Here is a 72,089-nt window from a genome sequence, read left to right as displayed (position 1 = left end):
AAAGGACCATAGAAAGAATCAACAGAACCAAAAGTTGGTTCTTTGAGAAAATCAACAAGATAGATAAACCCTTAGCCAGACTAACAAGAAGACACAGAGAGTGCGTCCAAATTAACAAAATCAGAAATGAAAAGGGAGACATAACTACAGATTCAGAGGAAATTCAAAAAATCATCAGATCTTACTATTAAAAACCTATATTCAACAAAACTTGAAAATCTTCAGGAAATGGACAATTTCCTAGACAGATACCAGGTATCGAACTTAAATCAGGAACAGATAAACCAGTTAAACAACCCCATAACTCCTAAGGGAATAGAAGCAGTCATTAAAGGTCTCCCAACCAAAAAGAGCCCAGGTCCAGACGCGTTTAGTGCAGAATTCTATCAAACCTTCATAGAAGACCTCATACCAATATTATCCAAACTGTTCCACAAAATTGAAACAGATGGAGCCCTACCGAATTCCTTCTACGAAGCCACAATTACTCTTATACCTATACCACACAAAGACACAACAAAGAAACAGAACTTCAGACCAGTTTCCCTCATGAATATCAACGCTAAAAAACTCAATAAATATCTGGCAAACCGAATCCGAGAGCACATCAAAACAATCATCCACCATGATCAAGTAGGCTTCATCCCAGTTTTGCAGGGATGGTTTAATATACGGAAAACCATCGATGTGATCAATTATATAAAAAAACTGAAAGAACAAAACCAAATGATCATTTCATTAGATGCTGAGAAAGCATTTGACAAAATTCAACACCCCTTCATGATAAAAGTCCTGGAAAGAATAGGAATTCAAGGCCCATACCTAAACATAGTAAAAGCCATATACAGCAAACCAGTTGCTAACATTAAACTAAATGGAGAGAAACTTGAAGCAATCCAATTAAAATCAGGGACTAGACAAGGCTGCCCACTCTCTCCCTACTTATTCAATATAATTCTTGAAGTTCTAGACAGAGCAATCAGACAACAAAAGGAGATCAAGGGGATACAGATCGGAAAAGAAGAGGTCAAAATATCACTATTTGCAGATGACATGATAGTATATTTAAGTGATCCCAAAAGTTCCACCAGAAAACTACTAAAGCTGATAAACAACTTCAGCAAAGTGGCTGGTTATAAAATTAACTCAAATAAATCAGTTGCCTTCCTCTATACAAAAGAGAAACAAGCCGAGAAAGTAATTAGGGAAATGACACCCTTCATAATAGACCCAAATAATATAAAGTACCTCGGTGTGACTTTAACCAAGCAAGTAAAAGATCTGTACAATAAGAACTTCAAGACACTGAGGAAAGAAATTGAAGAAGACTTCAGAAGATGGAAAGATCTCCCATGCTCATGGATTGGCAGGATTAATATAGTAAAAATGGCCATTTTACCAAAAGCAATCTACAGATTCAATGCAATCCCCATCAAAATACCAATCCAATTCTTCAAAGAGTTAGACAGAACAATTTGCAAATTCATCTGGAATAACAAAAAACCCAGGATAGCTAAAGCTATTCTCAACAATAAAAGGACTTCAGGGGGAATCACTATCCCTGAACTCAAGCAGTATTACAGAGCAATAGTGATAAAAACTGCATGGTATTGGTACAGAGACAGACAGATAGGCCAATGGAATAGAATTGAAGACCCAGAAATGAACCCACACACCTATGGACACTTGATTTTTGACAAAGGAGCCAAAACCATCCAATGGAAAACGATAGCATTTTCAGCAAATGGTGCTGGTTCAACTGGAGAGCAACATGTAGAAGAATGCAGATCGAACCATCCTTATCACCCTGTACAAAGCTTAAGCCCAAGTGGATGAAGGACCTCCACATCAAACCAGACACACTCAAACTAATAGAAGAAAAAATAGGGAAGCATCTGGAACACATGAGCACTGGAAAAAATTTCCTGAACAAAACACCAATGGCTTATGCTCTAAGATCAAGAATCGACAAATAGGATCTAATAAAACGGCAAAGCTTCTGTAAGGCAAAGGACACTGTGGTTAGGACAAAACGGCAACCAACAGATTGGGAAAAGATCTTTACCAATCCTACAACAGATAGAGTCCTTATATCCAAAGTATACAAAGAACTCAAGAAGTTAGACCGCAGGGAAACAAATAACCCTACTAAAAAATGGGGTTCAGAGCTAAACAAAGAATTCACAGCTGAGGAATGCCGAATGGCTGAGAAACACCTAAAGAAATGTTCAACATCTTTAGTCATAAGGGAAATGCAAATCAAAACAACCCTGAGATTTCACCTCACACCAGTGAGAATGGCTAAGATCAAAAACTCAGGTGACAGCAGATGCTGGCGAGGATGTGGAGAAAGAGGAACACTCCTCCATTGTTGGTGGGATTGCAGACTGGTAAAACCATTCTGGAAATCAGTCTGGAGGTTCCTCAGAAAATTGGACATTGAACTGCCTGAGGATCCAGCTATACCACTCTTGGGCATATACCCAAAAGATGCCTCAACATATAAAAGAGACACGTGCTCCACTATGTTCATCGCAGCCTTATTTATAATAGCCAGAAAATGGAAAGAACCCAGATGCCCTTCAACAGAGGAATGGATACAGAAAATGTGGTACATCTACACAATTGAATATTACTCAGCTATCAAAATCAACGAGTTTATGAAATTCGTAGGCAAATGGTTGGAACTGGAAAATATCATCCTGAGTGAGCTAACCCAATACAGAAAGACGTACATGGTATGCACTCATTGATAAGTGGCTATTAGCCCAAATGCTTGAATTACCCTAGATCCCTAGAACAAACAAAACTCAAGACAGATGATCAAAATGTGAATGCTTCACTCCTTCTTTAAATGAGGAAAAAGAATACCCTTGGAAGGGAAGGGAGAGGCAAAGATTAAAACAGACACAGAAGGAATACCCATTCAGAGCCTGCCCCACATGTGGCCCATACATATACAGCCACCCAATTGGACAAGATGGATGAAGCAAAGAAGTGCAGACCGACAGGAGCCGGATGTAGATCGCTCCTGAGAGACACAGCCAGAATACAGCAAATATAGAGGCGAATGCCAGCAGCAAACCACTTAACTGAGAATAGGTCCTCCATTGAAGGAATCAGAGAAAGAACTGGAAGAGCTTGAAGGGGCTCGAGACCCCAAAAGTACAACAATGTCAAGCAACCAGAGCTTCCAGGGACTAAGGCACTACCTAAATACTATACATGGACTGACCCTAGACTCTGACCCCGTAGGTAGCAATGAATATCCTAGTAAGAGCACCAGTGGAAGGGGAAGCCCTGGGTCCTGCTAAGACTGAACCCACAGTGAACTAGACTATGGGAGGAGGGCGGCAAAGGGGGGAGGGTAGGGAGGGGGGCACCCATAAGGAAGGGGAGGGGGGAGGGGGACTTTTGCCCGGAAACCGGGAAAGGGAATAACACTTGAAATGTATATAAGAAATACTCAAGTTAATAAAAAAAAAAAAAAGAAAAGTAGGGAAATAAATACCACAAAACAAACAAACAAACAAAAAAAAAAATAAAGAAAATCAATGCCAACGAAACAGAGTTTTCTGGTACTATATGGATATTGAAAGATTGTACATGGATAGCCCTATGGCTCGAACTGCATATGTAGCAGAGACTGGTTTTGTTCGGCCCCAATGGAAGGAGATGCCCTTGGTCTAAATGAGGTTTTATTACCAATTCAAGGGAATGTCAAAATGCAGTAAGAGTGATTATACAAAAAAAGTAGGGGGACCGGTTAGGGATCTTATGGGCAGGAAACAGGGAAAGGCAAAAATATTTGAAATGTAAATATGGACAAATCAAATTAATAAAGCAAAAAAATGCTAAAAAATAAAAAAAAAATAAATAAGTTAAAGATAAAAAAACTGCCATTTAAACACATATTGACTGAGAAATCTAAGGGGTCACGATCAGGAGTCAGAGAAATATTATTGAAAAGACTGATATGATGAACTAGAAACATGTCTCACTCCCAAATACCAGTATCAGACACAAACTGAACTAAGGTTATCCAAATAATCGAGGAGTTTATTCTGAGTAAGGACATAATACTTGTCTTTCACTTCTTCCTTAGGACTTTTTTCTTTTGGGCAAAAAAATAAAAGCCATGAGCTCTAAGGAAAAGGACAGCCCCCTTCCCAACAAATGGCTTTTGTTATAAAGATATTAATGATATAAACTCCCTGACTTACAGGAATCACTAGAAGCAGGGAAGTCCAGATTCTTCTGACCGAGTCTGAACACCTGATCCCATATGTGGAAGGCTCAGATCAATTCTATCTCTTCAACTTACCTACTCAACTCCTACCAAAGACTCAGTGAAATTTTCCAGGGTCGACATATTTCTTCATTTTTTTTCTACCAAGACAGAAGGCCATCTTTGTTCTCCCCATCGCTGAGCTCTTCACCCTCTTTGTTCTCATTCCCAAATTGCTGTTTGCTCTGAACTAGAGGCCAATTAGTTAACCCTATAGGTATTGAAAGAATATCTGATAGGTATTTGCAGACACAACAAAACTTGTGACATCACAGGAGAAGGTAGGGCTCTCCAGGACACAAGTGATTTTTCAGGGAGGGCCTAATTATGATGTAACTGAGAATTGCCATGGCCTACTGCTGAGCAGCTTTCCTTACATTGCCAAGATTAGAGGGTGTCTTTTCCAGGAGTGTGTCGTTTGAAACAGTGGAAATCTTTACATACTCCATCTCCATAAAGAAAGAGACCTCTCTTTGCATCATTAGTGGTTACATGCTCTGAATGGTGAAAATTAGTTAGGGGCTTGGCATGGGTAGAAAAGAACTAGGAACTTGGAGTGGAGGAGAATCTTCTGGATAATAATTTTATTCACTGGACCATTCCTGTGAAAGACAATTCAATTTCCTAGGGGTTTTCTGTTTCTCAAAGGGCAGTATTCTCCCAACAGACCTTTAATTGAAAGAATATTGTATTACATTTTCTTACTGTACATTCCTTGATAGTGGACTTTACATATATTCCTGAATGTGTATTCAAAAATTCTGTTTTCCAGTTCAATTTTTTGCAATGATTTTGGCTTCAAAGAAGGCCCAGCTTTAGAGTGAATATAAGTTTAAAATTGTGTATCTACTTCAAATGATAAACTCCCAAATCCTCATTGTATCCAAAATTTTTCAGACATCAGTAAAGCAAAGGACAACATGGACTACAGAATGTGGTTCTGTAGTCCCATTAGATATCAGTTCTCAAAAATGTATCTTCCTGTGTTCCCATGGCCAGACTTGAGGGTTTTGGATGTTCTACCATGATCTTACTTCAGGCCAAACATAAGATACAGGAGGATGTACAGGGAGAGGAATGGCTTGAGGTCCAGTGAAACCTCAAGTTCAATAGGTTCATAAGAACAGGAGGTAGTCTATTTGGCATTGTCATTTGTGGATTCTACATTCTTGACAAAGTTATGCAGAATCCATGTTAACATTCCACCTACCCTCATAGTTGTAGGAGAAACCAAAAGTGTGTTTGTGTATATATATATATATATATGCCACCAAAACTAGAGAAGATTGATGAAGCTAAGAAGTGCATTCTGCCAGGAACCAGATGTAGATATTTCCTGAAAGACATATCTAGAGCCGGTCAACTACATACAAGAATGCTAGTGGCAAACAGTGTACTGAAAACAGACCTCTTGTTGGAAGATTTTGAAAAAGGATTACAAGAGCTGAAGGTGCTTTCAACACCATGAAAACAACAATGCCAAAAAACTAGATCTTTCTGGTACTAGACCAATATTCAAAGAATGTGCATTGACAGACCTATGGTTACAACTGCATATGTGGCTGAGGATGGCCTTGTTGTGCACCAATGGAAGGAGAAGCCCTTGGTCCTCCCTAGGATTCTCTCCTAGTTCAAGGGCATGCCAAGTGGACTTAAGGGGGATTAAAGGAAGGACTTAAGGGGGATTAGGGGAAGGGAACGGGTAGGGATCTTATGGGCAGGAAACTGGGAAAGGAAAAAAAAACATTTTAAATGTAAATATAGAAACATCCAGTTAAAAAAGCAATAAAATTTGCTAAAAAATAAAAAAAAAAAATGGAAGAAATTGAAGAAAAGAGAACTGCCAGATAATCACATCCATTAACTTGGAAATCTAGAGGATCACTGTCAGGGAAGGGTAGTAGAGTAATACTAGTGAAAGACTGAGATGGTGAAGTCTCAACTAGAAGCACTTCTCTCTCCCAGATATCAGTGTCAGACACAAACTGCACTATAGGAATCCAAAGCATGGTGCACTTTATACCGAGCTTAGGACACAATGCTTATATTTCCATTATTCCTTAGGACATTTTCTTCTGGGCAAAAAGAACAAAAGCCATGAGTTCTCAAGAAAACTATTGTACCCTTCCCAACACTCAGATTTGGGATAAACAAGTTAATGTTATAAACTCTCTGACATCCAGGAACCATAACAAGCAGGGAAGTCCAGCTGCTGAGAGGCTCCCAGCTCCTGATTCCCATATGAGGAAGGCTCTGATCAATGTTATCTTTTCATCAAACCAACTAAACCCTACACAAGATTCACTGAGCTTTACCATGGACAAGATATTTCTTCATTTTTTTTATACCAAGGCAGAAGGCCAGCTTCTTCTCCCCATCTCTGATATCTTCATCCTCTTTCTTCTCCCTCCCAAATGGCTGTTTGCTCTGAATCAAAGGCCATTTAGTAAACCCTAGAGGTAATGAATGAATATCTGAGAGGCAGTTGCTTTCACGACAACACCTGTAACATCACAGAAGAAGCTAGAGCCCTCCAGGATACAAGAGATTTTTCCAGGAGGTCCTAATGATGATGTCACTGAAACCTGCCATGGCCTACCTGCAAAACATCTTGAGCAGGTATGTTGACTGAAGGCAGCCGAAAAAAAAAAAAAACTAAATGAATGACATCGCAGTTGTGATGATCATTCATTAATTAGACCCGTTACCATAGAGATGTCTTATTCAGGGGAATGTATGGATGATAAAGCAGTAAATGGCCCTGAATTAAGAACCAGATGCCTGGTAAAGTTTCACGTTATTCACCCCCATGTTGTATGGGCCCTGAGCGAGAAGAGGGGGACTAGTGGGCAGGTTGTTGATTTTGCAGAGAATGGTAGAAATAGAAACCAATTGGGGTAGGTAATAGTATTATTGAAGAGAAAGGTTTATGACTTTTATGGTGTATGTCTGATAACACAAATATGTCCATAAATCATTATTTTAATGTTTTTGAGAATATTCATGTTAATATGCAATGAAGTTAAAGTTGGGTTTTATGTCTTAATTCATTAATTTAAATTACATTTTTATATGATAGGGGAATATATATTAATGTATGATATACATTAATTTTGTAATGTTCTAGATTATTTAATGTACAATATAAACCTGACGTCTGTCTTAGACATATCCTGCCATGCCGTTCAATGTAGGTAGTTATAATATACATTGTTACTGGCAATTCATAGAGTTCTGTGGACCCAAGACAGGTAGCCTGGTCAAGCTGAATTACCAGAAAACTGCCAATTGTTTCTGAAAGAATGATCTTTCCTTCTCCTGTTCACTACCAACCTGTGATTCAAGGTATCCATTTGATTCTTTTGCATGCTCACATCTTATTTATACTGTGAAGTCTCAGGTAGCAGGTCAGTATGATCATGGGTTTTAGGGACACTTGTTGGGAATCCAGGTCAGTGATCTTGTTACCTTCAGTCACAAGGCAGACATCTCTTTGATGTCCATAGTAGTAAGCCTAGCAGATCATAGGGGAATCCAAATATTCTCTTGGAGAGCCAAGACCTTCTCTAAATTCTTAATGTCCTTTACTCAGCAAAAAGGACAATTTTGTCTCTGTATTATAAAAAAGACATTTGGAGTATCCAAAGCATAATGTCTGTATATGTACAAGATGACAGGTTTCCCCTTTCCTTATTTGACATCCTGAGTCAGACTGATAAATCAGTTCTCTTCTCTGGGCCTAGGTACCTGGCCCTAAGGCTTCCGTGAAATAATTTCAATAACAGTAACTATTGAAGCTACTCGATACCTTGCTCAATGTTTAATGAAAATACTACCAACTGTGCTGACTATTGCATTAGAGTCTTTCTTGGGATGGGGTTTTGCAATAATCCATTAGGTCTGTCTAGATAAATTGGACCATTGTTGTTACCTTGGACAGTCAGTGATGAGCATCTGTGGGTCTACACCACACAACAGGGTAACAGGATTTATGTCAAGTGGGTCTTCTTAACTACACTCCAGGATGGTGCAGGAATAGTATCTGTAAGTGTGCAACAGGGACATATAGAAGCCAGGGTCTCATGAATACACTTGGGAGAAAATAGGGAGGCAAATTTTAAAACAGGGGCAGAAGGAACACCCATTCAGTGCCTGCCCCACATGTGGCCCATATATATACAGCCACCAAACTAGATAAGATGGATGAAGCAGCAAAGAAGTGCAGGCTGACAGGAACTGGATATAGATCTCTCCTGAGAGACACAGCCAGAATACAGGAAATGCATAGGCGACTGCCAGCAGCAAACCACTGAACTGAAAACGGGGCCCCAGTTGAAGGAATCAGAGAAAGCACTGAAAGAGATGGAATGGGCTCAAGACCCCATATGAACAACAATGCCAAACAACTAGAGCTCCCAGGGACTAAGCCAATACCTAAAGACTATACTTGGACTGACCCTGGCTTCAAACTCATAGGGACAATGAATAGCCTAGTAAGAGCACCAGTGGAAGGGAAAGCCCTTGATCCTGCCAAGACTGAACACCCAGTGAATGTTATTGTTGGGTGGAGGGTGGTAATTGGGGGTAGGTTGGCAAGGGGAACACAAATATAGAAAAGGAGGGGGAGGGGTTGGGGGATGTTAGCCCGGAAACCAGGAAGGGGAATAGCAATCGAAATGTAAATAAGAAATAATCAAGTTAATATAGATGAGAAAAATAATAGAAGCCAGATTGTGGTGTTCCTTGTAGAAAGGCTTCAACTCTCTTGTCTGATAGGAGTATAAAATGCTGACACAGAATTAACTACCTTGCTTCTTTCACAGAAGAAGGGCAGCTAATATAGCCTTTAGACAAGTGATCATTCCTGAGGCTACAAGGTCCAGTTGTTTAGAGAGATGCACACAAGGTGTTTTCACGGCCCTAAAATGTTCATGTAAATCCTTCATGCAGTGTCTTTTCATGTGTTTCGTGAAAAAAAAAAGATGGAAACATTCTGAGGAACCTTGAAATTCTAGGAGTTAAACCACAATGAACTATCAAGTATCAAACTCCATACCATCTGTCTCCACGCAGATTAGGTTCTAGTATCCCCATGTGTTCTGGGGTATCTAGGATTTGCTGTTTCTCCAAAACCCTGGTATCCAGGCAGAGCAATACCCACACACACAAATAATCTCTCAAACCTGTCTAGTACCTCCGGAGTTGAGAACAGTGGGATTACAGCAACCATTCTATGATACAGGTTCCTTTTGCCTCCCCCAGATTTTTGCCAATATTGTTGTCCTCCTAATATAGAAATGTGAACATTCCTAGCTCACCCTTGCTAGCTAAGTGATTATAACTCTTGGACCAGTGCCTCAGTGTCCCTTGTTCAATTATATTGAGCTTCAGGAGAGAGGAGGAGGTTATCTCTCTGTTGTAAGGGTGTCAACCTGTGAAACTTCTGAGGCCATCAACAGACAGGACTGAAGAATTTTGAAATCCATGAAAGAATAGGGTCTAAGGTATTTGCCCACTTTAACTCATTCTGAAATGGTCATTCAAATGTTAATTTTATCTCCTTTGCAAAAAGCACCTGAAGAATACATCTTCCAAGAACAAGAAAATCTACATACTTTACTGGAGATTCAGACTTCTGAGTGTATATGAGATCGGAACTATGGGGTTGGTAGTCTCTACCCTCTATTGCCAGTCCCTCATATCTTGGATAGTTCATATGATAAATAGCCCAGTTTCTTCTCAAGTAATGACAACAACTCCAGTGAGACTGTGAGGATATCACGATGCCCATCTCTTTCAGTTGGTAATATAGACTGTATCTCTCCCTTTGCTTCCAGTGTGTGCATTATTTAATCTACATATGCACAAATGATCTGGTTAGTTGAATAATTATGGGATTATGTTTTAGGGACAGGTATGGGAAGATAGATTCTCCCAATATACCTAGGATTCTTCACTACTAATCTGAAACTACAAGTGTGAGTTTTAGTCCAACTATCTTTTTAATACGTTTCAGGACTTTCACAAAGAAGATATTCTTTTGGTAAACAGAAAAAAGGTTAACTTTGTTAGTATATGTAAGTCGAACTGTGTCTAATTTTTCAAAAAGATGATGGTTGCTTTCTGTTTATGCAAGAGGCCTCTTGCCAGAAGGAAACAGGAAGAAGGGGGGCAATGAGACATGATTAATAACAGGTGAGTTATTATCCCCTTGCCTATGTCAATGGCATGTTTGCTGCTTCAGAGACATTAAGGGAGTTTTCCTTTTGCTACCGTGAATGGTACCTTTTGATCAGGTAATTGTCACAGTACATTATTGAAGACTGAATATGTAGATCCAGTGACCATTATGAAATCAATTGCTTTGTCACAATTTTAAGTTTTACTATAGATTCTTGGAGTACAGTAGCCTGGGTGCCATCACTGTCCTAACTGTAGGACTTGCTGTACCTTTTACTTCCAATTACAGCACTTATTTTCCAATGTTCACTTTATTTTCAAGAGGTATATTGGTCTTTCTCCATGGGTTGCTTGCTCGCTTCTAGCCCTTTTCATGTTTGTTTTAACAGACTTTATTATTATTCAGATTTACTCTTCTGCTTACCGCTTATGTCCTTTTTTTTTTTTTTTGAGTACATTTAGTTTATTGTAAAAAGTGATGGAGGGGGAGAAAATAAATGATACGAAATATTCATAATATTAACATATAAACGTTCCATTATTATTTCAATTTTGGTACATCCACATTGTTTATGTTGTCTACAATGACAACAAAGAAGCAAATTCACAAATCTAATAGCATTAGATATCAGCATTCAGCTTTCATATTCTACATGATCTTTGAAGAATCTGCTCCCATGCTCCTCAAAATCATTTTGTTCACTCCAGTCCCCTGAATGATGAGATCATTCATGGCAATTGTAACAACAGAAGAGTGAGACAAGAAGGAAAAAAAATGCATGACCCCTGTGTTATCCCTTACATCATTGTCCTGGACTCAACAACCTATCACATCCTTCAGCATTTACCATCCATATCAAGTCACACAACTACATTTGAAAGCTGAGGCTATACTTCCCATGTATAAGCAATGATGGCATATGACACAGCCCATCCTTCCATGTGAAAAACATGCAGGTTTACTCCTTTTCTGCATAAAATCACACTCAACAGTTCTTTCCTTAGCTTTTATTTGCCTATGAATTCTTGCTAGGAAAAGACATTAAACTACCACATTCAGCATGCTCCTTTGAGAATTTTGTCTTCCTCTGCAGAATGTTTAAGAAACCTTTTCTATCTTAAAAGTTTGGTCAATAAAATTGCCATTATTCCTTTCATTAAAAATCCCAGTCACCTATTCTTATTATTGTTTATTGCTATTTTTACTATTTTTATTAATACTTATTAGTATATACTTTAGAAGTAAGTCCTACCAAGCTCTTGAAGACTTTTATCCTAACAAGACTTAAAGCTATATGTTATACAACAAGCCATTCCAGGACTTAGCACCTTAAACTACTGAACACTTTCTGACAGCCTCGGGTACAAAGCAGGACAACAACTGTAATGTCTCTACCCCCGTTAGCTTCATCTGTTCTGAGGTCTGTTGCTAAAAGCAATCGGAAGGTCAGACAGGATGCAAGCAGAAGAAAAATAAACTTATTTATTTGACAAAGGAGATTCAGTGACAGTTATCAAAATAAAAACAAAGAAAAACCTGCTTATTTGGCTTCCCAACATAGAGTGGATGGAAAAAAATGCCTTTTAAAAAATATCATATATGTTTTTAACTTCTTTTTTTTAGCATGCCATTTCTTTTCTTTTCTTTTTTTTTATTAACTTGAGTATTTCTTATTTACATTTCCAGTGTTATTCCCTTTCCTGGTTTCCGGGCCAACATTCACCTAACTCCTCCCCTCCCCTTCTATATGGGTGTTCCACTCTCCATCCTCACCCCATTGCCGCCCTCCCCACAACAATCATATTCACTGGGGGTTCAGTCTTAGCAGGACCCAGGGCTTCCCCTTCCACTGGTGCTCTTACTAGGATATTCATTGCTACCTATGGGGTCAGAGTCCAGGGTCAGTCCATGTATAGTCTTTAGGTAGTGGCTTAGTCCCTGGAAGCTCTGGTTGCTTGGCATTGTTGTACTTTTGGGGTCTCGAGCCCCTTCAAGCTCTTCCAGTTCTTTCTCTGATTCCTTCAACGGGTGTCCTATTCTCAGTTCAGTGGTTTGCTGCTGACATTCTCCTCTGTATGTGCTGTATTCTGGCTGTGTCTCTCAGGAGCGATCTACATCCGCCTCCTGTCGGCCTGCACTTCTTTGCTTCATCCATCTTGTATAATTGGGTAGCTGTATATGTAAGGGCCACATGTAGGGCAGGCTCTGAATGGGTGTTCCTCCTGTGTCTGTTTTAATCTTTTCCTCTCTATTCCCTGCCAAGGGTATTCTTATTCACCTTTTAAAGAAGGAGTGTAGCATTCGCATTTTGATCATCCATCTTGCGTTCCATGTGTTCTATGCATCTAGGGTAATTCAAGCAGTTGTGCTAATAGCCACTTATCATGTGCATGCCATGTGTGTTTTTATGTGATTCGGTTACCTCACTCAGGATGATGTTTTCAAGCTCCAACCATTTGTCTATGAATTTCATAAAGGCATTGTTTTTGACATCTGAGTAATACTCCATTGAGTAAATGTACCACATTTTCTGTATCCATTCCTCTGTTGAAGGGCATCTGGGTTCTCTCCAGCTTCTGGCTATTATAAATAAGGGGGTGATGAACATAGTGGAGCATGTGTCTTTTTTATATGTTGGGGCATCTTTTGGGTATATGCCGAAGAGTGGTACAGCTGGATCCTCAGGTAGTTCAATGTGAAATTTTCCTAGGAATCTCCAGACTGATTTCCAGAATGGTTGTACCAGTTTGCACTCCCACCAATAGTGGAGGAGTGTTCCTCTTTCTCCACATCCTCGCCAGCATCTATTTTTACCTGAGTTTTTGATCTTAGCTATTCTCACTGGTGTGAGGTGAAATCTCAGGGTTGTTTTGATTTGCATTTCCCTTATGACTTAAGATGTTGAACATTTCTTTAGGTGTTTCTCAGCCATTCGGCATTCCTCAGCTGTGAATTCTTTGTTTAGTTCTGAACCCCATTTTTTAATAGGGTTATTTGTCTAACTTCTTGGGTTTTTTGCATCTTTTTAATATAAGCCCTCTATCTGTTGTTGGATTGGTAAATATCTTTTCCCAATCTCTTGGTTGCCATTTTATCCTAACCACAGTGTCCTTTCCCTTCCAGAAGCTTTGCAGTTTTATGAGACCCCATTTGTCAATTCTTGATCTTAGAGCATAAACCATTGGTGTTTTGTTCAGGAAATTTTTTCCAGTGCCCATGTGTTTGAGATGCTGGCCTAGTTTTTCTTCTATTAGTTTGACTGTATCTGGTTTGATTTGGAGGTCCTTAATCCACTTGGACTTAAGCGTTGCACACGGTGATAAGCATGGAACGATTTGCACTCTTCTACATGCTGACCTCCAGTTGAACCAGCACCATTTCCTGAAAATGCTCTTTTTTCCATTGAATGGTTTTGGCTCCTTTGTCAAAAGTAAAGTGCCCATAGGTGTGTGGGTTCATTTCTGGGAGCTGCCTTATGTATAATACCCAAGAGCTAGAAGAATCCGTAATGGCATTCATCAGAGGAATGAATACAGAAAATGTAGTACATCTAAACAATTGTGTACTACTCAACTCTTAAAACCAATTATCTCAAGAAAGCCAAAGACAAATGGGATGATCTAGAAGATATCATAATGATTGAGGTTACCCAATCACAAAATGGTATGAAATCACACATTTTATGAAATCACCAAAAGTGGATATTGGCACAAAAGCTAAAATTACCAAAGATGCAGTTCACAGACAACTGGAAGCTCAATAAAATGATACACAAAATGTGCATGCTTTAATCCTTTTCAAAAGGTGGACACAATAATATCTATGAATTTCGAGCAGAGACTGAGGAAATCCCATTCAGAGCAGGCCGTACATGTGGCAAAAATATATACACATCAGTCACCAAAACTAGATAAGATTGATGGAGCTAAGAAGTGCATTGTGCCAGGGACTGTATAGAGATCTTTCCTGTGAGACACAGCTAGAGCATATCAAATAAAGAAGTGAATTCTAGAGGCAAATCAGTGAATTGAAAACGGACAGTAGGGGAGTTATAGAAAAAGAGGAGTGGGGCCGGTTAGGGATCATATGTGCAGGTAATAGGGAAAGGAAATAACATTTCAAATATAGAAATACCCAATTAAAACAGGAATAAAATTTGCTAAAAAAATAAAAAGAAATAAAGAAATTTAAGAAAAGAACACTGCGAAGTATTCACAGCTATTGACTCAGAAATGTAAAAGTCATTTTCATGGAATGATAGTCAGAGTAATACTAATGGAAAGACTGAGATGATGAAGACTCAACTAGAAACACTTCTCTCTCCCAGATATCAGTATCAGACAAAAACTGCACTATAGGCATCCAGAGCATGGTGGAATTTACTCTGAGGCGAGGACTCAATACTTGTCTTTCCCTTCTTCCTTAGGACCATTTTCTTCTTGACAAAAAGAATAAGGCTATGAGATCTCAGCAAAACAACTGTGCCCTGCCCATCACTTGGCTTTGGAATAAAAAAAAATAATGATATAAACTCTTTGACTTCCAGGAATGATATGAACAGGTAAGTCCAGATGCTTCTGAAAGGCTCCCAGCTCCTGATTCCCATATGTGGAAGATTCACATCAAGCCTAACTCTTCAGAGATCCCACTCAATCCCTACTAAGGACTCTGAGCTATCCCAAGGATGATGTACATCTTCCTTTTTTTATACAAAGATAGAAGGCCAGCTTCCTTCTCCACATCACTGAAATCTTTATCCTCTTTGTTCTCCCTCCCATATGGCTGTTTACCGTGAATTAGAGGTCAATTATTAAACCCTAGAGGTACTGCAAGAATATCAGAGAGGCAGTTGCAGCCACAACAACACTTGTGATGTCACAGAAGCAGCTAGGGAGTCCAGGTTACAAGAGATACTTGCAGTAGGGCCAAATCATGATGTCACTGTGAACTGCAATGTCCTACCTGCTAAACAGATTTCCCTACATTGACCAGATTTTGAGTGCCCTTTCCAGGTACGTCTCCTGTGACACAGTGGAAACCTTTACATAGTCCATCATTCTAAAACTGTTGAAATCTCTTTTCTTCATTAGTGGTTACATGCTTTGAATGGGGAAAGTTAGCCATGGGTTTGGCATGTGTATAAACGATTTAAGAAAATGGAGTGCAGGAGATTCTTCTAGATAATAATTTTTTCCAGGTTCATTCCTGTGAAATACATAAAAATTTTGTAGGTTTTCTCTGTTTCCCAAAGGCCAGTATTCTCCCTACAGACCTTTAATTGAATGAATATTGTGTTTCAATTTCTTATTGTACATTCCTTGATAGGGAACTTTATAAATATTCCTGAATGTTTACTCAAAAATTCTGTTTTAAAATTCCATTTTTTGCAATGATTTTGGCCCAATGATAAAGTGAATATAACAGTGTAAATATTGTGAACCTACTTCAAATGATAAACTCCCAAATCCTTATTTTATCCAATAATCACAGACATCAGTAAAGCAAAGGACAATATCAACTCTAGAATGTGGTTCTGTAGTCCCAAAAGATAATCAGTTCTCTAATATCTCCCTTCCTTATTTCCAAGGTTCTGACATGAGGGTTGAGGGTTTTTTAACCTGATTCTTTGTTCAGGCCAAACATAAGGTTCAGGAGGATGGACAGTGAGAGGAATGTCTTGAGGTCCAGGGAAAACTTAACTTCAATAGTTTCATAAGTAGAGAATGGCATCTATTTGGCATTGTCATTTGTGGATTCTACATTCTTGACCCAGTTGTGCATAATCCATGTTAAAATTCCACCAAACCTCATAGGTTTAGGAGACACCAAAATTACATAAGATTGATGAAGCTAAGAGGTGCATGCTGCCAAGAACTGGAGAAAGATCTTTCCAGAGAGTCATAGTTAGAGCATGTTAAATACAGAAGTGAATGTTAGTGGTAAACTGGTGAGCAGAAAGCATGTCTCTTCTTGGTAGATATTTAGAAAGGATTACAAGAGCTGAAGGGACTTTCAACCCCATAAAAACAACTATTCCAACAAACCAGAGCTTTCTGACACTAAACCAATATTCAAAATCTGTCCATGGAAAGTCCTATGGCTCCAACAGCATATGTGGCAGAGGATGGATTCCTTGGGCACCAATGGATGTAGAAGCCCTTGGTCCTTCTCAGGTTTGGTTCCCAGTTCAAGGAAATGTCAAGGTGCAGTAAGGAGGGTTGTAAAAGAAGGGGAGTCGGTCCAGTTACGACCTTATGGAGAGGAAATTTGGAAAGAAAATAGCATTTGAAATGTAAATATAGAAATAGCCAATAAAATAAGCAAAAATTTACTAAAAAAATGGAAGAAATGAAAAAAGAAACTGCTAGCCATTCTCACCTATTGTTTCAGAAATATAGTGAGTAACTGTCAGGGAATGGTAATCAGAATAATAATGGTGAAAAGACTAATATGATTAAGAGTCGACTAGAAGCACTTCTCTCTCCCAGATATCAGTGTCAGACACAAACTGAACTATAGGAATCCAAAGCGTGGAGGAGTTTACCCTGAGATGAGGACATAGTACTTGTCTTTCACTTCTTCCTTAGGACATTTTTCTTCTGGGCAAAAAGAATAAAAGCCATGAGCTGTCAGGAAAACAACTGTGACCTTCCCAAACTTGGGTTTTGGGATAAAGAAATTAATGATATAAACTCTCTGATTTCCAGGAACTGTAAGAGCAGGAAGTCCAGATGCTTCTGAGAGGACCCCAGCTCCTAATTCCCATTTGTAGACGGCTGAGATCAAGACAATCTCTTCATGAAACAACTCAACACCTACTAAGGACTCAGAGAGCTTTCCCAAGGACCTTTTTTGTACCAAGACAGAAGGTCAGCTTTCTTCTCCCCATCTCTGATATCTTCATCCTATTTGTCCTCCCTCCAAAATGGCTCTTTACACTGAATTATAGGCCAATTAGTAAACCATAGATATATGGAATGAATATCTGAGAGGCAGTTGCTGTCAGGACAACACTTGTGACAACACAGAAGAAGATAGGGCTCTCAAGGATACAAGAGATATATTATGGGGGTACTAAGGATGATGTCACTGAGAACTGCCATGGACTACCTGCTAAACAGATTTCCTTACATTGACCAGATTTGACGGTGCCCTTTCTAGGAGAGTCTCCTATGACACAGTGGAAACCTTTTGTACTCCATCTCTCTAACGCTAGAGACTTCTCTTTGCTGCATTAGTGTTTACATGGTCTTAATGGACAAAATTAATCGGGACTTGGCATGGGTAGAAAAGATCTAGGAAGATGGAGTGGAGGAGATTCTTCATGATAATAATTTTGCTCCCTGGTCCATTCCTGTGACATACAGTTCAATTTCCTAGTTTTTCTCTGTTTCCCAAAGGCCATTATTTTCCATACAGACCTTTAATTGAGTGAATATTGTATTTCATTTTCTAATTCTTCATTCCTAGATAGGGCACTTTGTATTCATTCCTGAAAGTGTACTCAAAAATTCTCTTTTACAATTGCATTTTTGTAATGATTTTGGCAAAAAAGAGGGCCGAAGTATAGAGTGCAGAGAACAGTGTAAATATTTTGTACCTACTTCAAATGATAAACTCCAAATTCTTATTTTATCCAAAAATTATCATACATCAGTAAATCAAAGACAACATGTACTATACAATTTGTTTCTCTATTCCCATTTGATATCATTTCTGCAATATCTTCCTTCTTGTGTTCCCATGGCCACACTTGAGGTTTTTGGATATTTTACAATGATTCTTTTTTCAGGCCAAACATAAGACTTAGGTGGATGGGCAGGGAAAGAAATGTTTTGAGTTCAACTGAAACCTCAATTTCAATAAGTTCATAAGGACAGGAGGGAACTTTGCATCTGTAGATTCTACATTCTTGTTCTAGATGCGCAGAATCAATGGTAAATTCCATCTAACCTCACATAGGAGCCAATATATATATGATAGATAGATAGATAGATAGATAGATAGATAGATAGATAGATAGATAGATCTGCCACCAAAATAAGATAAGATTGTTGAAGTTAAGAAGTGCATTCTGCCAGGAAGAGGATATAGACATTTCCTGAGAAACACAGCTAGAATATGTCAATTACATAAGTGAATGCTTGTGGCAAACCAGTTACTTGTAAATGGAACTCTTGTTGATAACTTTTGAGAAAGGATTACAAGAGGTAAAGGGGTTTGCAAACCCATAAGAAAAACAATGTCAATGAACCAGAGCTTTCTAGTACTAGACCAATATTCAACGAATGTACATGGACATACCTATGGCTCCTACTGCATATTTAGTACCAGATGGCTTTCTTGGGAACCAACAGAAGTAGAAGCTCTTGGTCCTCCCTATATTTGATTCACAGTTCATGGGAATGCAAAGGGGTAGTAAGGGGATTATAGTAGAATGGGAGGTGGACTTGTTAGGGATCTTAGAGACAGGAAATTGGAAAAGGAATAACATTTGTAATGTAAATATAGAAATATCAAATTTAAAAAAGCTATATATTTTGCTAAAAAAGAAAAAAAATGAAAGAAATAAAAGAAAAGAAAACTGCCAATTAATTACACCCTTTGACTCAGAAATCTAAAGGGTCACTGTCAGGGAATGGTAGTCAGAGTAATACTAGTTCAAAGACGAAGATGGTGAAATCTCAAATAGAAGCAATTTTCTCTCCCAGATATCAGTGTCAGACACAATCTGCACTCTAGGAATCCAAAGCACGGAGTAATTTACTCTGAGCTGAGGACACAATACTTGTCTTTCCCTTCTTCCTTAGGACCAAAACCATCAGCTTTAAAGAAAACTGTGCCCTTCCCAACACTTGGCTTTGGAAAAAAGACATGAATGATATAAATTCTCCGACTTCCAGGAACCATAACTAGCAGGGAAGTCCAGATGCATCTGAGAGGCTCCCATCTCCTGATTACCATATTTGAAAGGCTCCAATCAATACTATCTTTTCAGCAAACCTTCTCAACCACTACCCAGAAATGACTGAGATTTCCCATGGACCACATATTTCTTTTTTTTTTTTATAACAAAGCAGAAGGCCAGCTTCCTTCTTCCCATCTTTGATCACTTCATCCTCTTTTTTCTCCTTCCCAAAGGCTGTTTATGCTGAATTAGAGGCCAAATAGTAAACCCTAGAGGTACTGAAGGACTACTGGAGAGGCAACTTCTGTCAGGACAACACTTGTTACATCACAGAAGAAACTAGGGATCTCCAGGATACAACAGATTTTTTTAGATAGGCCTAATGGTGATGTCACTGAGAATTGCCATGGCCTACCTGCTAAAGTGTTTTCCTTTCAATGACCAGATTCGAGGGTGCCCTTGCAAGGTTTGTCTCCTGTGAAACAATGGAAACCTTTTCATACTACATGTCTTTAAAGCTAGAAACTTCTCTTTATTTCCTTAGTGGTTACATGCTCTGAAAGGAAAAGATAATCAGGAGCTTTGCATGGGTAGAAAAGATCTCGGAACATGGAGTGGAAGAGATTCCTCTGGATAATAATTTTATTACCAGGTCCATTACTGTGACATACAGTTCAATATCCTAGGTTATCTCTGTTTCCCAAAGGCCAGCATTTTCCCTACAATCCTTTAATTGAATTCATATTTCATTACAGTTTCTCATTGTACATTCCTTGATAGGTGACTTTATATATTCCTGAATGTGAAGTGAAAAATTCTGTTTTCCAATTTCATGTTTTTTTGCAATGATTTTGGCAACCCAAGGGTCCCACCTAAGGTTGAATATAAAAATGTAAATATTATGTACCTATTTCCAATGATGAACTTCCAAATCCTTAGTTTATCCAAAAATTTCGAGACATCAGAAAAGCTAAGGAAAACATGAAATATAGAATATGTTTCAGTAGTCTCATTAGACATCAGTTCTTTAATATCTAACTTCCTGTTCCTCTAGGGCCAGACGTGAAGGTTTTCGAGGTTTTACCATGGTTGTTACTTCAGGACAAACATAAAATTCAGGAGGATGTGCAGGGAGATGAATGGCTTGATGTCCAGGGAAACTTCAACATCAATAGGTTCATAAGAACAAGAGGGAGGTGTTTGGAATTGCCATTTGTGGATTCTACATTCTTGACCTAGGTGTACATAATCCATGTGAAAATTCCACCTAACCTCATAGCTGTAGGAGCCACCAAATGTATAGTTGGAACCAGATGTACATCTTTCCTGAGAGACACAGCTTGAGCAAGTCAAATACAGAAGAGAATGCTACTGGCAAACCAGTGAACCAAAAATGGATCTCTTGTTGGTAGTTTTTGAGAAAGAATTACAAGAGCTTAAGGGGATTTCAATTCCATAAGAACAACAATGCCAGTGAACCAGAGCTTTCTGGTACTAAACCAATATTCAAAGACTGTACTTGGACAGACCTATGTGTCCAACTGCATATGTAGCAGTGGATGGCCTTGTTGGGAACCAATGGAAGGAGAAGTTCCTGGTCCAACCTAGGTTTAACTCTCAGTTCAAGGTAATATCAAGGTTCACTAAGGTAGGTTATAGAAGAATGTTAGGGGGACTAGTTACGGGTCTTATGGACATGAAACTGGGAAAGAAAATCAAATTTGAAATTCAAATATAGAAATATCCAAATAAAAAAAGCAATAAAATTTGCTAAAATTTAAAAAAAATGAAATAAATTAAAGAAAAGACATCTGTCAGCTAATTACACATATTGACTCAGAAATCTAAAGGGTAACTATCAGCAAATGGTAATCAGAGTAATACTAGTGGAAAGACTGAGATGATGAAGTCTCAACTAGAAGCTCTTCTCTCCCAAATATCAGTGTCAGACACAAACTGCACTATAGGTATCCAAAGCATGGAGGCGTTTACACTGAGCTGAGGAGACAATACTTGTCTATCCTTTGTTTCTTCGGACCTTTTTCTTCAGGGCATAAAGAGTGAAAGCCATGAGCTCTCACTAGAACAACTGTGCCCTTCCCACCAACTGACTTTTGGAATGAAGAAAATGATTATATAAACTCTCTGAATTCAAGAAACCATATCAAGCAGGGAAGTCCAGATGATAATGAGAGAATCCCAGCTCTGTATTCCCATGTGTGTAAGGCTCAGATCAAGGCTATCTCTTCAGATACAACACTCAACGCCTACCCAAGACTCACTGAGCTTTCCCATGGACCATTTATTTCTTCCTTTTTTTATACAAAGACAGAAGGCCAGCTTCCTTCTCTTTTATCTCCCTAACAAATGGCTGTTTAGCCAGAATAAGAGGTCAATGAGTTAACCCTAGAGGTCTTCAAAGAATATCCAAGAGGCAGTTGCTGTCACCATGACACTTGTGACATCACAGAAAAGCTAGAGCTCTTCAGGATACAAGAGATATTTCAGGGAGGACCTAATGATGATGTCACTGAGAACTGCCATGATCTAACTGTTGAACAGCTTTCTTTACATTGACCAGATTTGAGGGTTCCCTTTCCAAGAGTGTCTCTTGTGACACACTGGAAACCTTTAAATACTATATATCTCTAATGCTGGAGACTTCTCTTTGCTTCATTCGTACGTACATGTTCGGAATAGACAATGTTGGTCAGGGGCTTGGCATGGGTATAAAGATCTAGGAACATGGGGTGGAGGAGATTATTCTGGATAATAATTCCACTCCCAGTTCCATTCCTGTGACATACAGTTCAAGTTCCTAGGTTTTCTCTGTTTCCCAAAGTCAAATATTTTCCTTCCAGACATTTAGGTGAATGAATATTGTATTACATTTTCTTATTGTACATTCTTTGAAAGGAGACTTTATATATATTACTGAATGTGTACTCAAATATTCTGTTTTCCAATTTTAATTTTTGCAATGATATTGGCAACAAAGTTGGCCCAGCTAAAGCATGAATATAACAGTATAAATATTGTATACCTACTTCAAATGATAATCTCTCAAATCCTTAATTTAAGCAAAAATTACCAGCCATCAGTAAAGCAAAGGACAATATGGACCCTAGAATGCGGTTCAGATTTTCTTTTAGGCTTGAAAAATTTTGCGAAGAAGGTTTTGTGGGTGTATTTGTGTCTTTATCCCTCCATTGCTGGTCTTTCCAGGCAATGGGAGTTGGCCTCTTAATGTTTCATATCACCAATGTAATTCACAGCTTAGGTCACCCCATTGATTCCTGGGTACCTCCATTATACCAGGTCTCTTTCTCTTCCTGGAGGTTTCTCCCACCTCCTCATCTCTTTAAGTTCAAGATTTCCTTTCTTTCTCATGACTATCGGGTCCTATCTCCTTCCCTTCACACACAGGATCCATTCTCCTCTTCCTTCCATCTCTCATCTAGTTCCTTTCCTCAATCGGCTTCCTAGACTATTTTATTCCCCATTCTAAGTGAGAGTCAATCTTATGCACTTTGGCCATTCTTCTTGTTTATCTTCTTTGTACCTTTAAGCTTTGTGGAGGATGTCCTGTAGTTTATGGATAATATTACTTATAATTGAGCAATTTCAACAACCCTCTTGATCATATTTTAGAGTAGTATGTTAAAATTGAAAATTATAATTTAGTATGAGTGAATGTCATGAGGACCAAATTTAGGTAAAAAGAAACTTAAAACAAGATCAAATCACAGATTTTAAAAATTGACCTAATAATAAAAATTCTCTACTATCATAAGGAATTATTATATCACAGGCAATTTTTAAGTGGTACCATAAATTTGGCAGACAAATGTTGTTTTTAACAAGTAATTATGGATAATATGACTAAGATCAAATAAGATAAATATATTGTTTTCATTCTGATATCACTTCCTGGCATTTTTCCTCAAACATGATGTTTATAGCATTGAACATTATGGTATTAGTTTTAAATTTTAATATTTATTATAACCTAACCTATAAAGTAACAGGTTGCCATATGTTATGTTTGTAGACAATCACCCTCATCCTCGCTTCCTCAGTTCTTTGTTTCCGCCTGCCCTATGTCCCTCACCACTTATACTAGTCTCTCTTCATTATTCTTACTTCTAGATTCATATCCCACATGCTCAATATCTTCCATACCACACTGTTTAAAACCCTACTCTCTAATCTCTCTAATCTCTGTGACGTATACCAGTTAAATGAACTCAAACCACCCACAGCTTCACATAAATACAAGTATATTAATAGGAGATTCTTTGATCTCTTTGAAAAAGAACACATGGTATTTGCCTTTCTAAGTCTTTGTTACCTTACTCGGTTTAGTTTTCCTAGGGAGAATGAAGTACCATTGTGTATATTGTCACATTCTTATATATCTATGTATCAATGAATATTCATTATGATTCTCAATAAAAGAGCAATAGATTTATTTTTGAAAAACGATGAGAAAGCTCAGATAGAAAAGTCAAGAAACTAAGAAACTAAGAAACTAAGAAAATTTCAAAGATAAATATGACGAACATATTTGTGTTTATATTAACTGGAGCAGTGTGTGTTAAAGTTAATAAAGGATGTGGTATTTATAATATTTTTATACTAATAAAATGTAGAATATTCAATAATTTAGAGAATACTTATAAAATTGTTCATCACTAAGTTATATTTCCACTAAATCTGTAATCTTTTTATAAACTATTTTACATATATATATGTATATACATATATATATATATATTTTACCTTCAAAATAAAGAATATTAAGAAGTTAGTCATAAAATTCAATAACAACACCAAAGACGAATTATATGAATAACCAACAGACTAGGAGATATTGCAAACCTCTCCAGTTAAATTAAGAGACTTAGAAAAGTGATAGCATTTTAATAGAAAGGCACATGGCAAACAAGATACAATAAAATCCTGAAACTATACTAAGATGGTTACTATTCATTCCTATGTGCTAAGGTTTCATCAACAAGCATGGTACATGAAGATAATGTATATGTCAGAAAAATTAATTCATGTTTAACATAGTAACTTTCTTCATAAAACCCAAGCAGACACTTCTCTTTTTTGTTGCTTAAAAAGTATGTACAAAGCACGGCTTTTGATTATAACACTAATATTTCAAAACTATCATTAAATATGCAAAGATCTTAACACAAAACCCATAGTTTTCATAGCAACCATACAAACTTAAGAAGGAAAAGAAAACATTTTTAAGTACATAGATGTGCGTAATGAAGTCCCCACCTTACCAGTAACAGATGGGTCAAATTTATTGTTCTATGTATTACATAGAATACTCTATCCCAGTTCATTGTTCCTTAGCATATGTTTTTCCTCATCTTTCTCTGTTACTTATCTTCTGAAAGCAGGTGGTATTTCTCATAAAATTAGTTCAAATCATCCAATCTTCACTCCAACAAAAAGAAGGTGTTGACATTAGAGGAAAACCAATTAAAGGTTCTCATTCTTTATTGTGCAAAATTTTATGTATGATTTTGTATGCTTAATATGCTTCTACACCTTAGTGATGACAATTCAAGATTGGCATGAAATCCATCATTCTTAATTCACAATGTAAAAGCCCTTTAGCTAATCACAGAAAAGCCTTCAAAGTGTATTTACATAGGATTATTTAGTAAAAATTCAACTTATACTTTAAGGGGAATAGTGATGTAAAACATCTTTTCTTACATTTTCGTTGCCTTCACAATGTAAAAGCCCTTTAGCTAATCACAGAAAAGCCTTCAAAGTGTATTTACATAGGATTATTTAGTAAAAATTCAACTTATAGTTTAAGGGGAATAGTGATGTAAAACATCTTTTCTTACATTTCCGTTGCCTTCACATTATTTTATAGCTAAGAGATTTCATTAGAATCAAGAAAGAATTGTTAACATCTTACTAAAATAAAATGAGAATTTTCTCTGTATAATACAGAACTTATTCTTGAGCATTTTTGTGACACTGTTTCTTTTATATCCCTGGCAGTACCAGAACTCACTATCTCTTTCACCTATTCTCTCTCTCTCTCTCTCTCTTTCTCTCTCTTTCTCTCTCTCTCTCTCTCTCTCTCTCTCTCTCTCTCTCTCTCTCTGTAGACCAAGCTGGCCTTGAACTTAGAGTTCGGCCTGCTTCTGCTACCCAGTGCTAAGATTAAAGGCCTGTGCCACCACACTCCGTGCTTTTCTACATCTTTAACAAGCTCTTGTCTGATTATATTCCAAATCTTATGAAGTTAGCTCCCTAAAGTACCTAGAAGAAATTCAGTATCAAAAATATATTTTGCACACCTAAATCCCTCGTCCCGAGTTGCTGATTGATCTACACACGTAGCAAGCTCTCTGAAGGAACTGAAAGACACACATTTTTGCTTTCATTACAGGAATAAAGAAAAGGCCTGTTCACTGCACAATCTCATGATATCACGGAACAATTCTTCCAACACTACAAAGTGAAATCTTATAATGACTCCTGTACCTGAAGCCACAGTTTCTTTCCTTCTATTTAGTTGTGCTCATTGTCACCACCATTTCATTATAACCAGGTTTAACCCAAAGGTATTCTCTGCCCCAAGAATTCATTTCTACTATATTGACATATTCAGTCATGTTCAGTTAAATTTAAGCACTGACCACACCAAAGTGAGGATTTATATAATATCCAACAGAAACATAGGAAGAAATGCTACAAAAATAAATTTATACTGAATAAATAATCAAAATGTGTTTTATTTGTTGTAACACAACATCTATCCATTTTCGTTGTATTGATTGGTTCTGGGTATATTCACAAGCCAAGAAAATTTTATTTAAGCCCGGAAAAAACTTTTGAGATTTAGTTCTCTCTTTTATATAGACTATGAAGACTAAACTTAGATATCAATGCTTAATAGAAAGCAATTTTACATGTTGTGTCATTTCACTATTTCTCAGATTTTTTTGTATAATTGAAAGTGTATAGCTAAATCTTGTTATTTAATATTTTTCCCACTTCATTTCAATTTCTACTTTAACTCTGAGTAATAAGTCCAAATGGGATCTGATTACATATATTGGCCCTGTACGATTTTTTTAAAAATTATAAGGTAAAGTTTTATATGCTAGAAAGTACACTTTTGAGAGTACATTACACTAGAAATTTAGTTCATTCTTTTTCATTAGTTTTGTCTGAAAGACTATTATTTCCAAATTTGTTTTAAATTTTTAGAAGTATTGTGTGTGTTTGTTTGTTTGTCTTTGGGTATGCCTGTTTGAGTATACATACATACATACATGTATATCTTTGACAATTCAAATATAATAAGACCAGAGAAAGTAGCTTGAGTGTTATTGATAATTTATGGACACTGAATTTTTGTATATGCTGTATATGTAACCTTGAAAATATGTACTGTATATTTTTCAAAAGCATTGTTTAAATATGTATACTACATGAAGCACACTAATTGCAGTTTTAGCCTTTTCCACACTAATTTTATCTCTTTAGATGTCTAGGAAGAAATACACGGAAGCATGAATCATCTCTTAACTCCAAAAGTAGGTAGACTCTATGATATATTTTGCTTTTGTACATGATTGCTCACCTTTAGTTCATAAATTATATATTTAATTTGCTCTATTTATGTTACAAAGGTGTGGCACATTGCTTTTGTAATGTGTGGCACATTGTATATATGTATTCGTTGATAACTTCCTTCTGTCAACAAACATTAAGAATAAATGATTTATAAACATTATTACAAAATCTAAGATCATTCAGTTTCTTCCATATTCAAATACCAAAATGCATAAATATAGAAAGAATTTCCTGATTTTGACTATTAACAGAAATATTTGATGTACCATTCCTATAAACAAATTTTGATATATCCATTAAAATTTCTTCAATGAGTAGTTTAAATATTAATGAAGGTAAGTATAGACATATTGTTAGTATATTTGAATCACAAATGATGTCAGTATTTTACATAGCCAAATATGCATAAACATGTAATTTTACACCTGAATTCCATAAACGTGCATTTATATATTTCCACTCAAAATCAGCTGGGTCCAACTTACACACATTCTCACAATTATACTCTTATACACACACATATGCATTCATTCTTGTAATTACATATTAAACAGACATCCTTACTTTCATATGCATAGGGAGCAAGAGACCAAGCACCAGTGCAGAATGATGAGGTACAATCTTTATTACATAAAGAAAAAAATCACTTCAACCCTTTTAATGCGAAGTGAATTAAACCCAAGTGTGTAAGAGAAAAGCCTTGTTCCTTTTGATAAGAGTAAGCCTGCATTGCTATTAAGAAATGACATGTTCTGTCCCATGGTAAGGAGAAACCTGCCTGCACCTTCTGTTCTTTCCAGCTTCTTCTCTTTTCCTCTTCTCCTCTGCATTCTGCAGATTGCCCTCTTATGTTACTTATAGTATCTACATTATTCCTCTCTACATTTCTTCTCAGCCCAGATATTTTTGGCTCAGTTCTACTAAGCTCAGTTCTCCTTAAGTCAAAGCTGACTTTTCAGCTCTGTCCATCTCCAGGTCAGTCCACCTGTCTCTGTCCTTCCAGTTCAGTCCTTCTCTCTCAGTCCTTCTGTGTGACTTCTCTTTCTCCTCAGAACTTAAACATCTTTAAGAATATATGATCCCGTATTACAATGTTCATCACAAGTTCATATGAAAGATCAAGCATAAATTGAAACATAATTTACAACCGTGAATTTTTACATCAATATCCATCAAGAGTAATTATCTGGCGAAACATTCATCACCTGTGTCAGCTCCACAGGCTCACTGAAGATCCAAAACCATAGTTGTTAGTGATGTTATATATAGATAAACCCAGTTAATATCTTATATTAACTGTCCTTGCACCTGCAACAAATCGTTTGTTTTCTTTTTATGACTCTTGATAACTGTATTGCAACATCATGGAATGTGTTCTTAGTAGGAGAAAGTCTGTTTACTATCTCAGAAAAATTAACTGTTGACACCAGGGACACCGGCAGAATTGTCACTGCAATTTTGACTATTAGAAAGGGACTTATACGGGTTCGGGGTTTAGCTCAGTGGTAGAGCACTTGCCTAGCGAGCGAAAGGCCCTGGGTTCAGTCCCAGCTCTGAAAAAAAGAAAAAGAAAAAAATAAAGAGACTTATAGCAGTCCCACTATAATAGAGATTAATAACCATTGATATAATTTTAGGAATTATTGTAGAATCATTATTAAGACTAAAGAATTCATCTATTTGCCTGTATAGTATCACTACGGGACAGTAAAACTTCGTATGACTGCAGAGATCTGCTCCAAAGGGGTGTGCTATTACTCAATGATTGTTATATATGTCTAATAATAACAACAGGAATAGCATTTAATAGCGTAAACTTTCCCAAAATGAATCCCTTACAACTTTGCTTAATAAGGGAGAACGAGTTGTAGATTATAAAATAATCCGAAGCTGTGTATCTCAGGATGATCACCTGCTAGTTATTAGCCTGTCCTGTTATGGGTCCTGACACTTTCTTCTCAGTCTTACATAGTACCTTCTCAAAAACTGACAATCTGATCCATCATAAAACAGGCCTCAAGAGATACAAGAAGTTTGAATTAATCCCATGCATCCTATGAGATCACTACAGACTAAGAATGGTATTCAATAACAACAAAAACAACCATAGTCCCACATATACATGGTAGCTGAAGAATGATTTACTCGATGAGAACTTGTTCAAGGAAGAAATAAAGAAAAAAAATTAAAGACATTTCAGATTTTAATGAAAATGAAGGCATAACTTGGGAACACAAAAAAGCAATGCAAGAGGAAAACTCATAGCTCTGAGAGCCTCCACAAACAAACAGAAGCTATGATACACTAGCAGTTTGATAGAACACCTGAAATCTCAGAACCAATAAAAATCCAAAGACTAGACAGCAGGAAATAATCAAACTCAGGACTGAAATCAACCAAGTAGAAATGAAAGGAATTATATAAAGAATCAACAAAACCAGGAGCTGGCTCTTCGAAAAATCCAGAAATAGGTAAATCCCTTATATTCAAATTAAAAATAACAAAATCAGAAATGAAATAGAGATATAACCAAAGAAAGTGAGGAAACTCAAAAAATTATCAGATCCTTGTATAAAAGCCTATACTTAACAAGTGTGAAAATAAGGATTCAATGGATAAATTTCTAGAGAGATATAAGGTACCAAAGTTGAATCAGAATCAGATAAACCACCTAAATTCTCCCATAACTTGTAAAGTAGTAGAAGCAGTCATTAAATGTCTCCCAACCAAAAGATCCCAGGACCAGAAAGGATTAGTACAGAATTCTCTCAGACCTTCATAGAATATCTAATACCAATATTCTCCAAACTATTCCACAAACTTGAAATAGAACGAACACTACACAATTCCTTCTCTGATGCCACAATTATGCTTACAACTAAAGCAAACAAAGACCCAAAAAAGAAAGAGAATTTCAGACCAATTTATTCATGAATATCCCTGCAAAAATTCTCAGTAAATTTCTTGCTAGTCAAATCCAAGAACACATGAAAACAATGATCCATCATGATCAAGTAGGCTTCATCACAGAGATACAGGGATGGTTCAATATACAGAACCTGATCACTAATCAAACTAATCCCACTATAAAAACAAATTCAAAGAAAACAAAACAAGCAATCATTTCATTAGATGCTGAGAAAGCATTTTACAGAACGTAGCCCTTCATGTTACAAGTCTTGGAAATATCAGAAATTCAAGGACCATACTGAACTCAATAAAAGCAATATACAGCAAACCAGAGGCCAATATCAAACTAAATGGAGAAAAACTTAATGCAATCCCACTACAATCAGGAACTAGACAATGATAACCACTCTCTCCCTACCTTTTCAATATAGTATTCAAAGCCCTAGCCAGAGTAAACAGAAAACAAATGGATGTAAAGGGATACATATTGCAAAGGAAATTTTCAAAATGTCACTATATGCAGATGTTGTGACCCGACAATTTCCACCAGTGAATTTCTAAGCAGATAAACAGCTATAGCAGAGTGGAAGAGTTTAAAATTGATTCAAACAAATCAGTATCCTGCCTCTGCTCAAAAGAGAAATAGGTTGAGAAAGAAATTACAGAAATGACACCTTTGACAATAGTGAAAAAGCTTATAAAATACCTCTGTGTGACTCTAACCAAGCAAATGAAAGATATACATGACAAGAACACAACTGTATGAAAAAAATAAATTGAAGAAGATCTCAGAAATTAGAAAGATCTCCCATATTCATGTATTGGCAGGTTTAATATTGTAAAAATGGCCATCTTGCCAAAAGCAACCTACAGATTCAATGCAATCTCCATCAACATTACAACTGATTTCTTCACAGACATAAAAATGGCAGTTTGCAAATTTATATGGAATAAAAAAAATCCCAGGATAGAGAAAACTATTCTTAAAAATAAAATCATTTGGGGAAATCGCTATCCCTGAGCTCAAGTTGTATTACAGAGCAATGGTGAGGAAAAACTGTATTGTATTGGTATTGAGACAGTCAGGTATAACAATGGAATAGAATGTAAGACCCAGAAATGAACCCACACAGCTATGGCCACTTGATAATTAACAAAGGATCTAAAACCATACAGTGGAAAAAAAGATAGCATTTTTTTAAAAATTGTGCTGTTTCAACTGAAGGGCAGAAGGTAGAAGAATGCAAATCAATCCATTCTTATCTCCTTGTACAAAGCTCAAGTAAAACTGGGTTAAAGAACTCCAAATAAAACCAGATACACTGAAACTAATTGATGAAAAGCAGGGGAAAGCCTCAAACAGATTGGTACTGGGGAAAATTTCCTCAATAGAACACCAAAGGCTTTTGTTCTAAGATCAAAAATTGAAAAATGAAACTTCATAAAATTTCAAAGTTTCTCTAAGACAAAGAACACTGTTATTACTTCCATACAGCAACTAGCAGATTGGGAAAAGATCTTTACCAATCCTATATCCGATGGAGTGCTAATATCCAATATATACAAAAAAACTCAATAAGCTATCCTCCGGAGAATCAAATAACCCTATTTAATACTGGGCTACAGTTCTAAACAAAAATTCTCAACTGATGAATATTGAATGGATGAGAAGCACCTAAAAATGTTCAACATCCTTACTCATTGAGGAAATGCAAATCAAAACAATCCTGAAATTCTACCTCATACCAGTCAGAATGGCTAAGTCAAAAAAGTCAGGTGACAACAGTCTCTGTCAAGGATGTGGAGAGAAAGGAACACTTTTTCACTGTGGAAATTACAAGCTCATAAAATCACCCTGGAATCCAGGCTGGAGCTTCTTCAGAAAATTGAACATAGTATTTACTACCTGAGGATCCAGCTGTACAATTGGATGGCATATACCCAAAACTTGCTCCAACGTACAACAAGGACACGTGCTCCACTATGTTCAGAGCAGCCTTATTTATAACAGACAGAAGCTGGAAAGAACCCAGATGTCCCTCAAAAGAGGAACAGATTGATATAATGTGGTACATTTACACAATGGTGTGGTATGCAGCTATTAAAAAGAATGACTTCATGAAATTCATACGGAAATGGATGAAACTAGAAAATATAATCCTGAGTGACATAACAAAAACACAAATAAATGCACATAGCATGCCCTCACTAGTAAGTGAATATTAGCCCAAGAGCTCATAATATCCACCATAAACTCATATGCACTCTGAAGCTTAACAAGAAAGGACAAAGGGGGATTGCTTCATTAACAATTAGAAGGGGGAAGAAAATTTTCATGGGAGTCAGATGGAGGAATCACCCTGTGTGAGAGAGGGGAGTGAAATAGAAAATTAGGAGATCAGGATAAGATGTTGGAAGAAACAGGGAAAAAAACAGAGGACCAGGAAAATTAGTATAGAGAGAAGGAACAGTTGAGGATGGGGGTAACCTCTAGGATAAACCAGATACTAGGAATGCGACAGGTTCCCTGGACCCAATACTGATGACATTGGCCAACATCAACAATAACACTGAAATTAACATGAAGACACCACCTCCAGTAGATAGACATGGCCCCCAGTGTAAGGATGGGACCACTCACCCATCTCAAATATATTCAGAGTTATCCTGTCTAATGGAAATGCAGAGGGGAAAGTGGGGCAGAGGCTGAAAGAAAGGCCATCCAGAGATCTGCTGACACCAACCTGGACACTGTTGCTGCTGCTGATATGTGCTTGCAAACAGGAGTCTGATATGCCTGTCCTCTGAGAGGCTTTGCCAACACCTGACTGAGACAGATGCAGATATTCACAGCTAACCATTGAACTGAACCTAGAGATCCCAATGGAAGATGTAGGGGAAGGGCTGAAGGGGCTGAAGGGGATTGTTATTAGAGATAGAACAACGATATCAATTAACCAGACCCCTCAGGGAACCCATGGACCTAACCACCAACCATTGAATATACATGTTCTGGTACCCTACAAATGTAGCAGAGAATTGCCTCATCTCACATCAGTGGAAGGGGAAGCAGTTGGTCCTTAGTAGCTTGATGTCCCAGAGAAGAGCGAATCTAGAGGGGTGAGGTAAGAACGACTGGGGGTGTTGGGGATGCACGCTCTTAGAGACAAAGAGGAAGAGTATGTGGTGGTGGGGATTATAGAGGCGGACCAGAAAGGGGGCAATATTTGAAATGCAAAGAAATACAATTGTTAATAATAGTAATAATAAAGGCAACTGCATACGATATCAAGACATATTTAGAATTTCAATATATGTGATTAGAGAAAATACTTTCGATTGTGTAGCATACTCAATATTTCAAAAATATCATCACGGAAAGAATATTAAGAGCTTTGGGACAAGAAAAAATAGTGATACATCAAGGCAGAAGCATCACAGTAATATCTGGAACTCAAATGGAATTCTAATATCAATCCCATGCATTCAATGCTCTATACAAATCCTATCACATGTTCATTCCCTAAAAAAATCCACCAGTGATTTTCTAGTCCCTGCAGTCTCTGAGGATCAAGGGTCTGGATCAACCTTTCCCATTCGGTTATGAGGCTCCAAGACACATCACTGCACCACAGATGGCCTCTGGTTAGAGGGATCTACCGTGTTGTAAGTGTCGCTTGACCGCACAGTGTCCTAAGCACCCCTTGCCCTTTCCATTCATGTTGCTCCTTCCCGAATCCCTTGTCTTGGCCCCTGACAGTGGGCACAATAGCAGATAGCACTCTGGACACAAAGGAAGAGATTCGACAGGGTTCCTCCTCATTCAGAAAGCTTGGATGATCGCCCCGCAACTACAAGCAGAAATGACAAGTGAAGCAGCTCCTGACTGCCTGGTGCAGACCTCGCGACTGCCCCTTGCAGAACTCGCTACTGCCCCATGCAGACCTCGCTACTTCCCTGTGCAAACTCGAGGACAGCTCCTCTCGAGCTTTGGATGTTTCCTGAGATCAATGGTCACTCGAGATTTCCCTGCTTTGCCTTCCGGACTTGTCCACAGTTCTCGGAAGATAGAGAGACATACTCAAAGGATACAGCTCAACTGATGCTTACCATGACTCACCACTGGCAAGTACATTCACTGCCCCTTCACATGGTAGTAGCCCATTCAACATTTCTTGTTCAATTTCCTTAAAGACTAAACGACCAGATGTGAGGAGAGAGGCCAGCGACCCTCATCCCGGACTTCACCCTCTGACCATGCACCAACGATTTCTCAGCCTCCACGGCCTGGGAACCCTTCAGTGTCCCCCAAGATGACAACAACACCTGAGTGCAACAGTGGAATCAGTTGAAGGATTCCCAGCCTCCACAGCCTGGAAGCCCATTCAGTGTCCCCCAAGATGATTATAACACCGGACTCCAATGGGGGAAGCATTTTAAGGGTTCCCAGCCTCCACAGCCTGGAAGACCTTCGGTGTCCCCCAAGTGGATTATAACTTCCTATCACAGTGGGCGAAGCAATTGAACACCAGAGACCCGAGCGACTTTGCACCTCCCGGACTACTTAGAAGGGCTCGGGACAAGTTCAGATGCCCAAAACCCTATGAAGATCAGAGATTCAAAAAACCTGATGCTCGTGTTACAGAAAACCTGCAGAAACCCAAAGATCATATAAAGGCTTCAGTCAATAAGAGGGACCTAGACTCCAGAAGGGAACTGACAGAGAAGAAGAAATGGACAGTTCCACTTACTCTGAGGGTTTCTGAGGGCATGAGTAATACACTGACCAAGGATAGCAGATCACTGAGAAACCCACTGACTAGGGATATCAGAAGATCTGCTTTACATCCTGCTACCCGAAAAAGAGTGGCCTCATCTAAGTTCCCATTCTTGGTTCTTGGGAAGATGAAAAAAAAAAGTAAATAAAAGAAAAGCGGGTTATGTCTACTGGGATTGAGGAACATGTGGACTAGGACGAGTTGGTAGCCAGAGTGCCTGTAACATCTACAAAACACAATACTGGAGAGAATAGTGAAAGACTCAAAGAATATCACATGTGCCTGGGCCACTTTTTGCTGACTCTTATACTGACAAATTGGGACAGGTACTTTCCCCACACATTCCAGGTTCCCAACATCCTTCCCTATATAGACATGGAGAACTTGGATCTCCCATTTTTCCCCAAGATGTTCCTACCCACCCAGGACTTTCCGGAAATAACCAAATGGTTCCAATGTTCTATAGGGTTATTCCACATTTGCCCAGGTGTCCAAAATTCCTCCCACAGATCCTGAAAGGAAAATCATACATTCTCCTCTTCCAGAGGGAGTATCTTTTTTTCTTCCATCTTTATTAAATTGAGTATTTCTTATTTCCATTTCAAATGTTATTCCCCTTCCAAGTTTCCCCATTAACATTTTCCTAGCCCCTCCCTCTCCCCTTCTATAGGGGTTTTCCTCTCCCGATCCACCCACACATTACTGCCCTTCTCCCAAAAATGCCATTCACTGGGGGTTCATTCTTGGGAGAACAAAGACTTCCCCTTCCACTGGTGCCCCTAATAGGCATTCATTGATACCTGTGAATTTGGAGTTCAGGTCAGTTCATGTATAGGCTTGGGTAGTGGCTTAGTCGGTTGAACCTAGGTTTGGTTGGCATTTTTGTTCAGATGGGGTCTCAAGCCCATTAACTCTTTCAGGCCTTGCTCTGATTCCTTTAGCAGGGGTCGCATTCTCAGTACAGTGGTTTGCTGCTGACATTTGCCTAAGTATTTGCTATATTCTGGCTGTGTCTCTCAGGAGAGATCTACATTTGTTCCTATCAGCCTGCATTTCATTGATTCATCCTTTTTACCTAGTTTGCTGGCTGTATATGTATGGGCCCCATGTGGGGCAGGCTCTGAGTGGGTGTTCCTTCGGCCTCTGTTCTACAATTTGCTTCCCTATTCCCTGACAAGGGTATTCTTGATCCCCTTTTAAAGAAGGAGTGAAGCATTCACATTTTGGTTCTGTGCATCTAGGGTAATTCGAGAATTTGAGCCAATAGCACTTATCAATGAGTGCATACCATGTATGTGATTCTGTGATTGGATTACCTCACTCAGGATGATATTTCCAGTTCCATTCATTTGCCTATGAATTTCATAAAGACATTGTTTTTGACAGCTGAGTAATATTCCATTGTGTAGATGTACCACATTTTCTGTATCCATTTCTCTGTTGAAGGCATCTTGGTTCTTAGCTTCTGGCTATTATAAATAAGGCTGCTATGAAAATAGTGGAGCATGTGTCTTTGTTATATGAAGGTACATCCTTTGGGTATATGCCCGAGAGAGGTATAGCTGGGTTCTTAGGTAGTTCAATGTCCAATTTTCTGAGGAACATCCAGACTGATTTCCAGAATGGTTGGACCAGTCTGCAATCCCACCAACAATGGAGGAGTGTTCCTCTTTCTCCACATCCTCGCCAGCATCTTCTGTCACCTGAGTTTTTGATCGTAGCCATTCTAACTGGTTTGAGGTGAAATCTCAGTGTTGTTTTGATTTGCATTTCCCTTGTGTGTAAAGATGTTGAATATTTCTTTAGGTGTTTCACTGACATTCGATATTCTTCAGCTGTGAATTCTTTGTTTTGCTCTGAACCCCATTTTTCAATAGGGTTATTTGTCTCCTGCAGTCTAACTTCTTGTTTTCTTTGCATATTTTGGATATTACCCTTCTATCTGTTGTAGGATTAGTAAAGATCTTTTTTCTATCTGTTGGTTGCCATTTTGTCCTAAGAACAGTGTCCTCTGCCTTACAGAAGCTTTGCGGTTTTATGAGATGGCATTTGTTGATTCTTGATCTTAGAACATGAGCCTTTGGTGTTTTGTTCAGGAAATTTTCTAAAGTGCCCATGTGTTCCAGATGCTTCCCCACTTTTTCTTCTGTTAGTTTGAGTTTATCTGGTTTGAAGTGGAGGTCCTTGATCCAGTTGGACTTTAGCTTTTTACAGGGCAGTAAGAGTGGGCCAATTTCCCTTCTTCTACATACTGACCTCCAGTTGAAACAGCACCACTTGCTGAAAATGCTATCTTTTTTTCCATTGGATGGTTTTGGCTCTTTCTCAAAAATTAAGTGACCATGGGAGTATGGGTTAAGTTCTGAGTCTTCTATTCTATTCTACTGGTTGATTTGCCTGGCTCTGTCTCAATGCCATACAGTTTTTATCACTGTTGCTCTGTAATACTAGAGTTCAGGGATAGTGATTCCCAAGGAAGTCCTTTTACTGTTGATGATAGTTTTAGCTATTCTGTGTTTTTTGTTATTCCAGATGAAATAATGAATTGTACTGTCTAACTCTACGAAGAATTGGATTGGAATTTTGATGGGGATTGGAATTAATTTGTAGGTTGCTTTTGGTATAATGGCCATTTTTACTATATTATTCCTGCCAGTTCATGAGCATGGGAGATCTTTCCATCTTCTGAAATCTCCTTCACTTTCTGTAGAGACTTGAGGTTCTGCTCATATGCTCATATCTTTTACTTGCTTGGATAAAGTCACCTTGAGATATTTATATTATTTGGGGCTATTGTGAAGGTTGTCATATGCCTAGTTTCTTGCTCTGCTAGTTTAGCTTTTGTGTAGAGTTACTTTTATACCCAGCCACTTTGCTAAAATTGTTTATCAGGCTCAGTAATTATCTTGTGAAACTTTTGAGGTCACTAAGTATACTATCATATCATCTACAAACAGTGCTATTTTTACTTCTTCCTTTCCAGTCTATATACCTTTGACCTCCTTTTGTTGTTTGCTTCCTCTGGCTAAGACATCGTGAACTACATTGTATAAATTGTGAGAGAGTGGACAGCCTTGTCATGTCCCTGATTTTAGTGGGATTGCTTCATGTTTCTCTCCATTTAATTTAATGTTAGCTACTGGTTTGCTGTATATGATTAGGAACGGTCCTTATGTTCCTATAATTTCCAGGACTCTTATCATGCAGTAGTTTTGATTTTTTTCAAATGTTTTCTCAGCATGTAATAAAAGGATCATTGGGTTTTTATCTTTCAGTGTGATTATATAGTGGATTATGTTGATGGTTTCTATATACAAAACCATCCCTGCATGCCTGGGATAAAACCTACATGATCATGATAGATGATTGTTTTGATGTGTTCGTGGACTCAGTTTGCAAGACTTTATCGAGTATTTTTGCAACGATATTCATAACGGAAATTGCTCTGAAGTTTTCTTTTTTGTTGGGTCTTTGTGTGGTTTATGTATAAGAGTAATTGTGGCTTCATAAAAGGAATTTGGTAGTGCTCCACCTGTTTCAAATTTGTTGTATAGTTTGGACAGTATTGGTATGAAATGTTCTATGAATATTGGATAGATTTCTGAACTAAACCCATCTGATCTTGGACTCCTTTTATGTTGGGAGGCTTTTAATGATTGCTTGTATTTCTTAACATTTATTGGTTGTTTAAACGGTTTTTCTGTTCCTGATTTAGCTTTGGTACCTGGCATTTGTCGAGAAAATTGTCCTTTTTCTCCATATTTTCAAGTTTTCTTGAATATGGGCATTTGTAGGACAATCTGATAACTTTTTTTTTAAATTATTTTTTCAGAGCTGGGGACCGAACCCAGGTCCTTGTGCTTGCTACAGAAGTGCTCTACCATTGAGCTAAATTCTCAACCCCCGATAAATTTTATAATTTGCTCTGATTCTGCTGTTATTTCTCCCTTTCCGTTTATGATTTTGTTATTTTGGAAACACTCTGTGTGCCCTCTGGTTAGTCTGGCTATGGGTTAATGTATCCTGTTGATTTTCTCAAAGAACCAGCATTTGGTTCTCTTCATTCTTTGTATAGTCCCCTTTTTTTCTACTTGGTTGATTTCAGCTCTGAGTTTGATTATTTCCTGCCTTCTACTACACCTGTGAATATTTGCTTCTTTTTGTTCTAGAGTTTTAGGTGTGCTGTCAAGCTGCTGCTGTATGCTCTCCCCTGTTTCTATATGCAGGCACTCAGAGATATGTGCTTTCCTTTTAGTATAGCTTATATTAGTCCCAAAAGTTTGGGTATATTGTACCTTAATTTTCATGAAATTCTAAGAAGTCTTTAATTTCTTTCTTCATTTCTTCCTTGACCAAGTTATCATGGAGTAGAGCATTGTTCAACTTCCATGTATATGTGGGTGTTCTTTCCTAATTGTTATTGAAGAACAGTTTTAGCCCATGGAGTCTGGTAGGATTCATTGGATTATTATTATCTTTCCATATTCTTTTAGGCCTGGTTTTTGATTGATTATATGATCAATTTTAGAGAAAGTGCCATGAAGTGGTGAGAAGTTATATCCTTTTGTTTTATGATAGAATGTTCTAAAATATCTGTTAAGTCCATTTGGTTTATAACTTCTGTTAATCTGTCTATGTCTCTGTTTAATTTCTGTTTCCCTCATTGGTCTAATGATGAGAGTAGGGCATTGAAATCTCCTGCTATTATTATTTGCGGTGCCATATGTTCTTTGAGCTTTAGTAAGGTTTCTTTTATGTATGTAGGTGCCTTTGTATTTGGAGCATAGATATTTATGATTTAGAGTTCATCTTGGTGGATTTTTCCTTTGATGAATATGAAGTGTCCTTCCTTATGATTTTTAATGACTTTTGGTTGAAAGTAGATTTTATATGATATTAGAATCGCTACTCCAGCTTGCTTCTTCAGACAATTTGCTTGGAAAGTATTTATCCAGCCTTTTACTCTAAGGTAGTGTCTGTCTTTGTCTCTGAAGTGTGTTTCCTGTAGTTTAAAACGCTGGGTCCTCATTACATATCAAGTTTGTCAATCTGTGTATTTTTAGTGGAAAATTGTGTCCATTGAAGTTGAGAGATATTAAGGATTAGTGATGGTAACTTTCTCTTATTTTCATATTGAAGGTTAGTTTACGTTTGTGTGCTTCTCTTTGTTTTGTTGTGAAAAGATTAATTTCTTGCTTTATCTATGATTTTACCTGACTCCTTGTATTGGGGTTTGCCAGTTAGTTTCCTTTGTCTTACTCGATATGTAAAAATATATTGTGTAAATTTGGTTTTGTCATGGAATATCTTGGTTTCTCCAGCTATGTTAATTGAGAGTTTTGCTAGATACAGTAACCTGGGCTGGCCTTTATGTTCTCTTAGTGTTTTATGACATCTGTCCAAGATCTTCTGGGTTTCATAGTCTCTGGTGAGAATTCTGGTGGAATTCTGACAGCTTTGCCTTTATATGTTATTTAACCTTTCCCTTTACTGCTTTTAATATTTATATTTCTTTTGTGAATTTGGTGTTTTGACTTTTATGTGATTGGATTATTTCCTTTTCCATTCCAGTCTATTTGGAGTTCGAGTTCGGTAGGCTTTGTGTACGTTTATGGACATCTCTTCCTTTAGATTATGGAAGTTTTCTTTTATAATTTTGTTGAAGATATTACTGTCCCTTGATGTTGGCAGTCTTCACTCTCTTCCATCCTGTTATCTTTAGGTTTTATCTTCTCATTGTGTCCTGGATTTCCTGTATGTTTGGGCTAGGAGTTTTTTTCGGTTTTACATTATCTTTGACAGTTGTGTCAATGTTTTCTATGGAATCTTCTGCTCATTAGATTATGTGTGCTATCTCTTTTATACTGTTGGTGATTCTAACATCTGTGACTCCTGGTCTCTGTCCTAGGTTTTCCATCTTCAGGGTTGTCTTCTTCTGTGTTTCTTTATTGTTTCTATTTCCATTTTTAATTCCGGGACGGTTTTGTTCATTTCCTTCTCCTGTTTTGTTGTTTTCCCAGTAGTTCTTAAGGTACCTTTTTGTTCCCTCTTTATGGGATTCTACCTGTTTACTTCTGTATTTTTTTACTGTCCTGTATTTTCGTACGGAAGTTGTTTATGAACTTCTTAACATCCCCCATGGTTATGATAAAATGTGAACTTAAATCTAGATCTTGCTTCTCTGGTGTGTTTGGATATCCAGTGTTTGCTTTTGTGGGAGATTTGGGCTCTGAATGAGCCTAAGTAGTCTAGATTACTGTTGTTTGAGTTCCTGTTCTTGCCTCTAGCCATCAGGTTGTCTCTAGAGTTAGCTTGTCTTGCTCTTTATGACAGTGGCTTGACAGTCCTGTATGCTCGTGTGTCAGGACGGCTGTAAACCTGTTTTCCTGATTTCTTTTAGCCAGTTATGGGAACAGAGTATTCTGCTCTCAGCCGAGTAGTTTCTCCTGTCCACTGGCTTTCAGCTCTCCCTGTGGGCAGGAACCAGAAGGAAATTCACATACTTCTCCTAGGTCCTTCTGTGCGGGTGGGGGCACAGAAGGCACAAGGTGTTTCCCTCTTGAGACAGGAATTTGGGGATAGAATAGTATCCTCTGGTTTCCCAGGAGTGTCCGCTCCTCTGAAAGTATAGTTCCCCCACCCTCTGGATTTGTGTGCAGTGAGCTATTCATCCAGTTCATTTCAGATCCAGGCACAGTCTGGGACATGGTGCTCCTACAGTTTTACTCCTCTATATTCCTGGGTCCAGTAGCACTATGCTCTTTTGTCTGGGGCCAGAGATGTGGGTAACAGTGGGAAGACATGGGAGCCTCTTTTCCTTGTAGGCTCAGTATTGTGCACAATACTGGATAATCAGCTCTCTCTCCCACAGCGTCTAGGAGCAGGGAGCTCTGGGCCGGGATGACGAGTTTCAGGAGAAAGCTAGAAACTGGAAGTGCCTGGTCCCAGAAGAGTTCTGCCTTTGCTTGTTCTGAGTCCACCAGTCAGGTCACTTAGAGCAGAAAAGTTGGATTTACCACTGGTCTCAGGCCAGAAGTCATTCCACAGCTGACTTTCAGCTCTCTATGAGAGCCACAAGCAGAAATGTCCTACCCCTACTGCTCCTAGGTCCCTATGCACAGGAGGCCCATTTGGAGCTAGGTGGTTTTCAGGGGTTTCCACCCCTCTGATGCTCTAAGTCTTCCAATCCCATGAGATTTGGGTGTAGGATGCATTTTGGACTAAACCAGATAAAGATGCAGTTTGGACTGCAGGGCTCCTGTACCTTGACCCCTACTATATTCATGTATCCAGAGGCACTGTGCAGTTTCCTCTTGGGCTAGGGATGTCGGCACAGGTGGACAGAAGTGGCAGTCTCTCCTTCCCTGAGGTCCCAGTATTGCCCACTCTTCTGGGTGATCAGCTCTCTGTCACACAGAGATTCCAGAGGAGTTTCAAATGTTCATTCCCTATCCTGTAGGTCTCTAATCATTCCAATTCTCCTCCAAAGTGTGATGGACAAGACCCCTCTGGTCAAGGGGAGGTACAACAGGCCCCATCAGAAAAAGAGGGCTGCAAAACTACTTCTCTTAAAGGTAATCTCAGTGATTATTCATATTCCACAAATGGATTAATACATGCCCCCTCTCCACCGGAGACTTTAATACCGTTGATAGCTGCCAAAGCAGGGCAGAGAGCTATGTCCAATCCGAAAGACAGTCAAAGATGTCCCCAATCTACATCAAAGTGCCTAATGCAATCTGCTTAGGGTAAAGCGAATTTTAAACCTGATTCTGCTGAAAAAGGGCGTTTCAGAACTTCCCTATTAAACCAAGAGGAACTTAAAAGCCCTCCACTATTAAAAATGAGATTAAATCATCACTTATGGTCCAGAGTGACAAAATGCAGTCACAAATCCCAAAGTGAAACTCATAACGCACATACCAGCCCAAGCAGAGACAAAACTTTCTGCATGTACAACATTAGATCAAGGACCATTGACAATTTCAGAAGGGGCTCTTCAGTGTTCCATACCCAAGCAAGATGTGGTAGAAAATTCTAAGTCCACCAAAGGAATTCTTGTGCCTTCAGCATATAAAAAATATGATCTAGCACCCTCACCATCTCCCCCAGTACTTACAATGTCACTATACAACAGAGAATTATTCAAATATCCTCTACCACCGAAAAGGTCCCTCCTGACTTGTCATCAGGCCCAAAAGAACCAAGTTTATCACAACACATAGTCAATGAGCCATGCAGACTCCATATTTATACAAAGTGCAGAGAAGATACAACATCCCCTACCTCCTCAAGGGACTCTAGGTCATTCTGTCCTGTAAGGAGAGGCTCCAAATTTTTCCACATATACAGCAGAGATGCTAGCATTTCCCAAAACTTAGCAGAATTCTCTGAGTAGTACTCTATCTCTTAAAGAGACTGTGAGAGAAGAAACATCTACAAAAGGAGTTCTACCCACAGCCACATATGTAGAAATGGCTTGCCGATGTGACACATGTACAAAAGATGTTCTAGGACATATTCCATCTGTAGAGAAGGTTATGGATTCAACCATATATGAACCAGGAGTGGGGGAACATGATAACGAAATACCAGTGTCTGTACCATCCTCAACAGCTGAGGAAAGGGATTGCTTGGATTGCATTTGTGCAAAAGAATGGATATGACCTCTGCTAACTTCACAGGTGTCTATACGAACTTCTTAATCTCCTCAAGCTCAGCCAACATCCACAAACACAAAAGACGCTACAGACTCTTCCAAATATTCCCAAAGGGTATCCAGTCCTTCTTTATACCCACAAGCAGACCCAGAACATCTGCAAAATACTTCTAAGGCTCTGGATTTTACCTTATCTCCTGAAGGTGCCTTCGAAGCCGTTTTGCCTATCAAGCAGGCTAGGGAACCTGACACTTCTATATGAAAGTCTGATTCCATTTCTCCCGCAGAAGAAAATTTTCTTGGAACTTCCACAATTACACAACGATGTGTAGAAACATCCTTATCTGCTCATGAGGCTCCCAGATCTTTCACATATGTCCATGATGCTCTAGAAGAAGTCACATCTTCAGAGGCAGCTCTAATACCTAACCACCATTCTGATGTCACAGTCAGGATTTCTACACATATACATGATACATTAAGACCTTCCTCATCTGAGAAGGATGTCTGAGGATCTACTGCATCTGAACAGCATGCTTTACAACTATCCCTGTCTACCCAAGTAGATTTATATCACATGTGCACACTGGGAAGAAATAGATTGCATTCTCCCTCTACCATAGTGGACCATAAGCATCCAGTCTCTAGAAACACAGGGTTAAGATTTGATCCTTCGGATGGAGTCTTGAGAACTTTCTCCTCTGAGGAAGACAGTTGTGAATTGGGATATTGTGTCATCTTCTGGAAACAAAGAGACACCAAAAGATACAACTACTCCTCAGGTGAGTCCCACACATTCTCCATCTGTCCATAGGCCCTTTGAATTTTCCAAAAATGACAAAGGAATTTTGGAAAGTTGCCAATCCTTACAAGGGCATACTGGACATTCCATATTATCCCAAGGTGCTCAAGAAACTCACTTTTCTACCAAAATGCATGTTCACCGTCTGCCCAGGGTTTCAGGGAATTTCTTCACACTGCTCTAGGGCTCCAGTAAGTGTTGTCCATGCTCAAAGTGATTTGTCATTGTGCAAATTAGACTTCAAAATTACAAAAGCTTTTTTTATATTTTCAAAGGTCTGAGGGAAAGTCCACATCGAAAAATATCTTTTAGACCTTGTGCCATCAGCCCAAGTATATCAGAAATATTCCATGTCTTCTAAAGCATCCAAAAATCAATCTGGCTTATCAGTCTTCCTGGGAAACATTTACCATCAGCCGTACAATCCCCAGGACCAATGAAATAAAAAAGGGGTATCTAGAAACTTTACCATCTGCCCAAAGGTCTTTAGAATGTTCAGCAACTTCTCCAAGATCACAGTTAAACCAGAGATCAAAAAAACTAAAGCCATCTTCCCAGGGTGTTTTCCCAAGAACCACGTTTCTTTTTTCTTTTATACCAAGACAAAAGACCAGCTTCCTTCTCCCCATCTCTGATCTCTTAATCCTGTTTGTTCACCCTCCCAAATGGCTCTTTACTCTGAATTAGAGGCCAATTAGTAAACCATAGATATATGGAAGGAATATCTGAGAGACAATTGCTGACGAAGCAACACTTGTTACGACACAGAAGAAGCTAGGGCTCTCCAGGATACAAGGGATTTTTCATGGAGGGCCTAATGATGATGTCACTGAGAACTGCCATGGCCTACCTGCTAAACAGCTTTCCTTACATTGACCAGTTTCAAGTGTGCCCTTTCCAGTAGTGTCCCCTTTGACACAGGGTAAAACTTCACATGCTACATCTCTCTAAAGCTAGAGATTTCTCTGCTTCATTAGTGGTCACATGCTCTGAATGGAGAAAGTTAGGCAAGGGCTTAGCATGGGTAGAAAATATCTAGGAACAAGGAGTGAAGGAGATTCTTCTGGAGATTAATTTCATTCCCACGTCCAATCCTGTGAAATACAATTCAAATCCCTAGGTTTTCTCAGTTTCCCATGTGCCAATATTTTCCCTACAGACCTTTAATTTAGTGGATATTTTGTTACATTTTTTGATTGTACATTCATTGACATGGGATATTCTATATATTCCTGCATGAGTACTCAAAAATTTCATTTTTCGAATTCCATTTTTTGCAATAAATTTGGTAAACAAACTTGACCCAGCTATAACGTGAATATAACAGTGGAAATATTGTGTACTACTTCAAATGATCAACTCCCAAATCATTATAATATCCAAAGATTAACAGACATCAGTTAAGCAAAGACAACAATGACTATAGAATGCAGTTCTATAGTTCTATTACATATCTTTTCTCTAATATCTATCTTCCTGTATTCCCAGGGCAAGACATGAGAGTTTTTCAGTCCAAACGTCAGTTTCAGGGGGATGTGCAGCAAAATGTATTGCTTTAGGTCCAGTGAAACCTCAACTTCAGCAGGTTCATAAGAACAGGAAGGAATCTATTTGGCATTGTCATTTGTGGATCCTATATTCTTGACCTAATTGCACAGAATCCATGTAAATATTCCACTAAAATTCATAGTTGTAGGAGCCATTTTATATATATATATATATATATATATATATATATATATATATATATATATATATATATATATATAAAATCAGGCACCAAAACTAGATAAGATTGATGAAGCTAAAATGTGCATTCTGCCAATAAACAGTTATAGATCTTTCATTAGAGAGACAGCCAGAGCATGTCAAATACAGAAGTGATTGCTAGTGGCAAACCAGATAACTGAAAACAGACCCCTTGTTTGTAGATGTTGAGAAAGGATTTCAAGAACTGAATGGACTTTCAACCAAATAAGAACAACAAGTTCAACTAACCTGAGCTTTCTGGTACTAAACCAATATTCAAAGACGGTTTATAGACAGACTTATGGCTCCAACTGTATATGTGGCAGAGTATGGTGATTTTGGGCATCAGTGATAGGATAAGCCCTTGGTTCTCCCTAGTTTTTATTGCTAGTTCAAGGGAATGTCAAGGCTCAGTAAAGGCGTTATAGAAGAAGGGTAAGAAGACCAGTTAGGAATCTTATGGACCAGAAACTGGGAAAGAAAATAACATTTGAAATGTAAATATAGAAATACCCATTTAAAAATGCTATAAAATTTGCTAAAAAAATAAAAAAAAAATTAAAGAAAGAAAAGAAAAGAAAATTAGCAGCTAATCAGACCTATTGGCTCAGTAATCCAAATGGTCCCTATCAGGGAATTATAGTCAGAATAATACTAGTGGAAAGTCTGAGGTGATGAAGTCCAAATTTGGAGCAATTCTCTCTCTCAAATACCAGTATCAGAACATACTGCTCTATAAGTATCCAAATAATTGAGTAATTTCCTCTGAGCTGAGGAAAGAATACATGTTTTTTTACTTCTTCCTTAGGACCATTTTCTTCTGGGCAGAAAGAATAAAAACGATGAGTTCTAAGGAAAAGAACAGTGTCCTTCACAACACCTGGCCTTTTGGATAAAGATATTAATGATATAAACTCTCTGACTTCCAGGAACCATTAGAAGCAGGGAAGTCAGGATGCTTCTGAGAGGCTCCAGCACCTGAATCCCGTATGTGGAGGGCTAAGGTCATGTCTGTGTCTCAAGTGAATATACTCAACTCCTACCAAGGACTGAGATTTCCCATAATCCATGCATATCTTCCTTTTTTTATACCAAGACAGAAGGCCAGCTTTCTTTTCCACACCTCTGATTTCTTCATCCTCTTTGTCCTCCCTCCTAAATGGCCCTTTACACTGAATTAGCAGCCAATTAGTAAACCCTATATGTACTGAAGGAATATTGGAGAGGTACATTGAATAGATTCAAGAATGTGATTTGCAGGTGTGTCTCCTATGACACAGTGGAAACCTGTACGTACTACAAACTTCATCTCTCCAAGTCTAGATACTTCTCTTTCCTGTATTAGTGTTTACATGGTCTGAATGGAGAAAGTTATTCAGGGGCTTGGCATGAGTAGAAAACATCTAGGAACATAGGATGGAGGAGATTCTTCTGGATCATAATTCTATTACCAGGTCCATTCCTGTGATATACAGTTCAGTTTCCTAGATTTTCTTTGTTTCCCAAAAACCTGTATTTACCCTACAGACCTTTAATTGAGTGTATATTGTATTTCATTTTCTATTTGAACATTCCTTGATTGGGGAATTTATATATATATATATATATATATATATATATATATATATATATATATATTATACGTATATATATTCTGGAATATATATATATATATGTGTGTGTGTATATATTCTGGAATATATATATATATATATATATATTCCAGAATGTGTTATCAAATAATCTGTTTTCCAATTCCATTTTTTTCATTGATTTTGGCAACAATGTGGGTCTAGCAATAGAATGAATATAACAATGTAAATATTGTCTACCTACTTCGAATGATAAACTCCCAAATGCTTATTTTATCCAAAAAATAGCAGATATCAATAAAACAAAGGACAACATTGACTATAGAATGTGGTTCTATTTCCAATTAAGTATCAGTTCTTTCATATCTACCTACCTGTGTTCCCACCATGATTATTTCTTCAGGCCATACATCATACTTAGGAGGATGGGCAGTGAGAGGAATGGCTTGAGGTCCAGTTAAACATCAACCTCAATAGGTTCCTAAGAACAGGAGTGAGATTATTTGCCATTGTCATTTGTGGATTCTACATTCTTTAGCTAGTTGCGCACAATCCATGCTAAAATTCTACCTAACCTCATTGCTGTAGGAGACACCAAATATATATATTTGAATATATATATATTCAAAACTAGATATGAGTGATGAAGCTATGAAGTGCATTCTGCCAGGTACCGGATATAGCTCCTTCCTAAGAGAGACAGCTAGAGCATATCAAATACAGAAGTGAATGCTAGTGGCAAACTAGTTTACTGACAACTGATATGTTGTTGGTAGATTTTGAGAAGGGATTACAAATGCTGTGTAAGTGAGGGTTCTGAGGGTACCTGGAAGAGAATGTGGGACAAAGGACCAAAGAAGGATGCCAAGACAAGAGTCTGAAAAAGGCGTCAATTTTATTTTTCTCCAAGGCTGAATTTATACCATAAGAGGGTTAACAGAGGGAGGTGGAACTAAGAAACATTTACGCAGGGCAAAACACATGATTTGTTTGGTCACGGATTGATGTTGAAAGGATGGTACAGAGTTTACAGGTTTGTCATATTATTAATCAGCAGGACAACATTACCATATTTTTATCTTCTTGACCACCAGATTTGTATTAGTCTTCTGCAGCTGACTGGGGATTTTCCATGAACCCAGTCATACTTAATACTAATCATAATAATAACATCTACAATGGAGGGCTTCAAGAGAATTGCAACCAACATCTCCAATTTACATATATTCAAATGTAAAAGTGACCAGTGCCCATGCATATACTGGAATGCACCCCTTGGAAACTGCGTCTGTCTAACTTGGGGTGTTATTTGTCACATGGCCAAGAGAATCTTGTAGCCAGGGCCCATCATGGGATAAGGCAGCAGCTAATGTCGGCCCTCCTGTCTTAGGCCATTTATTCATGAATATATCATTCTCTATCCATCAATGACTGTCCAGCTCTGCACGCAGGGGTGAGAATTTTTTGGTTTTTCAGCAAAGGCATCAGGACAGTAGGCAAAAAAGAATGATGGCCTCATTTGACTGAGGAACAAAAATGTCCTTCCCTGGACTGGGATGGAGATTTGTAGGTGAACTTGACCCTCATCAAAGCATCGTCGATAGTTAGCCTATGATAATATAAGTGAATAGGTTTTGTTGTTATATTATCTCCCTGTTACTTAACAAGGATGATAAATGATTAAATGTCCAAGGGCCAAAATATATAAGCAAAAGACAAGGAGATAAATAGGTATCCCATGCATGTCCAATAAGGAATAAGCAAACCCCAAATAATTAATGTACAGCATCATTAACTGAAAAATAAATAATGTGTTGATACATAGAAGGAAAAATAGCATGATGATTGACATTTTTTAAAGTCTCAAAATAAATCAAATAGACAATACAATTTGGGTTCCTGCAACAATCATAATTGCATTATCCAAAAAGTCAAATCCTATGAATGGTATTGCATTTTTGAAGAATACATAATTTAGCTGTCCTGGAGTGGGTGTTAGGTTTCTCATTCTTCTTGAAGCGATGCAGTTCTTTGAGGAAGCAGGTCCTTTGAGTGGAATGCAGGCTGTAGATGAAGTCGCGTGTACCTTACGCCATGTTAAGTGCCTCGCTGGGCTCCTTCTTTGGATCTTTTTGCCCAAAAGCAGGTCAGTAAGAATGCACTGTATCTTTTAACAATTTTAAAGTAATTATAATCTCTGTATCAACCTCTGATTGAAACGTTCTAAGACCCCAAGTATATCAATTTAATATTTAAGGGAATGTACCATCCCTTGTTTTAAAATTAGTACCTTCAGAATGTGAATCTGGGACATCCATATTAGCAGGATGGGATATATTTTAAGTCAAATTACAGAGTGTCTTGGGTGATAAAATTCTTAAGAACAGCGGTGAGGTGCCAGGCAAGAATGCTAGGGGGTAACATGGTGAGAGCACGTGGAACAACCAGATAGTTGACAAATAGCATTCAGTCATATAGCTAAATGGGCCAGCTTTCTTGGGGCAAAAAGGCCAGCCCATAATCAGGCACAAGCTTTGTGCCTGTGAAACAAAAATGAGAGCAGAGTGGCAGCTGGTTTGTTACCGGCTGTCTCTCTGGACTTTGATTGTCCTGAGCTCAGCTCAGCTCCTTAGAGTCAGCTCAGTGGCTCTGCCTATCAAGAGACCCAGCCTCTGAAGGACACTAGGCTTCCAGTAAGAATTAATAACAAAAGGATAGAGAGATGGTTAAGAACTGAGTGCTAGATGCCAAGTGGCTGATAAAATAATTGTATGGTTCGTCTACTTTAAGGGGGAAGTTTCTTCCAGGCTGTCATACATGCTAGATGACCTTGCGCCAAAAGACCAGGAGAAAATAGCATTTGAGAATTGAAGGGGGGCTTGCCCAGGGGGTGTTATCCGATTGAAGCCTCAGATATCATAGAGTAAACTATAGTTACAGGCAATTGGTTTTAAGGACGCTTTCGGCTACCATTCCTGAGGCATTGGTCACAATTGTGTTGGGTTTCCGGACTCTTACAACCAATAAATAGATTACTAACATTGGAGTACTGATCTTTAATAGAAGTATAGCCCTCCAAGGACTGCAGTGGTAGCCGTTCACCAAGCCGCCTCACTGAGTTAGAGGGCCATGAAAAAGAAAACATTGATCCTGACCGTGGCCACAGCCTCCAGTTGGAGTAAGCTGAAGAGCCGGTGCTAAGACTTTCTCCTCTTGTCATCCTAGAGTAAAGCCTTTTCTGTCTGGCACAAAGAAGTTCCTCACAGTCTGCTGCAGACTCTTTCTGAAACTATTTTTGGGACTACCCTGATTCCCAACCTGGGGCATTTTGACCACAGGGGAAAGAACTGACTGCTGCAGGAATAGGATCAGAGGCACTGTGTATGTCAATGATGACTAACAAGGAAGGTGACTTAATGCTGAAGACCAACTCCTCACTTGCAATAGGGCCAGCAGATAAGGCAGGTTCCCTGGCAGAAAACAATTTCTCTCAAGCAAATTATTTCCAAGTTAAGCACCAAGTAGACCAAGTAAAACTTCTTGAGAAAGAAAGCAAACAGTTCCATGATTTCAAACACTATCATCAGTCCAAGTCCAAAAATGAAACAACAGCCAAAAAAGACACTCGACAATACCAAAGAAAAAAACTAGACAAACAAGACCAAGAAAAAGCATTCTATAAGTGAATTCCACAGATGCCCATTACCTTCAATACCTGGCCCAAAATGCAGCTTAACCTTAGCTGTTTCTGGGATGAGGCAGAACATCTGATCCCACCTCCCAATGTGACTCTAGAGTGTCCTCTATATTCCTTTCTCCTCCTAGAGCATCCTCTAGGGCCTATGGCCTGTGACAACAAGCAAGTCGACCTGTCACAGCCATAAGCCCCTTACAGGACCAATAGCGACCACCAAGTGGACTCTAAAACTTCTCCAGTTGGGACTCAAACCCTTCAGACAGCAGGGGCATACAACACAAGTCAGCATGAAACAAAGGCGAAACATGACACAGAGACAAAACAGAAAGTAACACAGAACACAAAACACAGATTTGCTCAAGCTTACCTCTGATCTCTTAACCAATTGTGGTCTGGAGGGAGCACAGTCCCTGTGATGCACCAAAGTGCTTTAAGACCCCATATCTCTATTCTTTGTGTCCTGAATGACTCTCTGTGTCCTGTCACAAAAGATGAGAGTAGAATGCTTGTCCCATCACTCAGCAATAGCTCTGGGAGGGGGTTAGGGGTGGGAGCCAAAGGTCCAAGAAGGAGCAAAGTCTTCCACAAACAAAGAAGACAGGCCAGCCTATTAATAGGGAAAGGCTTTCTCCTCCAGGACACCTTCAAAGAGCCGCAACTTGGGTGCCTTTTGTAAGTGAGAGATCAGAGGGTGCCTGGAATAGAATTGGGACAAGGGTTCTTGGGACAAATAATGACGTTAAGACAGGAGTCTGACCAGGGCGGCAATTTTATTTTCCTCCAAGGCTGAATTTATACCATAACAGGGGTAACAGAGGGCAGGGAAAAGTAAGAAACATTTACCCAGGACCAACATACAATACTGGTGTGGTCAGGTAATAAGGTGATGTTCACAAAGTATCAGAAATGTCACAGGTTTGTCATATTATTAGTCAGCAGGACAACTTTAAAATAGTATTATTTTTTCTTTACCACCAAATGTGTATTACTATTTTGCAGCTTGGTGGGGATTTTCCATGAAAATAGTGATAGTAAATTCTAACCATAATAATATCATCAACAGTGGAGGGCATCAAGAGTGTCGCTCCAAACAGAACTGAAGGGGCTTTCAACTACATAAGAAAAACAATGCCAAAGAACCAGAGATTTCTGGTACTAACACAATATTTTGTGCATGGACAGAATTATGGCTCCAACTGCATATGTAACAGAGGATGACCCTGTTGGGCACCAATAGAAGGAGAAGCCCTTGGTGTTTCCAGGTTTGACTCCCAGTTCAAGGGAATGTCAAGGTGCAGTATGGGAGGTTATAGAAGAAGGGGAGAGGGGTCAGTTAGGGCTCATATTGACAGGAAACTGGGAAAGAAAATAACATTTGAAATGTAAATATAGAAATATCCAATTAAATAAGCAATGAATTTTGCCAAAAAATAAAAAAAAATGGAAGAAGTAAAAGAAACTGCTACCTAATCTCACCTATTGAAATCTAAAGGGTTACTGTAAGGGAATGGTAATCAGAGTAATACTAGTGAAAGACAGATGATGAAATCTCAACTAGAAGCACTTCTCTCTCCCAGATATCAGTGTCAGACACAAACTGCAATATAGGTATCCAAACCATGGAGGAGTTTTCTCTGAGCTAGGGACACAATTCCTGTCTTTCCCTTTTTCCTTAGGACCTTTTTCTTCTTTTCAAAAAGAGAAAAGTCCATGAGCTCTCAGGAAATCAACTGTGCCCTTCCCAACCCTTGGCTTTGGGAATAAAGAAATTAATGATATAAACTCTCTGACTTCCAGGAACCATAAGAACAGGGAAGTCCAGATGCTTCTGAGAGGCTCACAGCTCTTGATTCCCATATGTGGAAGGGTCAGATCAATGCTGTCTGTTCAGGGAACACACTAAACACCTACCCAGGATTCACTGAGCTCTCCAGTGGACCATGTATTTCTTCCTTTTTTATACCATGACAGAAGGGCAGCTTCCTTCTCCTCTTCTTGGATCCTTTCATCCTCTTTGCTCTCCCTAAAAAATGGCTGTTTACTCTGAATTAAAGGCCAGTTACAAACCCTAGATGTACTGAAGGAATATCTGAGAAGCAGGTGGTGTCACAACAACACTTCTGACCTCACAGAAGGAGCTAGGGCTCTCCAGGTTACAAGATATTTTTCGGGAAGGACCTAATGATGATGATGTCACTGAGAACCTCCATGTCCTACCTGCTGAACAGCTTTCCTTATATTGACCAGTTTCAAGAGTGCCTTTTCCAGGAGAGTCTCTTGTGACACAGTGGAAACCTTTACATACTCCATCTCTCTAAATCTAGAGAATTGTCTTGTCTTCATTAGTGGTTACATGCTACTACCCAAAGACTATACATGAACTAACCCGGGACTCCAAAATCATTGGTATCACTGAATGCCTAGTAGTGGCACCAGTGGAAGGGGAAGACTTTGGTCCTCCCAAGACTAAAACCCCAGTGAAGGAAAGTAATATGGGGGTGGATCGGGTTAGGAACACCCCTATAGAAGCTGAGTGGGAAGAGCTAGGAAAATGTAAACCTATAACCTAGAAAGGGAATAACATTTGAAATGTAAATAATAAATTTGCAAGTTAATGAAAATAGAAGAAAAAAAAAACACTCCTTCTGGAAGAGGAGAACATATGATTTTCCGTTAAGGATCAATGGGAAGAATTTTGGACACCTGGACAAATGTCGAAAAACCCTATTGAATATTGGAAACATTTGGTTATTTCCGGAAAGTCCTGGGTGGATAGGAACATCTTGGGGAAAAATGGGAGATCCAAGTTCTCCATGTCTAGATAGGGAATGATGTTGGGAACCTGGAATGTGTGTGAATATTACCTGGCCCAGTTTGTCAGTAGAAGAGTCAGCAGAAGGTGGCCCAGGTACAGTGTGGTTTTCTCTGAAACTTTCACTGTTCTCTCCAGCACTGTGGTTTGTAGATGTTGCAGGCACTCTGGCTACCAACTCGTCAAAGTCCAGATTTTTTCAAACCCAGTAGACATAACCCGCTTTTTTTTTTCATCTTCCCAAGAATGGGCACTAGAGATGAGGCCACTCTTTTTTCTAGTAGCAGGATGTAAAGCAGATCTTCTGGTATCCCTGGTCAGTGTGTTACTCAGTGATCTGCTATCCTTGGTCAGTGGATTACTCATGCCCCAAGGAACCCTCAGAGGAAGTGGAACTGTCCATTTCTTGTTCTCAGTCAGTTACCTCTTGGGGTCTAGGGCCCTCTTACTGACTGAAGCCTTTATATGATCTTTGAGTTTCTGTAGGTTTTCTGTAACACGAGCATCAGGTTTTTTGAATCTCTGGTCTTCATAGGGTTTTGGGCATCTGAACTTGTGCCGAGTTCATGTAAGTAGTCCTGGAGGTGCAAACTTGCTCGGGTCTCTGCTATTCAAGTGCTTCCCCCATTGAGGAGTGATGTTGTAATCTGGTTCGGGGACACTGAAGGCAGTCTCAGGTGGCGTAGGCTGGGAACCCTTCAAGTGCTTCCCCCATTGGAGTCCGGTGTTATAATCTGCTTGGGGGGACAATGAAGGGGCTTCCAGGCTGTGGAGGCTGGGAAATCGGCAGTGCATGGTCAGAGGGTAAAGTCCCGGATGAGGCTCGCTGGCCTCTCTCCACACATCTGGCTGTTTAGTCGTTAAGAAAATTGAACAAGAAATCGTGAATGGGCTATTACCACGTAAGGGGCAGTGAATGTACTTGCCCAGAGGTGAGTCTTGGTGAACATCAGTTGAGCTGTATCCTTTGAGTATGGGTCTCTCTCCCGAGAACTGTGGACAAGTCCAGAAAGAAAAGCAGGGGAATCTCGAGTGAACCTTGATCTCAGGAAACAAAGTTGGATAGGGGCTGTCCTCGAGTTAGCACGGGGCAGTAGCGAGGTCTGCACGGACCAGTTGCGAGGTCTGCACCGGGCACATGCGAAGTCTCCACGGGGAAGTCGCAAGGTCTGCATGGGGCAGTTGCGAGGTTTCCAAGGGGCAGTCTCGATGTCTGCACGGGGTAGTGACAAGGTCTGCTGGGGCAGTCACGAGGTCTGCGTGGGGCAATAGCGAGGTCTGCACGTTGCAGTCGCGAGGTCTGCACGGACTAGTCAGGAGCTGCCTCACTTGTCAGTATTTGTAGTAGCGGCGCGATCATCCAAGCTTTCTGATTGAGGAGGAACCCTATCGACTCTCTTCCTTTGAGTCCAGAGTGCTATCTGCTCTCTGTCAGGGGCCGAGATAAGGGATTCTGGAAGGAGCAACATGAATGGAAAGGGAAAGGGGTGCTTAGGACATTGTGCGGTCAAGCGAATATTACAACAGGATAAATCGCTCTAACTGGAGGCCATCAGTGGTGCAGTGATGTGTCTTGGAACATCATAAGCAAATGGGAAAGGTTGATCCAGACCCTTGCTCCTCAGAGACTGCAGGGACTAGAAAATCACTGGTTGACTGTGTTACGGAATGAACATGTGAGGATGTGAATAGAGCATAGAATGCATGGGATTGATATTAGAATTCCATGTGACTTCCAGGTGTTACTGTGATGCTTCTGCCTAGATGTATCACTATTTTTTCTTGTCCTAAAGCTCTTAATATTCTTCCCAATATGATAGTTTTGAAATATTGAGTATGCTACACAATGGAATGTATTTTTTCTAGTCACATGTATTGAAATTCTAAATGTCTCTTGATATCTTACGCAGTTGCCTGGCTAGAAATCCTGGGATGCTTTCAATACTGGTAAGCTGATTGAATACAACTGTTTGCATTACAAACTTTTCTTTTAAATAATTCTTTTGGTGATCCCCAATTAGATTGTGCAAATGCCTCCTGCCTTTTAAAAACATATCTACAATCACCCTTGCTTGGAGAAAGGAGTTAAGTGTTATGCCTTCTTTGAATGAAGAGAAAGATCTAAGGCTACACTCCTCAGAGAAACAAGCAATCAGGAACTGTAGGAAGAAATATGCATCTAGGGAACAATAAGTGTTCCAAGCTAACCTGAGCAGTAAAATAATGTATGGAAAATACCACTCCTTTATTATTATTATTATTATTATTATTATTATTATTATTATTATTAACCATTGTATTTGTTTTCATTTCAAATATTAACCCCTTTCCAGATCCTGTTAATAAACTCCATCCACCACATACTCCTCCTCTTTGTTTCTAAGAGGGTGCCTCCCCAACTCTCCCAATCATTCTTGCCTCACCCATCTAGAATCACTGTTCTCTGAATTACTCTTCTCTAGGACATCAAGCATCTAAAGGACCAAGTGCTTCCCTTTCCACTGATGTGTGTTGAGGCTGTTCTCTGCTACATATGTAGGGTACCAGACAATGTATATTCTATAGTTGGTGGTTAGGGCCAGGGGTACTCTGAGGGGTCTGGTTAATTGAAATCATTGTTCTACCTCTAATTAAAATCCCCTTCAGATTCTATATCCCTTCCCCTACATCGTCCATTGGGATCTCTAGGTTCAGTTCAATGGTTGGCTTTCCTGGCAAAGCCTCTCAGAGAACAGGCATATCAGACTCCTGTTTGCAAGCACATCTCAGCAACAGCAACAGTGTCCGGTTTGGTGTCTGCAGATCTCTGGAAGGCCTTTCCTCCAGCCTCTGCTCCATTTTTGCCCCTGCCTTTTCATTAGACAGGGATAACTCTGCTTTAATAAGAGCTGGGTGACTGGTCCCATCCTTGCACTGGGGGCTATGTCTATCTACTGCAGGTGGTGTCTTCAGGTTCAATATCACTGTTGTGTATGTTGGCTAATGTCATCACTGTTGGGTCCGGGGAACCTGTCGCATCCCTAGTACCTGGGACATTCTAGAGAGTACCCCCTTACCAGTGAGTACATGCTATGTGCCTTTATTTGTGATTGGGTTACTTCACTCAGGATGATATTTTCTGATTTCATCCTTTTGCCTATGAATTTCATGAAGTCATTCTATTTAACAGCTGAGTATCAAACCATTGTGTAAATGTACCACATTATATGAATCTGTTTCTATTTTGAGGGACATCTGGGTTCTTTCCAGCTTCACTCTTTTATAAATAAGACTGCTATGACCATAGTGGAGCACGTGTCCTTGTTGTAGGTTGGAGCAAGTTTTGGGTATGTGCCATCGAATGGTACAACTGGGTCCTCAGGTAGTAAATACTATGTTCAATTCTCTGCAGAACCTCCAGCCTGGTTTCCAGAGTGGTTTTAAGAGCTTGCACTATCAACAGTGACAGAGTGTTCCTTTCTCTCCACACCATTGCCAGAGTCTGTTGTCAACTGATTTTTTATCTTAGCCATTCTGACTGGTATGAGGTAGAATCTAAGGATTGTTTTAAATAGTTTTTCCCCAACGACTAAGGATGTTGAATATTAGTTTAGGTGCTTCTCAGCTGTTCAATATTCATCAGTTGAGAATTTTTGTTTAGAACTGTAGCCCACTATTAAATAGTGTTATTTGATTCTCTGGTGTAAATCTTCTCCTTGAGTTTTTTGTAAATATTGGATATTGGCTCTCTATCAGATGTAGGATTGGTAAAATCTTTTTCCAATCTGTATGTTGCTGTATGAAACTAAATACAGTGGTCTTTGCTTTACACTAACTTTGAAATTTTATGAAGTTCTATTTGTCGATTCTTGATCTTAGAGCAAAAGTAATTGGTGTTCTATTCAGGAAATTTTCCCCAGTACCAATGTGTTCAAGGTTTTCCCTGCTTTTTCTTTAATTAGTTTCAGTTTCTCTGGTTTTATTTGGAGGTCTTTAATCCACTTTTACTTGAGCTGTGTACAAGGAGATAGGAATGTATTGATTTGCATTCTCCTACATTCTGTCCTTCAGTTGAAACAGCACAATTTTTATCCACTGAATGATTTTAGATCCTTTGTCAATAATGAAGTGGCCATAGTTGTGCGGGTTCTTTTCTGCATCTTCAATTCTATTCCATTGATCTACCTGCCTGTCTCAATACCAATACAATACAATTTTTCATCACGATTGCTCTGTAATACAACTTGAGCTCAGGGATGGTGATTTCTCCAAAATGCTTTTTTTTCAGAATAATTTTCTCTATCCTGTGATTTATTTTATTGCAAATAAATTTGAAAACTTTCACTTTTATGTTTGTGAAGAATTGATTTGGAATATTGATGGGGAATCCATTCAATCTATAGGTTGCTTTAGGTAAAATGGCCATTTTTACAATATTAATCCTGCCAATACACGAACATTGGAGTTCTTTCTAATTTCTGAGATCTTCAATTTCTTTCTTCAGAGACTTGTTTTCTTGTCATATATATCTTTCACTTGCTTGGTTAGAGTGAATCTGAGTTATTTTATAAGCTTCTTTATTATTGTCAAGGGTGTCATTTCCGTAATTTCTATCTCAGCCTATTTCTCTTTTGAGTAGAGGAAAGCTACTTATTTGTTTCAATCAATATTATATTCTGTCACTCTGCCAAAGTTGTTTATCAGGCTTAGAAGTTCACTTGTGGAATTTGTGGGGTCACTTAAATATACTACCACATAATCTGCATATAGTGACATTTTGAATACTTCCTTTGCAATATTTATCTCTTTACCTCCATTTGTTGTCTAATTACTCTGGCTAGGACTTCAAATACTATATTGAAAAGGTAGGGAGAGAGTGTGTGTCCTTGTCTAGTTTCTGATTTTAGTGGGATTGTGTTAAGTTTCTCGCCATTTAGTTTGATGTTAGCTACTGGTTTCCTGTATATTGCTTTTACTGTTCTTCAGTACGGTACTTGAATTTCTGATATTTCCAAGAGTTTTACCATGAAGGGTTAGGTTCTATAAAATGTTTTCTCAGCATTTAATGAGATGATTGCTTGTTTTTTTTCATTGATTTGTTTTTGTAGTGGATTAGACTGATTGGTTATTAGGTTCTGTATATTAATCCATCCCTGTATTCTTGGGATGAAGCATACTTGATCATGATGTATCATTGTTTTGATGTGTTCTTGGAATTTGCATGCAAGAAATTTACTCAGAATTTTTGCAGGGAAATTCATGAAAAAAATGATCTGAAATTCTCTTTCTTTGTTGGGTCTTTGTTTGCTTTACTTATAAGCATAACTGTGGCGTCAGAGTTGTGTAGTGTTCCTTCTATTTCTAATTTGTGGAATAGTTTGGAGAATATTGGTATTAGGTATTTTATGAATGTCTGAGAGAATTCTGTACTAAACCTTCCTGGTCCAGGGATCTTTCTGTTGGGAGACAATTAACGACTGCTTCTACTACTTTACGAGTTATGGGAGTATTTAGATGGTTTATCTGATCGTGATTCAACTTTGGTACCTTGTATCTGTCTAGAAAATTATCCATTTAATCCTTACTTTCCAGTTCTGTTAAGTATAGGCTTTTATAGTAGGATCTGATAATTTTTTGAGTTTTCTCATTTTCTATGGTTATATCTCTATTTCACTTATGATTTTGTTATTTTTAATTTGAATAATAAGGATTTACCTGTCTTCTGGATTTTTTTAAAGAACCAGCTCCTGGTTTTCTTGATTCTTTATATAATTCCTTTTGTTTCTACTTGGTTGATTTCAGTCCGGAGTTTGAATATTTCCTATTGTCTAGTCCTCTTGGTGTATTTGTATTTTATTAGTTCTGTGATTTCAAGTGTTCTGTCAAACTGCTAGTGTATCATAGCTCCTGTTTCTTTGTTGAGGGTCTCAGAGCTATCAGTTTTTCTCTTAGCATTGCTTTTTTGTATTCTCAAGTTAGGCCTTCATTTTCATTAAATTCAAGAATGTCTTTAATTTTTTTCTTTATTTCTATTTGAATAACTTCTCCTCGAGTAAATCATTCCTCAGCTACCATGTATAAGTCGGACTTTGGTTGTTCTTGTTGTTATTGTAGACAATTTTTAGTCTGTAATGATCTTGTAGGATGCATGGAATTAATTCAATCTTCTTGTATCTGTTGAGGCATGTTTCGTGATGGATGTTATTGTCAGTTTTGGAGAAGGTACCATGTGGGACTGAGAGGAAAGTGTCAGGAGCCATAAGAGGACAAGCTAATAACTAGCAGGTGGTCATCCTCAGATGGACAGCCTTGGATTATTTTATAGTCCACAACTTGTTTGCCCTTATTAAGCAAGGCTGTAAGGGATACATTTTGGGAAATTTTCCTGCTATTGAAATGCTATTCCTGTTGTTATTATTAGAAATATATAACAATCATTGAGTAAGAGCACACCCACTTGGAGGAGATCTCTGCAGAGCTACGAAGTTGTACTGTCCTGTAGTGATGCTATACAGACAAATAGATCAATTCTTTACACTTAATAATGATCCTACAATAATTTCTAATATTATATCAATGGTTATTAAGCTCTTTTATAGTGGGACTGCTAGAAGTCTCTTTTTATAGTCAAAATTGCAGTGAGAACTCTGCCAGTCTACCAGGTGTCACCAGTTAATTCTTCTGAGATAGTAAACAGACTTTATCCTATTCAGAACCCATTAACAAGGTTGTAAAACAGTTATCAAGAGTCATAAAAAGAGAAGAAATGATTTGTTACAGGTGCAAGGACAGATGATAAGATATTGACTGGGTTTATCTGTAAATAACTTCTCTATCAACTATGGTTTTAGACCTTCAGTGAACCTATAGAGCTGACACTGGTGATGAATGTTTAGCCAGATAATTACTCCTGATAAATATTCATGTAAAAATTCTCGGTTGTAAATTGTATTTCAATTTATGCTTTGATCTTTCATATGAACTAGAGATGAACTTTGTAACATGTGATCATGTATTCTGAAATATGTTTAAATGCTGAGGAGAAAGAAATAAACACAAAAAAGGACTGAGAGAGAAGGACTGAACTGGAAGGACAGAGACAGATGGACTGAGCTTGAGAGGGGCCGAGCTGAAAAGTCAGCTTTGAGCTAAGGAGAACGGAGCTTAGTAGAACAGAGCCAAAAATATCTGGGCTGAGAAGAAATGTAGAAAGATATAATGTAGATACTATAAGTAACATAAGAGGGCAATCTGCAGAATGCAGAGGAGATGAGGAAAACAGAAGAAGCTGGAAAGAGCGGAAGGTGCAGTCTGGTTTCTCCTTACCATGGGACAGAACAGGTCATTTCTTAATAGCAATGCAGGCTTACTCTTATCAAAAGGAACAAGGCTTTTCTCTTACACACTTGGGTTTAATTCACTTAGCATTAAAAGGGTCGAAGTGATTTTTTTCTTTATGTAATAAAGATTGGAGCTCATCTTTCTGCACTGGTGCTTGGTCATTTGCTCCCTATGCTTATGTAAGTAAGAATATCTGTGTAAGTATGTAATTACAAGAATGTATGCATGTTTGTGTGTGTAAGAGTGTAATTGTGAGAATGCGTGTAAGTTAGGCCCAGGTGATTTTGAATGGAAATATATAAATTCACGTTTATGGAATCCAGTTTTAAAATTACGAGGTTTATGCATATTTGGCTATGTAAAATACTGACATCATTTGTGATTCAAATATACTAACAATTTGATTATACTTACCTTCATTAATATTTAAACTACTCCTTGAAGATATTTTAATGGATAATATCAAAATATGTTTATAGGAATGGTACATTAAATACTTCTGTTAATAGTCAAAATAAGGAAATGCTTCTGATATTTATGCATTTTATTATTTGATTATGAAAGAAACTGAATGATCTTAGATTTTGTAATAATGTTTAAAAATTATTTGTTCTTTTTTTTTTTTTTTTTTTTATTAACTTGAGTATTTCTTATATACATTTCGAGTGTTATTCCCTTTCCCGGTTTCCGGGCAAACATCCCCCTCCCCCCTCCCCTTCCTTATGGGTGTTCCCCTCCCAACCCTCCCACCATTGCCGCCCTCCCCCCATAGACTAGTTCACTGGGGGTTCAGTCTTAGCAGGACCCAGGGCTTCCCCTTCCACTGGTGCTCTTACTAGGATATTCATTGCTACCTATGGGGTCAGAGTCCAGGGTCAGTCCATGTATAGTCTTTAGGTAGTGGCTTAGTCCCTGGAAGCTCTGGTTGCTTGGCATTGTTGTACTTTTGGGGTCTCGAGCCCCTTCAAGCTCTTCCAGTTCTTTCTCTGATTCCTTCAATAGGGGACCTATTCTCGGTTCAGTGGTTTGCTGCTGGCATTCGCCTCTGTATTTGCTGTATTCTGGCTGTGTCTCTCAGGAGCGATCTACATCCGGCTCCTGTCGGTCTGCACTTCTTTGCTTCATCCATCTAGTCCAATTGGGTGGCTGTATATGTATGGGCCAAATGTGGGACAGGCTCTGAATGGGTGTTCCTTCAGTCTCTGTTTTAATCTTTGCCTCTCCCTTCCCTGCCAAGGGTATTCTTTTTCCTCATTTAAAGAAGGAGTGAAGCATTCACATTTTGATCATCCGTCTTGAGTTTCATTTGTTCTAGGGATCTAGGGTAATTCAAGCATTTGGGCTAATAGCCACTTATCAATGAGTGCATACCATGTATGTCTTTCTGTGATTGGGTTAGCTCACTCAGGATGATATTTTCCAGTTCCAACCATTTGCCTACGAATTTCATAAACTCGTTGTTTTTGATAGCTGAGTAATATTCCATTGTGTAGATGTACCACATTTTCTGTATCCATTCCTCTGTTGAAGGGCATCTGGGTTCTTTCCATTTTCTGGCTATTATAAATAAGGCTGCGATGAACATAGTGGAGCACGTGTCTCTTTTATATGTTGAGGCATCTTTTGGGTATATGCCCAAGAGAGATATAGCTGGATCCTCAGGCAGTTCAATGTCCAATTTTCTGAGGAACCTCCAGACTGATTTCCAGAATGGTTTTACCAGTCTGCAATCCCACCAACAATGGAGGAGTGTTCCTCTTTCTCCACATCCTCGCCAGCATCTGCTGTCACCTGAGTTTTTGATCTTAGCCAATCGCACTGGTGTGAGGTGAAATCTCAGGGTTGTTTTGATTTGCATTTCCCTTATGACTAAAGATGTTGAACATTTCTTTAGGTGTTTCTCAGCCATTCGGCATTCCTCAGCTGTGAATTCTTTGTTTAGCTCTGAACCCCATTTTTAATAGGGTTATTTGTTTCTCTGCGGTCTAACTTCTTGAGTTCTTTGTATGTTTTGGATATAAGGCCTCTATCTGTTGTAGGATTGGTAAAGATCTTTTCCCACTCTGTTGGTTGCCGTTTTGTCCTAACCACAGTGTCCTTTGCCTTACAGAAGCTTTGCAGTTTTATGAGATCCCATTTGTCGATTCTTGATGTTAGAGCATAAGCCTTTGGTGTTTTGTTCAGGAAATTTTTTCCAGTGCCCATGTGTTCCAGATGCTTCCCTAGTTTTTCTTCTATTAGTTTGAGTGTGTCTGGTTTGATGTGGAGGTCCTTGATCCACTTGGACTTAAGCTTTGTACAGGGTGATAAGCGTGGATCGATCTGCATTCTTCTACATGTTGCCCTCCAGTTGAACCAGCACCATTTGCTGAAAATGCTATCTTTTTTCCATTGGATGGTTTTGGCACCTTTGTCAAAAATCAAGTGACCATTGGTGTGTGGGTTCATTTCTGGGTCTTCAATTCTATTCCATTGGTCTATCTGTCTGTCTCTGTACCAATACCATGCAGTTTTTATCACTATTGCTCTGTAATACTGCTTGAGTTCAGGGATAGTGATTCCCCCTGAAGTCCTTTTATTGTTGAGGATAGCTTTAGCTATCCTGGGTTTTTTGTTATTCCAGATGAATTTGCAAATTGTTCTGTCTAACTCTTTGAAGAATTGGATTGGTATTTTGATGGGGATTGCATTGAATCTGTAGATTGCTTTTGGTAAAATGGCCATTTTTACTATATTAATCCTGCCAATCCATGAGCATGGGAGATCTTTCCATCTTCTGAGGTCTTCTTCAATTTCTTTCCTCAGTGTCTTGAAGTTCTTATTGTACAGATCTTTTACTTCCTTGGTTAAAGTCACACCGAGGTACTTTATATTATTTGGGTCTATTATGAAGGGTGTCGTTTCCCTAATTTCTTTCTCGGCTTGTTTCTCTTTTGTATAGAGGAAGGCAACTGATTTATTTGAGTTAATTTTATACCCAGCCACTTTGCTGAAGTTGTTTATCAGCTTTAGTAGTTCTCTGGTGGAACTTTTGGGATCACTTAAATATACTATCATGTCATCTGCAAATAGTGATATTTTGACTTCTTCTTTTCCGATCTGTATCCCCTTGACCTCCTTTTGTTGTCTGATTGCTCTGGCTAGAACTTCAAGAACTATATTGAATAAGTAGGGAGAGAGTGGGCAGCCTTGTCTAGTCCCTGATTTTAGTGGGATTGCTTCAAGTTTCTCTCCATTTAGTTTAATGTTAGCAACTGGTTTACTGTATATGGCTTTTACTATGTTTAGGTATGGGCCTTGAATTCCTATTCTTTCCAGGACTTTTATCATGAAGGGGTGTTGAATTTTGTCAAATGCTTTCTCAGCATCTAATGAAATGATCATGTGGTTCTGTTCTTTCAGTTTGTTTATATAATGGATCACATTGATGTTTTTCCGTATATTAAACCATTCCTGCATGCCTGGGATGAAGCCTACTTGATCATGGAGGATGATTGTTTTGATGTGCTCTTGAATTCGGTTTGCCAGAATTTTATTGAGTATTTTTGCGTCGATATTCATAAGGGAAATTGGTCTGAAGTTCTCTTTCTTTGTTGTGTCTTTGTGTGGTTTAGGTATAAGAGTAATTGTGGCTTCGTAGAAGGAATTCGGTAGGGCTCCATCTGTTTCAATTTTGTGGAATAGTTTGGATAATATTGGTATGAGGTCTTCTATGAAGGTTTGATAGAATTCTGCACTAAACCCGTCTGGACCTGGACTCTTTTTGGTTGGGAGACCTTTAATGACTGCCTCTATTTCCTTAGGGGTTGTTTAACTGGTTTATCTGTTCCTGATTTAACTTCGATACCTGGTATCTGTCTAGGAAATTGTCCATTTCCTGAAGATTTTCAAATTTTGTTGAATATAGGTTTTTATAGTAAGATCTGATGATTTTTTGAATTTCCTCTGAATCTGTAGTTATGTCTCCCTTTTCATTTCTGATTTTGTTAATTTGGACGCACTCTCTGTGTCCTCTCGTTAGTCTGGCTAAGGGTTTATCTATCTTGTTGATTTTCTCAAAGAACCAACTTTTGGTTCTGATGATTCTTTCTATGGTACTTTTTGTTTCCACTTGGTTGATTTCAGCTCTGAGTTTGATTATTTCCTGCCTTCTGCTCCTCCTGGGTGTATTTGCTTCTTTTTGTTCTAGAGCTTTTAGGTGTGCTGTCAAGCTGCTGACATATGCTCTTCCCTGTTTTTTTCTGCAGGCACTCAGAGCTATGAGTTTTCCTCTTAGCACAGCTTTCATTGTGTCCCATAAGTTTGAGTATGTTGTATCTTCATTTTCATTAAATTCTAAAAAGTTTTTAATTTCTTTCTTTATTTCTTCCTTGACCAGGTTATCATTGAGTAGAGCATTGTTCAATTTCCACGTATATGTGGGCTTTCTTCCCGTATTGTTATTGAAGACCAGTTTTAGGCCGTGGTGGTCCGATAGCACGCATGGGATTATTTCTATCTTTCTGTACCTGTTGAGGCCCGTTTTTTGACCAATAATATGGTCAATTTTGGAGAAAGTACCATGAGAAGCTGAGAAGAAGGTATATCCTTTTGCTTTAGGATAGAATGTTCTATAAATATCCATTAAGTCCATTTGGCTCATGACTTCTCTTAGTCTGTCGACATCATTGTTTAATTTCTGTTTCCATGATCTGTCCATTGATGAGAGTGGGGTGTTGAAATCTCCCACTATTATTGTGTGAGGTGCAATGTGTGTTTTGAGCTTTAGTAAGGTTTCTTTTACGTATGTAGGTGCCCTTGTATTTGGGGCATAGATATTTAGGATTGAGAGTTCATCTTGGTGGATTTTTCCTTTGATGAATATGAAGTGTCCTTCCTTATCTTTTTTGATGACTTTTAGTTGGAAATTGATTTTATTTGATATTAGAATGGCTACTCCAGCTTGCTTCTTCTGACCATTTGCTTGGAAAGTTGTTTTCCAGCCTTTTACTCTGAGGTAGTGACTGTCTTTGTCTCTGAGGTGTGTTTCCTGTAGGCAGCAGAATGCATGGTCCTCGTTGCGTATCCAGTTTGTTAATCTATGTCTTTTTATCGGGGAGTTGAGGCCATTGATATTGAGAGATATTAAGGAATAGTGATTATTGTTTCCCGTTATATTCATATTTGGATGTGAGGTTATGTTTGTGTGCTTTCATTCTCTTTGTTTTGTTGCCAAGACGATTAGTTTCTTGCTTCTTCTAGGGTATAGCTTGCCTCCTTATGTTGGGCTTTACCATTTATTATCCGTTGCAGTGCTGGATTTGTAGAAAGATATTGTGTAAATTTGGTTTTGTCATGGAATATCTTTGTTTCTCCATCAATGTTAATTGAGAGTTTTTCTGGATACAGTAACCTGTGCTGGCATTTGTGTTCTCTTAGGGTCTGTATGACATCAGTCCAGGATCTTCTGGCCTTCATAGTTTCTGGCGAGAAGTCTGGTGTGATTCTGATAGGTCTCCCTTTATATGTTACTTGACCTTTTCCCCTTACTGCTTTTAATATTCTTTCTTTATTTTGTGCGTTTGGTGTTTTGACAATTATGTGACGGGAGGTGTTTCTTTTCTGGTCCAATCTATTTGGAGTTCTGTAGTCTTCTTGTATGTCTATGGGTATCTCTTTTTTTAGATTAGGGAAGTTTTCTTCTATGATTTTGTTGAAGATATTTACTGGTCCTTTGAGCTGGGAGTCTTCACTCTCTTCTATACCTATTATCCTTAGGTTTGATCTTCTCATTGAGTCCTGGATTTCCTGTATGTTTTGGACCAGTAGCTTTTTCCGCTTCACATTATCTTTGACAGTTGAGTCAATGATTTCTATGGAATCTTCTGCTCCTGAGATTCTTTCTTCCATCTCTTGTATTCTGTTGGTGAAGCTTGTATCTACAGCTCCTTGTCTCTTCTTTTGGTTCTATATCCAGGGTTGTGTCCATGTGTTCTTTCTTGATTGCTTCTATTTCCATTTTTAATTCCTTCAACTGTTTGATTGTGTTTTCCTGGAATTCTTTCAGGGATTTTTGCGATTCCTCTCTGTAGGCTTCTACTTGTTTATTAATGTTTTCCTGTGTTTCCCTAAGTGTGTTCATGTCTTTCTTGAAGTCCTCCAGCATCATGATCAAATATGATTTTGAAACTAGATCTTGCTTTTCTGGTGTGTTTGGATATTCCATGTTTGTTTTGATGGGAGAATTGGGCTCCGATGGTGCCATGTAGTCTTGGTTTCTGTTGCTTGGGTTCCTGCGCTTGCCTCTCGGCATCAGATTATCTCTAGTGTTACTTTGTTCTGCTATTTCTGACAGTGGCTAGACTGTCCTATAAGCCTGTGTGTCAGGAGTGCTGTAGACCTGTTTTCCTCTCTTTCAGTCAGTTATGGGGACAGAGTGTTCTGCTTTCGGGCGTGTAGTTTTTCCTCTCTACAGGTCTTCAGCTGTTCCTATGGGCCTGTGTCTTGAGTTCACCAGGCAGCTTTCTTGCAGCAGAAAAGTTGGTCTTACCTGTGGTCCTGAGACTCAAGTTCGCTCGTGGGGTGCTACCCAGGGGCTCTCTGCAGCGGCAGCAACCAGGAAGACCTGTGCCGCCCCTTCCGGGAGCTTCAGTGCACCAGGGTTCCAGATGGTCTTTGGCTTTTTCCTCTGGCGTCTGAGATGTGTGTGCAGGGAGCAGTCTCTTCTGGTTTCCCAGGCTTGTCTGCCTCTCTGAAGGTTTAGCTCTCCCTCCCACGGGATTTGGGTGCAGAGAACTGTTTATCCGGTCTGTTTCTTTCAGGTTCAGGCGGTGTCTCAGGCAGGTGTCCTGCCGCTCCTGGGCCCTCCCCCACGGGAGCCCAGAGGCCTTATACACTTTCCTCTTGGGCCAGCGATGTGGGCAGGGGTGAGCAGAGTTGGTGGTCTCTTCCGCTCTGCAGCCTCAGTAGTGCCAACCTGACCAGGCGGTTGGGTCTCTCTCTCGATATGATAGTATAATTAAGTGATCCCAAAAGTTCCACCAGAGAACTTTTTAACCTGATAAACAACTTCAGAAAAATGTCAGGGTATAAAATTAACTCAAACATACCAGGAGCCTTCCTCTCCTCAATGTATCCATAGACAGGCTGAGAAAGAAAATAGTGATTTCACAAACTTCACAATAGTCCAAAATAATATAAAATATCTTGGTGTGAATTTAACCAAGATAGTGAATGATCTGTATGCAAGAAGTTCAAGTATCTGAAGAAAGAAATTGAAGAAGGTCTCAGAAGATAGAAAGAGCTTCCATGCTCATGGATTGACAGTAGTAATATAGTAAAGGTGACCATTGTGCCAAAAGCAAACTACACATTCAATGCAATCTCCATCAAAAATCCAACTGAATTCTTTAATACAGATAGAAGAAACAATGTTAAAATTCATTTGGATTAAGAAAAAGCCAGGAAAGTGAAAACTATCTTCAACAATAATAGAACTTCTGGGGAAATCTTCAACCCAGAATTCAACAAGTATTACAGAGCAACAGTGATAAAAAGTGCACGGTGTTGGTACAGAGACAGAGAGATCGACAATGAAATAGAATTGAAGACCCAGAAATGAACCCACACACCTATCAGTTGATCTTTGGCAAAGGAGATAAAATCATCAAAGGAAGAAACATAGCATTTTTCAAAAATAGGGCTTATTCTACTGGAAGCCAGCGTGTAGAAGAAGGGAAAATATCCCATTCTTTTTTTTTTTTTTTTTGGTTCTTTTTTTCGGAGCTGGGGACCGAAAAATATCCCATTCTTATGACCATGTACAAAGGTTAAGACCAATAAGGTTGAGAGAGAGAGAGAGAGAGAGAGAGAGAGAGAGAGAGAGAGAGAGAGAAGAGGAAGATGAAGAAGAAGAAGAAGGAGGAGGAGGAGGAGGAGGAGGAGGAGGAGGAGGAGGAGGAGGAGTTGAAACAGAAAGAAAACTAAACTTTAATTCTTCCCCATTCCCTCTCTTCCTCAGCTGTTGTATAGGCAGTCATGTTAGTGAGACATTATGAGTGTAATTTCTGGTGTTACTTTGAGAACCCATCTCATAGTACTCTTTAGTCTTTTACAATCTTCTCGCACCCTCCTCTGTAATGTTTCTCAGCCTTGAATCAAGTGACATTTTGTAGATAGAGCCATTGAGACTGGACTTGAAATTGCTAACCTTCAGTTTGAATGGCTGGGGTTTTTCCTGTGATCTTTGTTGCAGAGACTGTAATTAATTCTGTATATAAGGACACATGGCTTTGATTGTTGTTAGGTAAGATACTTGCTTAAGTAAGTAAGGGGCTTTTCATTCTACCCCATAACCACAGCTCCAATAGCCTTCTACACATGGGTAAATTACCAGTACCATCCATGTTCATTGAACAGGACTTAAGCAAAATTAGAGAATTTTTTTGCTATTACCAAGCTATTTATGCCACTGCCCTGCCATCGTGGATATTCTGCCATGTTGATCATTGTGTTCTCCAGGCATGTTGTGAACAATCACTTAAAACTGACAAGACTGATGATTGTAATTACAGGTTATACTAGAAATTCGACCAGTGCCTGGCTCATCTTCCTGTAATAGAATATTGACTTTCTGATAGGCAGGAGGATGTAAAAGTTAAATTTAGTCTTAACTAATAAAAGGAAATTAAATTTTCCTGGTATAGCACATTTACTTAATTGAAGCAAAATAAAATCTATTTACTTGATGTTGGGGAAATAAGATTTAACAATATAATCCTAAATCCTTTTAAGTGATTAAAAATCACAGATAGTTATTAGCTGTCATACTGTGTAAAATTGGCATCAGGATTGTGACTTTGAAATATCCTGTTTTATGCAAATGCATAGTAATAATGAACAAAATTATGTACCAAGCTTCATGCTTTAGGTAACTAATTGCATGTATTCAATTGTATCTAAGATAATTTTACATTATCTAGGTATCAAATGCATAATTATGATTAAAATAATTAAATATTAAAAAAAGCATACTAGAGTTACTAAGTGGACATGGAAAATAAAATATATTAGAATAATCAAAAATATTTATTAAAAGCCAAATGATGAAAACACTGTATATATAAAAGCAGCCTGGAGCTATATGTCACCTTAAAGTGTTAGAGTGTGTTCCAGTGAGGTGTTTTAGCAGATAAAATTTCATGGCATGAAAAGCCAAGAACCTAAATTAGATACCTACTCATATATGTTTGGAAGACTTCTATATTCACTATATGACCAGAACACATAAAAGCTTACACAGAATATTAATAATGAGACTAATGAGAGCAATAATACTAAGAAAAAAAACAAAACTCTAGGAATATTTTAAAAATTAATGTATTGCCCTTCAAATAGAAAATTCAACACATTTTCTTAGTACATTAACTATTCAAAGAACAACTAAAAAGCTCTTATTTCATTCTATATGAAAGCAAAAACACATCAGATGGACTGTGTAAAGAGAGAACTGCAAGGTGTAAAATTAATATAGTCATTGCAGAGGAAAGAAACAGACACTAACCCAAGGTTTTGTAAGTAAACATTTGAAGGATTTAGTGCATAATATTAACATATTTAATCCAACACATCTTAAGATGATAAAGAAAAGAAAGCTGGAAAAAATAATGCTTGTATGTAGTCATAGCACTTAAAACGTGGCAAGATGTCTCAAGTTTAATGATACCCTGAAATACATCAGAAAATTATAAATAGGTTGATTTTATTATGGAGTGAGTACTGTAGTATTAGCTTAGTGGTTAAGAGTACTTACTGTTCTTAATAGCAAACACGTTCGGTTTCCAACACCCATGAAGCCACTTGTGACCATCTACAAAAGCAGCTCCTGGTCTCCCCATGTACCTGTGTTCATATGCACAAATCTATACATAGACATTCACACATAACAGATCATTAAAATAAAAAGATTCATAAATCTATTTTCTGCACAAATTATAAAGAGTAAGCCTTCTACATATGCAAACAGAATTGATGCAATGTAATAAGAAAGAAAATTCGCAAATAGTATGAAGAGGAAGTTAAGGATTAAAGCTTACACAGTTCAGTAAGCATAAAACGCTAAACTTCATGATTGAATTGCAATGTAGATGTTAAAAAGAATCTAGCATTTGAATTTATAAGTGAATCTATTTATAAATTATTTTATTTATTTACATTCTTTCCATTGTACACTCTCCTGGTCTCCTCCCAGAGTTCTTTATCCCATTCCACCTCTTCCTTCCCTGACTCCAAGAGGATTTTCCCCAAATCCTGCCAGACACCATAATCCCTGTGACCTCAAGGCTCTCAAGGATTAGGCCAGACCAGTCACTCCTCTGCTATACATGTGTCAGGGCATCAGACCAGCTTGTGTATGCTGCCTGGTTGGTGGCTCAGTGTCTGGTAGATCTCAGAGGTCCGGGTTATTTGAGACTGGTTTTCTTCCTATACAGGTTGCCCTCTGCTTCAACTTCGTCAATACTTCCCCTATTCAAAATATGACAGAAGTAAGAGACTGATACCCTTTTAAAATATATGTCTCATTTAATTTTGAATGGTATACTATGGGTTCTTTCACATAAAATTGATTACTATATGTATTTATTATAGTCTCTGATATGGAAATTGGCAGTATTTATACAAATATTACATTACTTAACAGCCTTGACATCATTCCAACTACGTGTTTTGTAATTTATACAAAATATAATGTAAATAATCACCACTGAGCACAGTGCCTGAGTCAGTGTC

General features: G+C 38.4%; 2 long non-coding RNA genes across 3 annotated transcripts; one reads left to right on the top strand and one right to left on the bottom strand.

The window, feature by feature from the left end:
- Window positions 1–12,841: 12,841 nt before the first annotated feature.
- LOC134484690 (uncharacterized) lies at window positions 12,842–22,775 on the top strand. 2 transcript variants are annotated; one of them, XR_010062343.1, is made up of 4 exons: window positions 12,842–15,030; window positions 17,177–17,338; window positions 19,280–19,843; window positions 20,432–22,775. It is a non-coding gene; the product is annotated as an uncharacterized LOC134484690 (long non-coding RNA). The 2 variants fall into 2 exon arrangements; XR_010062342.1 differs by having other exon boundaries at window positions 19,280–22,775.
- LOC134484691 (uncharacterized) lies at window positions 19,514–55,829 on the bottom strand. The gene is made up of 3 exons (XR_010062344.1): window positions 53,102–55,829; window positions 47,868–47,974; window positions 19,514–20,347 (listed from the first exon to the last, which is right to left on the bottom strand). It is a non-coding gene; the product is annotated as an uncharacterized LOC134484691 (long non-coding RNA).
- Window positions 55,830–72,089: the final 16,260 nt, after the last annotated feature.

This window comes from Rattus norvegicus, assembly GCF_036323735.1.
Source record: "Rattus norvegicus strain BN/NHsdMcwi chromosome Y unlocalized genomic scaffold, GRCr8 chrY_unlocalized_3, whole genome shotgun sequence".
Lineage (NCBI taxonomy): Eukaryota > Metazoa > Chordata > Mammalia > Rodentia > Muridae > Rattus > Rattus norvegicus.
This window is presented reverse-complemented; position numbering and strand designations above follow the sequence as displayed.